Consider the following 72,089-nt stretch of genomic DNA (forward strand, 5'->3'; position numbering starts at 1 on the left):
TAGGTCCTAGAAAGAGGAGTGCCATCATTCATGGGGATTCTACAGGAAAGCCCAACCCTAAAAGGATTTAAATAAATGAAGGCCCAAGTGTACGAATAAGCCCATATTATTTATATGTATATTTAGGGCTTCAGATTTTCCCATTTGAAAAAAGGGAGGTCACGTTGCCATGTCTCATAGCTTAGCATTAACTAGCTGGAGATAATAACCAAGATCTTTGAGATGAGGGTGCTGGGATACAGAGACATCTGAAGGAAGAGCCTCATCCCACCCTCAAATAGAAAGGACAGGAAAAATGGGGCGTGAGGCCTCTGGGCCTGAGCAACCGACTCCTTTAATGCAAACCAGACTTGCTCAGGGCAGAATACTGAGTGTCTTCCGGGTGAGGTTTCTATGGCTTTTGCTAGCCAGAACTTACATAGACCACCCCACCCCTTTTGTAGAGTTCTCATTCTTTAGCAAACTTCAAAGCTTCAACAGGAGCAAGGAGTTATACAGTGCTTACTATGGACCAGGGACTATTTCAAGAGCTTTAAAGACATATTAAATCCCCTTCCTCCTCTTAAAACCATTCTATGCATGCTAAGCGTGATCACTATCACCCCACTTACTGATAAAGAAACTGAAGCAGAGGAAGGTAATGCTATAGACAGAATGTGTGTGTCCCCAGAATTCATATGTGGAAGTTTGGAGGTTGTGACCCTCAGTAGTGTGATGATATTCGGAATTGGGGCCATTGGAAGTAACTGAGTCATAAGGTGAAGACCCTTAAGAATGAGATTTGTGTCTTGATAAGAAGAGACATGAAAGTCAGTCTTTCTCTCCCTCCCCGCACCCCTCTCTCTTTCTCTTCAGCACACAAGGATACAGCTATCCTACAAGGCGGAAAGAGGAACTCAACAAGTACTGAATCAACTGGCATTGGATCGTGGACTCACAGCCTCCAGAACTGTGAGGACATAATTGTCTGTCGTTTAAGCCACCCAGACAATGATGCTCTGCCCTAGCTGCCCAAACTAAAGCAACGAGCTTGCCCAAGGAGTCACGCTAGTGAATGGAAGCAGTAGATTTGAACCAAGCGACTTAAACGGAGTCCACATACTTAACCTCCCAGCTATAAGACAACCCCGTGTGCCACTGTGATGCTGTGCAGCTGCTTGTTGCTGCCAAGCCAAGGAAAACCCAGCATGCAGCTCTCCCAGACGCAAGTGCTGCAAGAGATGTTGCGCAGATGTCCACAAATTACAGCTCGCCATGGCCCCAGGGAGGGTAAAGAAGCCACCTTGGCTACCTAGATCCCCACCAATGATTCTAGAGCCACACGGAGGCCATGGCTGAAGATGGTTGAATGATAGAAGAACAAAAGATGGTGATGGAAGGAGAGTGGTGGAAGGGGGAGCCACAGGAAATGAACCCAAAGTGGGTAACAATCTGGAAAGTTTAGAATTCAGGGCAGTGTCTGAAGCATCCCAATCCATTCTGTTTCATGGAAATATCATTTCCTGGCAACAAATGATCCCAGGATCTCAGGTCTATGCTGAAACATCCATGCACTGGGTCACCATGGTGTGGCTTCAAGATGGGAGGGCTCCCAGCACAAAGTGGGCAATCTCCTCCTTTCTTAGGTTTCCACACGAGAATCACAGGAGCGTGTTTTGTGCGTCCTCAGCACATTCACGAGGCAAGATCTGAGTTGTCTTCCAGGCACTGTTGAGCCGACTGGCACATATTAACCTTGGAAATGCTCTCTCGGGTATTGCTGAACCTCTGCCAGGTACATGCAGTGCAGAGGCTGGAGGATGAGAGGAAGAGGTGCGGCCCCTGCCCTCTAGGACCTCACAGTCTAGGCCACAATCATCTATGAACTCAGGCCACACAGAGACCATGACGAAAGGCCAAAGGAGCCAGGACAGAACAGAAGGGAGAGTCTCAGAGAGGAGAGCCCCAGCTGACTAGTGCAGACCCGAGCCTGCCGCGTGGGGGCGGGGGGGTAGCACTGCCGACAGAGGGGCTCTGGGCAATGACAGGGAAGCCTGGAACCCATGCACTTGTAAGGTGGTCCCCTGGGGGTCACGGTCACGCTATGGTTTTCTGTTTATTCCCACTTGGGATAGATGGTGACAGGTCAGTGGCAGAGGACGGAGGCTGGAGGGGACCAGAAACTTTCCCTGTCTCTCCTGCTTTATATGTCGCTTCCCTCCAGTTAAAAAAAATCACAACAGAAAATTCTGGCTCTGTCCCTAACAGTCTCCCAGATTCAATTTTTTTCTGTCTTCTGAGTCACTACAAGAAATGTGTACATCTCCATTGTACCCATGAAACCAAACCCCTGGATAACAGGGGTGCGGGCTCCCAATCTCCGATTTCCTGTCAATGGCAAATTTCCCCCTAATCTGATTACCACTCTATTATCAGACTCTATTTTACATTATCCTTCTTAGCATATAGATGGAATTTTCAGGTTTTTTTCTAAAGGCTTAAAATAATTTTTCCCCTGTTAAACACCCTTTAAATGCTTTTTCAATGAGTGTGACTCATTACGGGTGAGATTTATTCCCTTCTGGCTCTTAGCAAAGGGCATAGCACTGAGGATAACAGGTTTTGACAAGGTATTAAAGAAGGGTTAAGTCTACAGAGTTCCTGTGTTTCCTGGCACAGAGTTTGGGGTAACATTTCACGTTCATTTGGTTACATGGGGCTTTGCAGCACAACCCCCACACTGCAGCCACCAAGGAACCTACTGTGTGAGAGTTCACGTGAGGATGCCTGGCTCCCGAGTTGCCTGAAAGAGATCAGAGAGTATCTTAGAAACAAAGACGATCTCTCTCTCTCTCTCCTCTCTCTCTCTCTCTCTCTCTCTCTCTCTCTCTCTCTCGCTCTGATCATGATAACCACAAATGGAAAAGAACACCGAACCAAAAATAGTAGCACCATTTACTCTGACAGAATAGGAAGCAGGCAGCTTCTGCTTGTGAGTTTAAGGATCTCGAGAAAGCAACACCTCTGTGACTCCTTTAACTCATCTGTCAAAAGGAAAAGGATGCTATAGATGCACATGCAGTTCTCTAAACAGAGGCCAAAATTAGCACAACGTTGCATCCAATTTGTACAAGCTCTGAATTTTACCCAAGGAACGGCCTAATATAGTGGAGTCGTCCGCCAGCCAAATGGCAGGCAGAGATTGCCATGGGTTTTAATAAAGTCCTATTTATAGACAGATTTCTGGAGCCACATTCGCAATTGTCTGTTAGATAAAATAAATGCATCATTATTATATGCACCATGTAGAGTACAGTTGAACATTCTAACACAGAAATGAACAGTGTTTAAGACTTCAATGCTATGTGGGAAGGTAGAAAATCTGTACACTTTGGAGTCCAAAAATATGGTTCCTATTCTCTGCTTGGCTCTGTGTGACTCTCCACGCCTAGGCTGTTGTAGCCTAAGTCATTAGTTCCCAAACTTTTCACACAGGTACCCCTCTCTGCAAAGAGGAGCAAAAAGTCCTCCCCCCAGGAATTCAGGGGGCACCCTGAAGCCACCTCTTGTAGATAACATCCCATTTAAAATACTCTGATTGAAGCCAGGTGCAGTGGCACATGCCTGTAATCCCTGCAGCTCAGGAGGCTGAGGCAGGAGGATCATGAGTTCAAAGCCAGCCTCAGCAACAGCAAGGCACTAAGCAATTCAGTGAGACCCTGTCTCTAAATAAAACACAAAATAGGGTGGGCGATGTGGCTCAGTGATCGAGTATCCCTGAGTTCAATCCCCGGTACCAAAAAATAAATTAAAATAAAATACTCTGATTAATTGTAAAAATAAAGTTGAACTTTGTATTTTGAATCTATTTTATGTGTTCATAATTTTTAAGTAAAATGTTTTAACTTTATTATTATTGTATAAAATTTACCCTCCAGAAGTTGAAGTTGTATCATGCCGATGGATTGAAGTTTCTTTCTTTCTTTCTTTCTTTTTTTTTTTTTTTTTTTTTTTGGTGCTGTGGATTGAACCCAGGGGCTCTTAACCACTGAGCCACATCCCCAACCCTTTTTAAGACAGGAACTCATTAAGTTGCTTAGGGCCTTGCTATGTTGCTGAGACTGACTTTGAACTTGAGATCCTCCTGCCTCAGCTTCTGGAGTTGCTGGGTTTATAGGCATGCGCCACTGTATCCAACGGCTTGGTTTCTATTGGCACATCGCTATGTATCTCAGTGGGGGGAGTTTGGGGGGCCCATATTGTGATGGCTCCACTTAATGATAGTCTGACTTACAATGGTGCAAGAGTGATACACAGTCAGTAGATACTGCACTTCATCTTCTGAATGTGGGGCTTTTCCTGGGCTACTGATATATGGGAAGATGCTCTTGCTATGCTGGGCATGGGCAGTGCCCCCCAGCAGTCACTCAATCATGAGGATGAACAGGCACCTCTCTGCAGTGAACTGGATTGCTGAGCTAGAATGCTCCTGAGGCAGGTGACTAATTGTATTTCCACTTATGATATTTTCAGCTTACGATGGGTTCCCGCGAGGCAGCGCCATCAGTGGTTGAGAAGCACCTGAATCTGCTCTAAACAGTTCTGACTCTCACGGCTCAGACTCCCTCTGCCCTATCACCCTCTGGAGCAAATGAAGTTAGTTGTCTTACCCATAGAAAAGAAACTGAGGCCATGAGATAGGAGCGTCCTGGTATCCGTCTACATGATCCCCACCACCCACCTGCATCTGCGTCTGTCCCTGTCTTGATTGTCGATGTGGCTGGATTGAGAGCCATCTAGGAAACTGGTCAAGCACACAGCTGGGTGTCTCTGTGAGGGTGTTTCCAGAGACAACTGGCATGTGGACCAACACACTAAGAGGGTAGCCCCACCTTGACTGCAGGAGCACCATCCAAAGGGCTGGGACTTGTGGGGAATGAAAGTGCCAGAAGGAGAAGCTCACAGCTGCCAAGCTTCATTCTTCTTGAGCAGATGTGGTTTGTTGTTTTTTGTTTTATTTTGTTCCGTTTGGGCTTCTGTCATCTGCAGACATCAGACTTGCACCAGCAATCCTCTTGAGTGACCTTTAGCCTCAAACCAGGGCCACCTTCCTGGACTGAGCAGCTACTGGTTCCTCTGTCTCTCCAGCCTACAGAGGGCCACTGTCAGGCCATCCGGACTCCCACTGTGTAAACTCTCAACACGCCCTCTTAATTGTACGCTTTCTGCTGCTTTTGCTCCTCTAGAGGGCCTGACTGATTCAGTCTCCTTCGTCCTTCCTGTTTCCACATGCCAAGTGTCGGTCCTCTCAGGTCAGGTCCTGGCCTCCACTCTGTCTTGCTTTCTCAGGAACCACCTGGGTCATCTTCTTATCTTCTGCATCCTTCCCCTTCTCCAATAGACTCTTCCCAATGGGATTAATTTTCTTTTAGAATCTTCCATTGAAGATGAAGCAGTTAACTTGGTACAGAGGTGTGTGCCTAGACTCCCAGCACCCTGGAGGCCAAGGAAGGAGGGTCACTTAGCCCAGGGACTCAAGTGCAGCCTGAAAGCACGGTGAGACTCCATCTCAAAAAAGAAAAAAAACTAGTTGGAAAACACACAATCCCCCTTGACCCTATATGTCTTATCAGCTAACGACTCTCTCTATATTTGCATTTAGAATCAAAGTTGCTCAGAGCTGGTCCTTGTGTCACCTGCATCCAAATTTATTTCCACATTTAAAGAAATAAAAAAAGATGCACATACAAAGTTTTAAAAATCCAAATAGTACTTAATGGTGCTAATAGGGAACATACTTCTCCCTAACCCTTATGTCCAAGTCTGCTGACAATTTTTTTTCGCTTTTTCATTAGATATTTATACTCATATTTCTAAATAATATTCTTGAATGTTATGTCACCAGACATGCAGTGTGTAATCTTCTGCACATTGAATTTTTTGTTCAATATTATGGTGTAAGAGACAGCTGTGTACTTCACTTTTCTTACATGTGGTATAACATTCAGTTCAATAACATACCACAGTGTTATATATCCATTCTCTGGAGATTGGTCATCTGAGCTGTTTCCAGGTATTTTTTTTTATTGTAATCAATGTTACTATGAACATTCCTATGCACATCTTTGGGCAGATAGGAAAGATTTCTTCTACCATTCTTACATGTGAATTAAGAGGATTACTAGTATGCACATCCTGCATTTTTAAACTTTCTTTATAAAACAAAAGTTATTAATATTAAGTTAATATTAAAGAGGTCAAATTTATCAGTCTTCTTGGGGTTGGGGTTATGTCTCCTGGTGGAGCACTTGCCTCACAACACGCATGAGGCACTGAGTTTGATTCTTAGCACCGCATATAAATTAATAAAATGTCCATCAACAACTAAATACATATATATATATATATATATATATATATGTATTTAAAGATTTATCAGTCTTCTCTTTTACAGTTTGCCCTTATTGCATATTAAAAAGATTTTTACCACTCTAAAATTATAAAAATATTCTTCCATGTTCTAGAAGTGACTCGGTTTCACCCTCACGCCCTAGGAGTTACTTCTGAGTGCCCTGTGTGCACTTCCCCTTCTGCCCCTCTAACCTGGCTCCTGCTTCCTCTACTCAGCTGACAGTCGTCCTCAGGAAGGTAGTCAATGGCCGCCATGTTGCAGAACCTAATTCTCCTTTCCAGGCCCTGTCCGGCACGGACCCTCGGTAACTTTGACACAGCTGACTATTTCCCTCTGTCCTGGCTTCCCATGACACCACATGTCTTGTTTTTTCATGTCTGAAAGCTCCTTCACAACCACCTCTGCATGTGTCCATTTTCCGCCTGACCTCTCAGTGTCTGTATCCTCCTGGAACTAGTTCATCGTCATCATCGTCATCTTCCCATAAGACAGGGGCCTACACAGTGCCCAGACCAGGGTCAGAGCTTAATAATCCCAAGTTAAGTGTTGAGGGCCGTGGAGGAGACCCTGCCCCTTCATCTTCCTTTATCTACACTGTTTCCAAAGCAGCAGCATCTGTGCTCCAGCCTCCACGCTGATGTCCCTGACATGGAATGTCCAGCCTATCTCTGCCCCTGAGCTTTGCCCTATGCCCTCTCAGATGTTTCCTGGCATCCACAATCGTCCTGTCTAAAACTGAACCCTGGCTCTTCTGTCCATCTTTCTGTCTTCCTCAGTTCGGTAAGCATCACCTCCCTCCATGATGCCATAGGTCATATATCTGCAGGGTCATCCCTGGCACCCTCTCCCTTGACTCCCAACATCCAACACAAGTCTTGCCTGCTCTCACCCAAACACACCTGGAATCTGTTACTTCTCTCCATCTTCACTACTAAGCAGCCATTGTTTATTCTCCAAGACTGTTAAACTCTGAATCATCCCTACTTTGCCTCATATTCCCTTTAAATACTTCCCCAAATGGAAGCCAGATTGAGTTTACCAAAACGTAATTGGATCCTCATCAATCTTCTGTATTCAAAACTTAGTATTGCACTTAGGATAAAAATCTCAAATGCTCTACATGGCCTAGCGGGCACCTCACATCCAGCAATACCACCTCTCTCTAAATAGTCCACAGTCTCTTAGGAGCAACCTGAAATATTCTGCCAAGTGGTTTTTGTTTGTCTCTTCTCCCCAGCCTCAGGTTCCGTGTCTGATTCTGAACACCCTCCAGCATAGCAAGATCTCCAGCATTTGCGCTTTCCTCCATATGATCTAATATTATTTGTGACTAGATGTTTATCTGATCATTATCTCACTGTCTGTATCCCTACCAGATCTTGCCTTCCTGGGGGCCGATGTATGTATTTGTTACTACTATCATCATCGTCGTCACCATCACCATCCCTTAAGACGGGCCTAGTACAGTGCCTAGACCAGAGTCAGAACTCAACAAGCCCATGTTCAGTGTTGAGGGCTCATGGAGGGGACCCTGCCCCTCTGCTCTGTGAGAGGCCACGTGGCCCTGCAGTGTTCTTAGCAGGTGGGACCCAGGATCTCCAGGTTCCTATCCTGTTTCTAGGGGAATGATTTGGAGGACTCATTCATGTCTCTGGGTCACCTTTGCCTTTTCTGAAAGCCTCCCCTTTCCCTGATCCTGTGCATTACCACCCCTCACCTTGTGATTTCCACCACACTCCCTTTTAAGACTAGGATTGCACTGTAAGCGGGAAGACAGGAGAGGGAGTAAACATTTTCCCCACAGACTCTGCCCCACCGTTCGGGCTGCATAAGCTGGTTCCCATTGTTACTTTACAGTGGAAATGTAATTAGTGTATTAGTACTTAATTGTATAGTAGACTATTAGTAGCACAAAATCCATTCACCTCAGATAATTCTTGTAGGTGATTTGGACTCAATAATTAAAGCAAGCGTTTTAGTATTCCAGCATTGCTGTGGTATTGTCGCCCCCTAGTGGCTGTGCTAATTATTAGTCCTGAACGGGTTGGAAATGACTTTGTTAAAACAGCTGGGGTTCAAGGACTTTCCCAAGAAATTGTGGTGTTAATGTATTTTCAAGTGAAGCCAGGGACAAAAAAAAGTATGAGGCCCTTTCCCATGTCAGCCTCACCAGCACCTTTTACTTACAGAGTATGATCTGACTATCAAACTCTGGTTCCCTGAAGGTATCTCCATGAGTCCCCTCAGGACTGTCCAGCCAGGCACCTGCCAGAGCCATGAAACTTTCTGTCCTCTAAAGACAAGTGGTTGGGGACCTGAGTTTCAGAGAACATCCATGCAAATTCAGAATAATAGAAGCCAGCATTTCTATGGCTTAGATTTTTTCAGGCAGCAAAAATGTTGAATCTATAAAATCACAGAAGCATCGCCAGTAATTAGACATGTGGAGCCACGTGTAATAACTGCTCGGCACTCTTAAGAAGGGTCACCACCGGTACACGTTTCCGTATCCCAAATGCACATGCACTTCTAAATAGGAAACCTGTACGTGAGACAAAATCTGATCATTTATACAATAAGGCTCAAATTGACTCTAGCCTTTAAGATAAAATAAGGGAAAGTTGGATGTGGGTAACTGTAATTCCAATTGCTAGAAAATTATGTGGCCAAGTTTTTTGCTGCATGTTCTTTCCAACAGAGAGTCAGCTTTTATCCCCTATGGAGATGATTCAGTTAAAAGACTATCTGCTCCCAAAGAAAGCCCAGCTAGCAGAGGAAACAGTTTTCCCTGTACCTGCATTTCCATTTTTTTTCCCTCTGTAGCACAGGATTAAGGATGAGTCAGCACTGAGTCTTCCTTCCTACTGTGGAAGGTACATTGCTTATGGTTTCTGAGCCAAGATATTCATCCACAAAATGGGTTTAATTATATCTAGCTCATGTGCTTGTTGTAAAGATCTAATATGATAATACAATATAGGTACAGGACTCTGCAATGTGTTATGGACCTACCCAACATTCAAGAAACAGTAGCTGTTAGCTTAATATGATTACTCTTATGGCTATTTAAAACCCTACCAATGGTCTCAGGGGAGAAAATAACAAAGTTGATCAAAGCTCATTGTTTGCAATCAGGAACAATACTTAGTAGCTTAGAAGAGGTCATGAATAACAAAAAAACTCACAAATAATTTCCTTTCTTAGCTCTCATTCTTTTCTGTCTCTCTATGGCATGACTCTTAAAATCCTGGCCTTTTGTGTACACCCCTGAATAATCCTGTCCCTTTGAATGTGGATGGAGTTCGTGACTGATGGAATGTCTCAATCACGAGCAGGTTATATTATATGAAAAAAACAAAGGTATATTCAAATAGAAGCATCCACATTGGTTGAGTTTAAGTTAATCAAAAAGAGATCATCCAGGTGAGGCTGGCCTAATCAGGTAAGACCTTTAAAGGAGATTCTAGAGGTCAAAGAAAAAAGAAGCTGCAGACTGTCTCCCACTGGCCTTGAGGAAGCAAACCGCCATGGAAATGAATTCTACCCATAACTACATGAGCTTGGAAGAGGACCGAGAGACCCCAGCCAAGCCTTGATGGCCCAGCTAAGTCATGCCTGAACCCCTGCTCCATGGGAACCGTGAGATCATACACGTGTCAATTTAAGCCACTACATTGGTGGAAATTTGTTACATAGGTTTAAAAAACTAATATGTTCTCCATCCAAATAAATCCAAAAACACTGACACAACGCTCACTAGTGTCTTAATTTCCCAAATAACTGGGGAAAGAACCCAGCCACAGAGATTCTTGTTTCTTGGTTCCCAGATATTTGGGAACTTAGCAAGAGATTGTGTCATTGGTGTGTGGTGGTTGTTCTTTTCATTTCATCTAGTACATTCCCATCTCTCCCCTCCCAGCCTCAGGGTATGATTTTCTGTCATAATTTATACATTCACATGTCATAAACCTCCCAGGCAATTGTTATTATGTTGGTTTTAACAATTAATTATCTTTCAATATATGTAAGTAGTAAGAAAAACTCATACTTGCACATGTGGTCAGTGCGCCTCCTGTTCCTCCAACCCTGTGCAAGTCCATATTTCTACCTTGTTTCATTTCCCTGCTACCTGAAGGATTTCCTTTTGCGTTTCCTATGTATGGGACAGGACGGCAGGTGACAAATTCTTTCAGCTTCTGTATGTCTGGAAGACATCCCTTGGTTCTGATAGATATTTTCACAGGGTATAAAAGCCCACAGGTTCCCACATTTTTCTTTTAGTATATTGGCATGGTTTCTTTCTCTGTCTCCCTCTAGGATATCTCTCCTTATCATTTAGTTTTGAGAAAATTTAATGAAGATGTTCCTTGGCATTGTTGTTTCTTGTGTTTCTTGTGGCAGGAGGTCCCTTGAGTATCTTGAATCTGTGAACTCAGCGTTTTCCTCAAATTTGGAATTTTTAATATTATTAAAATATTTTTAATATTTTCCCTATCCCTGTCTCCTTCTCTCTTCTTTTTGGGGGGCTCCACTGGTGTGTATATTAGGTTGCGTGAAGTGGTCCCTCAGTTCTGTGATCCTATGTCCATTTTTGGCTTCTTTTCCTCTGTTTTTCTTTTGGGGTGGTTTCTATTATAGTGTCATAGTTTATACATTCACTGTTAACTTGCAGTTCACTGTTCCTCTCTGTGTGTGTGTGTGTGTGTGTGTGTGTGTGCGTGCGTGCGTGCGCGCGCGAGCATGTATGTAAAATGTCTAATTGGTGATTAATCCCATTCAATGCCCTTTTTAAAAAAATAAAATCTCACACATTGCAGTTTTCATCTCTAAAAATTCAGTTTGGGACTTTTTAATACCTTTTATGTCTCTAGTTAACATGCCCATTTTTTGCTCTAGCTCAAGGAGTATAATAATAATAAGTTTTAATGCCCTCGTCTGCTGATCTTAACATCTGTGTCTAACATCTAGTTTGGTTTTGATTGGTCCTCTCTTCTCCTAATCGTGGGTCATAGTTTCCTGCCTCTTTGCGTGCCTGGTAAGTTTCTTACTACATGTCAGACATTATGAATTTATCTTGCTTGGTGCCAGATAGTTTTGTGTTCCTGTAAATATTCCTGAGTGCTGTTTTTGGATGCAGCTCTTTTACTTGGACAGAGTGTCAGGTCTTGCTTTTACAGTGTATTAGGTGGGACCATAGGGACACTTTGCACGGAGTAACTCCCTACCACTGAGTTCAAGGACTTCCTGCTTTGGTTGGTGAAACAGTCACTGTGGGCTGACTCCTTTCCTCTAGTCCTCCTGGTGGCTTCTTCTCCAGCTTGGTAAACTTTCTGTAGGTGAAAGTATTGACCAGTCTTCTGCTGAATGCAGCTCTCCAGAATCCTGTCACCTCTGAGTTACTTTACCCTCCAAATTCTGGCCACCTTTTTCCTCCCTGGATGCTCAACTCCTCCTCCTCAATTCAGGCCACCCATAGGGTTCTGCAAGGCATCCTGATCACACAGCCCACCAAGTTGCTTTCCTTCTCTCAGGGATCACTGTCCTCCCCAGCCAGATGCCCAATGTGTTTGTTAATTGTTTTCAGGGGAAGGGTGAATCTGATGCCTGTTTCTCCACCTGGACTAGAAGCAGACGTCTAGCTGGACCAGTTTGCAGTAGGAGAAAGGGCCCAGGGGGAAGCATTATTTTGCTGAATTTCCTGCGGCTGTCTAGATGTTTGATAATAATACAATTGAGATGGTTTTTCTGTGTCACCCTCTGTTTCTTTTATAAAACAGATTGAGAAAAGGGGATAGGTGAGATTTTTTTTTTCCTCTTACTACATGTCAGACATTATCAATTTACCTTGCTTGGTAAATTGCTAGAAGTATTTCTTAACCTTTTCCCTGGATTTGTAGCTAACAGCACCCTTGGTACTTTTCAGCACAGAGTCCTGTGGAAAGTGAAAGAATTTTAAATTTGTCGCTGAATTTAATTCATCCCACACTAAAAGCATAAGGAAATAACAAGCTGGAAGTTTACCTCTTGTAGCCTCAGGTGATCTCCAGCACACCTGCTCTGAACAATGGAAAGTACAATCTTATAACAGTGAGCAGAGTCCTTTCATATTAGGATTCTTCCTGCCAGGTGAATATCTTTGTTAATATCACTGTGAATAACTGTCACATGTGCCCTTGGAGCACTTATTTGGTAAATATTCAGTCTAATTACTAGTCTGGCGGGATTAACTCTAGAAGGGAACAAGAATAAACTCAGCAGGAAAGTTCCAGGCCTGCCTAGTATGGATATTTCTTCAATTGCTCCTTTTAAGTCTTTAGGGACTCTGTGCTGAAAAGTACCAAGGGTGCTGTTAGCTACAAAACCTGCTAAGGGAGAGGACTGTTCCCAGCTGTAGCACTCGCTGGAGTGCATAGATGTCAGAGCAGCATCTGGTCACTACCAAAACGCATTTAGAAAGAAAATGGAGAGGCTTTTTGTGATGCAATGCAGAGTTATCACATGCTGAGTGCCAGGAAGTTCTGTTAACATCCACTCAGGCGAGGTAGACTTAAGGGCCTTGGGACCCGCCATACCCTCAGTCTGTAGAGCAGCTTTTTTGATCCACGCAGTTATTCAATATTAGCACCTGAAAGTGTGGACACAATGTTCCTAACCACTGGTAATCACTAACCATGGGCAGACACTTGGGGCCATTTACAAAACCGAGCTGGAGTTTTGCATTTTCAAATTCCACTTCCAAGTTAGCACCTACTTTTTTTTTTTTTTTAAATAAAGAATGAATGTCTTCTTATTCTTGGTCCCTCAGTGTCTGCCTAGCCCCTCCCACTCCCTTAATGATTGTCATTAAGAGCATTCTGCCAACTGACACACAGCCAAAAGGTGAGCCTGAAGTTAATGTGGGCAAAAATGAGTAGGTGCCCAATAAATGTTTGAGGAATTAAATGTAGCAGAGCCATTTCTGCAAGCAGTGACACTGTAGCCACCTGGTGTGTGTAAATCCAATTCAGGCACAGAGAGGCTGAGACACTGAATTCTTCTTTTCCAGTAGAAGTTGGTCTAGTCATCCCCATGTATTCATAACTGAGAAAGATAACCCAAGGCTTTCCCTTCATAAACAATCCATTTCTGCCTTTTTATCAATCAATCATCTATCATCTGCCTTTTTATCAATCAATCATATATTATTCATCTATCTCCCTTACTCTTTCTCTCTCCATCTTTGATTCTCATCTCTCCCCGTCCCTTTCCCTCCCTCTCTCCTATCTTAGTCCATGGTACCTTGTGTCTCTGTCTCTCTCTCCCTCCCTCTCTCCCACCCCATCCACTCCTGCACCCCAGACCTCACAGAAAGATGCACTGCAGCCTCCCTGTTAGATTCTCCTTGGAGAATTTTCCTCCAAGGGATTTTGACTCTCAGGCCTTACTGCAGCTGATTTTGAAGAACAGAGAACAGGCAGCTCACTCTGTCTGCCAAGATGGCAGAGTCAATGAAAGAGAAGATGGAGGGGGGAAGGCTTGGCAGGAGCAGCAGGGCCTCAGGACAGGAGGGTGCTCCAGAGGAGAGGAGGGCTGGCTTGAGTCCCATCAGGGGCTTGTGACGCAAAGGGATGGCGTGTTTTTGATCTTTGTGGGGAGCCACTCTGAATGACTCACGCCTTCCATCCTGAAGAGAGAGGCTTTGACCATTCACTACCTTTCCATTTCCTAGTGCTCTGTAGTCCAGGTTCAGGAAGCTGAGGGTTTGTCTTTAGATGTAGGCCACGCCCCTTGGTTGAATTACACTCCTGTCCCTTGTATCTCTGCCCCTTCTGGCCTTTTTTGGATGGAACTTTCTAAGCATAAGGGTCCCCCCAGTAAAATCCAATTCTGAACGTGCTTGCTCCCTCTCCCAGCCTCTGTGACTTTCTCTTGCTCTCCCATTTGGGGAGCCTGAGGCCGAAAGCGGAGAAGCCGTCCTGAAGCTTGTTTTGTGTGTCTGTGTTTTATTTGGTGTCCCTGGAAATTCTAAGGAGCGAACTTAAGCTCAGCTGCCCACACGGGTCGGGGGCAGCAGATCTTCATAAAGGCTTTAGCCTAATACATTTTGACTCGGGGACATTTGACCTATGTTGGTATAAAATTGAGATATAATCAACCTCATGAGTTTAAAATAAAACTAAATCCTCTTCTTAAAAAAAAAAAAAAAGCTTAGTTGACTTACAAAAGGCTAATTTGATAGATTTGTAAGCATTCTATCAAATTTGACCCACCTACAATAAAAAAATATATCAGCCCTAAAGTCTAAATAATCTCAACTGCCATATAGTGGATATTTACTATGTGGGAAGATCCATTCAGGTCTTTTTTATTTTTCCAAATTTAATTTCTCCAATAACTCTAGGAGGTAAGTGATATTGCTATGCCCTATTTTTAAGAAGAATAAATTGAGACCCCAAAAAAGTGAATTAACTTTCCAAAGTCAAAGGCGAAACCAGTCCATCTCTCTCTAAAGGCCCAGTTCTTCTCTGCTCTCTGTAATGAATGTGTCAAGCACACTTTGCACTCAAATAACCTGAGATTAAAAAAATACAGATTCCAGGGTTAGGGGGTGCATAGCTCAGTAGTAGAGCCTTTGCCAAGCATGCAACATCCCCAGACCACAAACAAAGGGAAAAAGAAAAACGCAGATTCTGGAGGATACATCCTGACCAGGTACAGTGGCACACATCTGAAATCCCAGTGGATTGGGAAACTGAGGCAGGAGGATCTCAAGTTCAAAGCCAGCCTCAGTAAAAGTGAGGTGCTAAGCAATTCAATGAGACCCTGTCTCTAAATAAAATACAAAATATGGCTGGGGATTTGGCTCAGTGGTTGAGTGCCCCTGAGTTCAATCCCCAGTACCAAAAAAAAAAAAAAAAAAAAAAAACTGGAATGTACATCCTGAAGATTCTGATTCTACGCATCTGTGGACTATGCCTTTATGACAGCAGCGGAGAGTATCCCATAACTTTGAGAACCAGATCTCACTTTGAGAACCAGATCTCCAGGAGCTGTGAAATGTCCAGCCTCTCCTTGTCCAGCCCCTCACCTAAAGAGGTAGGGGCCAGCCCACAGAGATTAAATGACTTCCTTGCAGCTGGTCCCCAGGCCCAGAGCAGGGCTGGAATCAGAATCATGCCAGCTGGCGCAGCATTCTCTCCACCACATTCCAGCAGAGAAAAAATTGAAGTCTCTTAGAGGACTTTGTTCTTCCCCTCATTTTTTCAGTTCTTCAAGCAGCCAAACTCCCCTGGAGCGTCAAACAATATGTTCAAGGCCAGCACGGAAAAATCACACCACTAATTCAAAAAGTCTTCGTGCTTTGTGCCCACGTACTGCCAAAATTGGAAGCAGTGAAAATAGTTTAAATATTACTTTTCTTTAATTGTGAGAATATCAGCGTGTGAAAATTGCCATGTGTAACCTTAAGAGTTGTTACAGTTTTCTAAAAAGCAAACTTGCCTTTCCAAACGCCATTCAGGAAGGATCACTTCTCTCTTTACACATCTCCATTAAAGCCCCCAGCACACGATTAGACCTCTATAATATCTAAATGCAGTGTCAGTGCAAGTCTTATAATTCCAAGGGATTTTATTGCAGCTAAATTTACTGTTAAGCTGCCTTTCTCTGAGTGATTACCCTAGAGACTGGGGTTTTCTCTCTGTATTTACCCAGTTTGCATTGAATGAGCAAACATCAAGATTGTTGGCCTAATGCCAAGGTTGAGCAAACAATTGTTCCCCTGTTTGCGGGCCTACTTATTTATTTCTGGTTGCTCTCTACAAGAATCTGTCATATTAAGTCCCTTAAAGAGATACCCAAATACAGTTGCACTCAGCAGTTTGGGGTAGCTCCACTAAGTCATTGCCAGTTTCAATGTGGGTGTTGGCACATACTTTCCAAAAATCTTAATATGCAAATGAGTTGATAGTGTGTGTGTATTTTAATGACAATATTCTGGTTCAGCTTTTCTGTAGCAGTAGGAGTTTCTTTTGCCACACAACTCTTCATAGACGGATTAGTGAACTTTCTCAATGCGCATAGTACATTGGATTGCTGAGATAGAAACTTCAGATCTGAGCAAAACAATGTATATACATACGATTGGTGGGGGGGGGGAGGCTGTTCTCCAAAAATCCAATAATTGGGTTGAAATGTCTGACAAAGGGCCATGAAGAACCAGGAACTACGTGGGACTTTAAAATTAGGTCTTTTGAATTAAAGATGATGCTCGAAATGCCACCCACTTCTTACAATCTGGTGCTTTCTTTTCTTTTTGCAGAATCTACCATGCCCCAGGTACATAGATGTCTCTGATGCAAAACAGATGAACACACAGTGAGGTTTTTTGTTCACGCTCCACAGTATCCTGTTGAACAGGGTGCTCCAGTGAGGCCTTGGAGGGTTTGATGAGCCAAATGAAGCCACTTAAAATGTCTTACAGGCCTGAGAGTTCTGCTACTTCATGAGCTACCCCCTTCCTCGTCCCCATTGTGGCTGCTGTTCCCTGGGATATGTTCTTCTCCCACCCTATCTGGAAGTTCCACAACTCTTTCAAGTCATTTGGGTCCCATGTAGTTAGGACCCAATTTATCATTTAAAACAAAGGATCAGCAAATATTCTTCAGAAAAGGCTAGACAATAAATATTTCAAGTTTTGCAGGCCATGTCACAACTACTGAACTCTGCCCATGGTAACACAAAAGCAACCGTAAGTAACTCAGAGGGTCAGTGTTCCAATAACACTTTCTATATAAACACTGAGATTTGAATTTCATGTACTTTTTTACAAACCACTAAATATTATTTTCCATTTGATTTTTTTTTCAATCATTTGAAAACATAAAATCCATTCTTAGGCCAGGTATCATACAAAAACAGACAGTGGGCCCAATTCAGCCATGGGTCATTGTTTCCTAACCCTTGCTTTAAACCAAGAAAGGACTGATAACATAGAAATGCCGACCTGGCCAACAGCTTCCCCCGTTGACATCTTAGCAAGCACTCAAGATGTCAGCTAAGACTGTAATCACTGGACAGTTGGGACTCTTTAGGAATGAGAATCAGCACACAATTTTTCTATTCACAAGAAGAAGGCTATAAACTCAGTGAATTGAGATTGGAATCAGAATTGAGTTCTCTGTGTACATTTCCACTTCTTAGAAAAGTTGAGTCCGAATGAACGTTGAAAATGTTTCGTGTGGAATTTGAAATCCCTGGTCCGCATCTGACTGACCCTGCCCTGACATATGGAGGCACTGAGAGTTCAGGGACAGGTCTCCATGTCCAGTTGACTTTCCTTCCTACATGGTTACCTTCCCACCAGAGTAGAAGGAAAGGGGGAAATTGTCCCCAGAGCTTAGGCAATGGCAAGTAAGGTTTTCCTTTTCTCCTTTGCCCTGACTTACAGAGATCCCTTCTCTACCAGGGAAGAGGGAACAGAAGGTGACAGAGCATCTAGGCTTCTAGTTGCAACTTTCTGTGTAGAGGTGCCCCCAGACTCAAAACACCTCGATCATAAGAGGCCAGTTTTCTTTTCCTCTGCACCCAGCTATAACAGACTTAATCTTATTTCCTCCTCACTTCTTTCTCCTTCCTTCCATCTTTGTTTTTCCTTTGTCTTTTGACATAGTGATTTAATATTCATAGATGGTCAACGTACACTCTTGCTGTGCAGGGTATTGTTATATTTATTATCTTTGCTTTCAATATGATTCATTTAATTATAACTTTACAGAATTTAATTTAAATAATGGCTGTGTTTAACACTTGGGTCCAAATATTCCTGATAATTGGCTCTTGTGAGAGAGAACTAGATGGCTCTACCACACCCTTAGAAAAAGATATTCTCACAAGTTTGGGTTGTAGTCCTAGGATGCTCCAAAAGACACCTGTAAATCACATTTTAGTACCACCCCTTGTTCACAGACAGCTTAAAAGAAAAACAATTGTGCAGTATTTCACTCTTACAATTCTACAAATACCTATTAAACTTCTCCAAGAACATTTTTATAAGTGTCCTTTGCACTGAGTTTATCTAACTAAGAAATTTCCAGTTTCCAGTTGGGGCATCTAATGTGAGTTATTGCACCCACGAGGCAATACTGTCAGAGATGTTCCCCAAACACCATTTTAGCCTCGGTTCATATCTTCATTCACACACTTTCAATGTCTGTGGCTCCATAATTGCAGTACTTTGACAAGAGTTTCATTTCCTGTTCCTGGATTTTAATAAAAGGAAATTGACAGGCAGCATCATTAGAACAGGGGGAGGGAGAAGGGAATGAGTCTAAGTGCTAGGTTAGTTCCTTAGGACAGAACTGACCACTAGTTTCCTTGGGAGAATCCAGGATTTTTACTCTTCCAAGAATCCTTAGTTGTATTTTCCTGTTGTTTGGACCCAGGGAAGGACTGAGTCAGGCCACCTGGTTCAACCACAAATGGCTGCCTCCCGGACTCTAGAAAGTTACCCAGCTTCTCTGGCTTAAATTTGCAAAACGAAAGGTTGGGAGATCACTAAGATCCCCTTCAGTTCCTTTTTAATCATCTCTAATAATATTTTTTTTAAATTAAGTAGGATAAAAAGAAAAAAGTCAGGAAAGACAAACTTGCTGCTCCTTGGAGCAGTCATCCTAGCAGACCTCTCTTGGTTCTCTGTCAGATATGCACACCGGTGCTCTTTCCTTACAGCTCATAAAATGCACCTCCCATTAAAATGACTTGCATGACCCTTGTGGAATCTGATGAACTGTTTAAGGTCCCAACGTCTGGTTTCCTTCAGTGTGTGGCTTTCTGTTTGTGTGAACACCCCTCTGTGAGGTCACATTAAGACACTGCCTTCTGGGGCTGTCCTGGCCATCTGCACAAAGGAGGGGTCTGCACCGACTGGCCATCTGCGTCACCTTCCACACAATCGCCTTCTACACCACCCCCACAGCGTCGCAAAGCAGCTGAGTGTGGACCAGGCACGGGGTGGGCGTGTCCCACGGTGCTTTATAAAGAAAATCAATAAAAGGTCCTCGCAGGATGCTGAGACTCCAGTACCTGGTAAACTCGGCCAGGCAGCGGACCCTGCCTTTCCCGGACCCTGGAGGGAGCTGCGATTTACATCCTACTTGGAATTTAGACGCCTCCAATCTGGAGTTTTCCGTTACAGACGTCCCATAGCAGCCCAGCCCCAGGTCCTCCTGACGCTGTTTATTGTGGCAATAGTTCCCGGCAACTGCCCAGACACCGAGTGCCTCCCGCCCGAGCTTGAAGGCGGGAGGTGGCGCGGCGGGAGCGCTGCAGGACGCGGGCGAGGGGCGGCGAGGGGCGGCGGAGCGCGGGCAGCATGGGCTGCAGCGCGTCCCAGCCCGCCGAGGACCAGAGACGCGTGCCCGCGCCCAGGAAGGGATGGGAAGAGGGAGTCCAGGTAAAAAGGAAAAAAAAGTAATAAAATGAATCAGACAGACCTAGAGCCTTTGCTCCGGAAGCCTCCGATTCTCAAGCTCGGGGACAGCTGAAATGGGCTGGACCAAGTTCCCAGGCCGCCTCGGGAGGGATAATAGGGTGCATGAGGCGGGACAGCCCTGTTCTGCCAGTGCTTCGCGGCTGTCCTAACCACGCAGGGGTTTGGGGAGGTTTGGTGTTTAAAGGCCCCGGGCAAAGGGGAAATTGGAATAATCCCTGTAGTCGGCCAGAGCTGGGCGGGGCTGTGCCTGGAGGTGATGTGGGGAAGGTGGGAGTCCCTGGAGCTGCCAGGTATGGTTGGCTTCTGGAAAATGGGCTCTTTGGAAGTCGCTTGGAATGGGAGGGGCTCTCAGGAACCACTTGGCTGCATCCTCTAGCTTCATAGCTAAGGGGGACCCTGAGGTTCGGAGAAGTGGAAGACTTGCCTGAGGCTGCACAGCTTGTTTGGGGCAGATCTAGTTTTCTTCAGGAGTCTCATTCCAGTGCTCTTTCTACTATGCCTCAAAGTTGCATCCCTGTTATCCTTGTGAGGGGAGGGAGGTATTGGAGATGGAACCCAGGGTCTCTCCATGGGCAGGTGCTCTACCACTGAGCTACACTCCCAGCCCCAATCCCGGGTCATTCCTCTGGAGGCATTAAGGGTATTCCCCCCCGCCCCCCAGAATGGGTCATGGAGGGGATGGGTTGGTTGTGACCAAAATTAGTCCAAAATTTCTTCCCATCCTTTTTGCCCTCCAGATTCCATAGACAGAACTAGGAACCCTCAAGGGTCCATTCCAGAGGAGTTTAATTTTCCATCAAAATCTGACTTTCAAGAGTGAAAGGGAGTTCTCCTGATACATTTCCCAGCCAGTCTGGCTGAAGCCCAGCACAGCACAGCCAGAGTTATGGCCACCCTTCCTAAAAGGCCTTTGCAGAGTGCTGTTTAAAGAGCCCAGGCTTTGTCCCAGCAGGTTATGTGGGACACTGTGGGTGTCAGTTACAGCATCTGCCACATAGGAGGCATATTTGCTGGGCTCTTGGGGCACATTTCAAAAGCAACTCTAGGGAAAAGCTGAGGTTCAGGACCTGGTGCTCGGCAGGAAGCCTGCACTCAAATGCCTGTCACCCTGCACTCTGCTCCCATCCCTAAACTGCTGCTGTCTGCATTCAGGTCCCATATGTCTTCCTGGGCCTCTCAGTCTCTCCTGTCACCGTCCTTCCCAGTCTACCTCCCACACTGTCACCTGTTCTCCTCTGTAATTCACTGTAGTGTACAGACATTTTTTTGATTTGGTCCCATTCTTTCTTTCTAGTAGCGCCAGCTCCTCTACTGTCCATGGCTGTCACTCATGACCCCTGGGGCTGCTAGACCAAGGGCTTGGGGGTTGGTTCCTCCAGTCTTCCTCACTCCTCCAAGCTTTTACCCACGCTATTCTGTCTTCCTAGAATGCCACCCCAGGGGCCTGTCCTAGGAGAGCTGGTGAGCTCTTGATTCGTCCTTCAGCTCTGGGCCCCCAAACAACTGATCTGGCACTCCCATTGCCACCTGAGGCCAATTTGTTTCAAGGTCCTTCTCCCTCACAGGTTTACAGGCTTCTGGGAAACCCTCGGTGGTCTTTGCTATTGTTCAGTATTGCTTTGCACCAATATGTAGGAATATTTTCCCCCTTTTCCTACGATACATTATGTCATTTAAGTCTCAATTTGCTATTGTTTTAGCTTTTTTCGTGCAAAAGAGATTTCTCATCTTTTTTTTTTATTTTTCATACACGCATTATATGTAAGTCTTCAACAAAAAAAAATGCCTACTATTTGTGTTCTTTTCTGGCTTTATCATTTGCTCGATCACATGGTTAACACTGAAAATAACTTTGTTGTGTAGATCAGGAGGGAGTAAAAAGAAGTTCCCTCCATGTGTCAAATATATCAGGTCCTTTAGGTCAGGCTATCCCAAGCCTGCAAGGTTTTCTACATAGTTTCTTGAATTTCACAGTTAAGTCATCGCCTGCTTGGATACTTTTTCCATTTCCACCATCATCTGCCTTCTGCTTTAATCTTCCACATGACCTCCAGAATGACCTCTATATAATAAAATTGGATATGTCAGTCCTCCTCAGAAAAATGTCACCAATCCATTAAGTGAGCACACAAACCAATGGTCAAGACGACGACAACCAGGGTTTGATTTTTGTGTTCATTCTTATTAGTTGTTGACCTTGGTCAAGGTCTTAACCTCTCTGGCCCAGTGTTATCTGTGAAATGAGGGTATTCACAATACTTACTTCACAGAGTTGTTATAAGGATTAAATAAGACAATTCACATGAAAGTGCTCATATGCCTGGCACAGACTAAAACTCAATGTAAGTTATTATAATGACGGTGATGGTTGTAAGATAAAACCCTACATCCTTGGCATATCCTTGCACTGGCTGCTGACTCTGGGTTTGCTCTCTCCCCATGTGCATATTCTGCGCAGGCCTCGCTTCTTGTTCCCCACACCCATCTGCCCCTAGTTCCATGACCTTGCACCTGCTGCTTTCTCTCTTTCAGATTCTTCCCTTTCTCCAAGGCCACCGTCAAATTGTGCACATCTTTTAAGACAGCTCACGGTCACTCCTCCCTGTGCTCATCTGGCCAACCCCTGACCCTGCCACCATGCTGCCAGGTTGATCTTCTACCTCCTCCTACCAAATGGCAATGCATTTTATCATATTTGTTTCCATTTTTTCCTCCTATCCTGAGCTGTCACCTCCTTGGGTACAGGAACTGTTTTTATCTTTGTATCTCTGGTGCTAACTGTGGTGTCTCATGCAGACCTAGCACTAATGCATTTTCCTTGAGTGACTGCATGTCCTCCCCACGCACCCAAGTCCCCAGATTCCTTAGTGTGTTCTTGTCTCCATGTAGCATAACCAGACTAATGACAGTCTGCAAGGAAAAAAATCAATATTAAAACAACTTGAAAATAGACTGAGAGTCTACTCATGCATATACCTTCTCTTTATGTGAGTGCCCAAAACACTTGACTTTGGAAATCTGATCTGGGTAGGGTATGATTATTATTAATTAGACACTCTAGAGCTGTCTGAATAGTAATGTCTTTACTACATGCATAAAGGCAGAGGACTCAGAGTTCAGTAGTTCAGAAATATCTTCAAACTGAGATGAATGTATTTGCTGTAATGAAATATTGTTTCTTAGTGGCATTGACTTTAAAATATTCTGAATTAAATGTTTTGAGAACTGTCTACAGACTTTCTCTTCCCTTTTGCCTTAAAGTGGCAAGAAGACACCACAATAAACTAATTCATAAGAAAAGCCTGGGAAACTTCTTAGTTGGAAAAATGCTTACTTGGAGTTATTCTACATGAATAACTTAGTTTCTTGCCTGTTACAAACAGGGAATGGTTAGCTTGCAGTGAGTGATCTCCAAGGGTCCTTCACAGCTTCCCTCCAACATCTGATTTTAAAAATGCCCTTGCTTATTGTCTCTGAAAAGGCCTAAGCGGCTACTTAAAGCTCAACTTTTTAAATAATAAGATTTGGAGAGATATTATTGTGACTTTTCTAGAAGTAACTAGAAAAAATCATATTTTTGAAGAACAAATTCTTCCTCTATGTCTACAAACAAATATATTTATAAAATATATCTGCTACTAATTTGATTTAAGATTTCAGCTCTGGGGAGCCTCAACAAATTAGTTCCTCCAAACTGTTTGGCAAACATGTTTCCCCAAAGCTGTATGACACATATAACACTTCTCAGCCCAAACAAACAAACAAACAAAAAAACACATCTAGAGTTGAAAGCAATTTTTGAAAAAAAATTATGGTAATTCTCATGCCTAGAGATCACTTTAGAATTCACAATTTTTAAAATTCTGTCTAAAACTGATAAAATTTTATCCTCAAGGAACTGAAGTATAAAATAAAATTGATACAAAATTATAGCTGGGTGTGGTGGCATTATTATTCAGACAGCTCTAGAGTGTCTAAAATCCTGTAATCCTAGCAACTCCAGAGGCTGAAGCAGGAGGATCTCAAATTCAAAGCCAGCCTCAGCAACTTAATGAGGCCCTAAGTAACTCTGTGAGACCCTGTCTCTAAATATAATATAAAAAAAGGACTGGAGATGTTGCTCAGTGGTTAATACCCTTGGGTTCAATCCCTGGTACAAAAAAAAAGTTTTAAAAATTATCAAAATGTAAAAAGACATTTAATCTGTACTTCTCTTACTTCATCTCAAGGAAAAGATAAAACCTTCCAGCCAACTCTTCCAGTTACCATTTCTTATATAATATAGAAGGTTTTCTTATTGGTGTGAAAATTTAAACTCTTCATGCATAGATGGAACAAGAACACTACTAGCCATGTCCACAAGTGGCACAGATTTAATTGATTTGTCAGTATCTCTGGTCTTTGAACTGTGTCTGTTTTCAAGTCCAGATTATACAATTGGGTTAAAATCCTCAGAATATGTCACACATTGATAAGTTATTTGAAAGATGTTCTTAGTTTTCAAAAAAGAAGAACTTTACATTTCTACTGTGGAAACTGAAGGCTGGTATGAGTTATTTGATGCTAAAAGACTGTGTTTTGTCAGCTACAGCCTAAGTGTTGGTCAGTAACAGCACTCCGGTGCAGAGTGTCTCTAAGTACACATGGGAAGATATCCTTGCTAGGGTCTGGATTCCAAATCCAAGTGGCTATAATAGCGCTGATGAAGCCATGGTGAGGTCATTTGCAGTAATGGTGTTTAAATAGAGGCTAAGCTGTAGTTTACAGAATGTCTTTATGAAAAGTCATCCTTTTAGATCAAAAATGCTCAAATTTACACTCAATTCTAGTGTGAGCTTCTTACCATCATTGTTGGTGCTGCCTTTGCTTTCATTAAATCAACTGAATGTTTTTAGGATCTCCACTTGGAAATATTAAATGATAAAATTAAAAATTAGTCCTTGTGTGTAACTCACTGGTTTCAAAAAATGATGAATTTACAGAATGAAATGAACTTGTAAAAACACTTGTGTCATGACCACTACAGATCCTGGCTCTTCACAGTTTATTTAGAAATAAGAGGAAGAATGTACAACATGATTTGCATCTTTACCTTCAGCCTCAGAGACAAGAGCATCTGAATGGGGCTCTTTTTCCTTTGTTATATGAATCAAATATAAATGTATGTGTGTGGTACATGATGTATGTGACATGAGATGTGTTGTATGTTGAAGGTCCACTTACTCTGCAGGGACTGAGTGACATCCCTAGCACTTTTTATTTTTTATTTTGCGGCAGGACCTCACTAAGTTGCTGAGCCTGGCTTTGAACTTGAGATCCTCCTGCCTCAGCCTCCTGGGAGCCACTGGGATTACAGGCATGCACCACCACCACGCCTGGCCCAATGCACTTTTATCAGCAATGGAAGTATGGTCCACTGAAAAGAAGTGGGACTACACACACATTGGTGCAAAATTTATAGAGGGCCTTCTGGAAATGTATTATAAAATGTACATGGTATTATAAAATGATCTAGCATGCCTAGGAATTTTTATCATTGTGTTTTCAAGAGTTGGCTATTTTATATCATATCAATATTTAATTTCTTTTTATTTCCAAATAATATTCCTTTGCATGAATATAGCACATTTTATTTCCCCATTCATCAACTGATGAACATTTGGTTGTTTCCCATTTGTTAATATTATTAATAACCATTATGAACATTTTTATGCAAGCTTTTTGGTGAATATGTATTTTCACTGTCTTGGTTGTTTACTTGGGATTAAAATTCCCAGGTCATACAGTAACCCTACATTTAACTTTGAAGAGATCTCAAGCTGTTTTCCAAAGTATCTCCACATTTTGTGTTCCTACAGTAATGGAGGAGGGTTCCAGTTCTCTATACCCTCACCAACATTTGTTATTCTCTTTTTTTTATTTTAGTCCTCCTAGTGGATATGAAGCAACTCATTGTGGTTTTGATCTGTATAATAGTGAAGATCTTTTCATGGGCTTAACAGCTAATTACAACTTATTTTTAAAGACTGTTTATATGAGTAAATACATTTGGGAAGTGATATACCAAGATATTGATGGTGCTTCTATCTAAGGGCTGGTACTTCTTATTTTCTACTATGTTTCTGTATTGGTCAGGATTATATTAGAGGAACAGGTCCAGATGGATGGATGGATGGTTGGTTAGATGAATAGTTGGATGGATGGATGGATGGTTGGTTGGATGGTTGAATGGATGGATGAATAAATGTACTGCAAGGAAAATGCTTATGCAGTCACAGAGCTGCCAGATAAATCCAAAATCCACAGGACAGGGCAAGTGGTCATAAAATGTGGTCTGGAGCTGAAGCCACAGTCCACAGCAGAATTTCTTCTTCCTGAGGGAGACCTCTAGTCTGTTCTTGAAGCCTTTCAACTGAGTGTAAGAGACCCACCTAGGATAATGTTTTACTTAAAGTCAAATGATTGGTAGATATAAATCACATCTACAAAACACCTTACAGCAAAACCTAGAATTAATGTTTGACTGACTACTGTAGCCTAGCCTGGTTGACACATAAAACTGACTGCAATTTCCTTCACTATTATTTAATTCTTTTAAAAAGAAGTCTGACCTACATTTTAACCAGCAAAAACAATGTATATTTCATTTTTTAAAAAATATTCCTTTTATGTAGTAGTATCTCTACTTTCACACTTGATTATGAACTTGTTTGTCTTAATAAAAAGTTCAGTACAGCAACTTGTATTTGATAGATCCCTTCTAACATAAATTAATAAAACTGTAAGCATTTTTCTATTGCTGTTTTAACTAATTAACCCAAGTTTAGTGGCTTAAAGCCATACAAATGTTATAAGAATGGGAAAGATGGTAGAATGAGATGGACATCATTACCCTAGGTACATGTATGATTGCACAAGTAGTGCATCTCTATGCCATGTACAACTAGAGAATTGAAATGTTGCACTCCATTTGTGTACAATGAATTGAAATGCATTCTGTTGTCATGTACAACTAAGTAGAACAAATAAAAAATTTTTAAAAAATACAAATGTATTTTCTTAGAGCTCTGGAAGTCAGAAGCCCAAAGTTAGTCACACTGGGCAAAGTCGAGGTGCTGGCAGGGCTAGTCACTGTCACTTGAAGGAAAAAGTCCTTTCCCTTTGCAGCATCTATAGCAGTGGTCCTCAGAGCCCGTGGTTAAAGTCCCTTTCTCCTTCCCCTCCAGCACCTTAGCATCTTCAAGCTGCCCCTGCTCCCATCCTCGCATCAGCTTTGCCTCCTGCAGTCAAATCTCCTGCTACCTCTCTTCTAGGGACACTGTGACTGCATATAGGGCCCCCTGGGTCCTTTAGGACAATTTTGCCATTCAGTTAATCACATGCCACGTAACATTTGCAGGTTGCAGCCTACCATGGATACTGGTTGAAGAAATACTCACACAGCAGACCCACAACACTTTTCATGTTCCAAGAAATCTGGACTCTCAGAGAGTATTCCCTCTTCACAGGCTGCTGCCCAACTAACACACTCTGAGGAGAACTGCAGGCCCCAGATCGATGCCACACTGCCCAAGGACACTGTGGACAAGGTAGAAGGCCTGGAACAACAAACTCAGATAAGAAGCTTACCCGGAACTATTCCAGAAAGTTCTCCATCTCCTAGTGAAAGAAATGGAAAAGTAAATTCAGGTAAGCCACCACTCCTTGGGTTTTGTGGGTTCATGTTGATCTCTACAAAAATACTGATTCTCTAAATACAATGTATATTCAGTGGCCTTTTATCTCTTTTTTGTGGGTCATGAAGTATTTTCAGTGACAAAACTTTAAAAGTTAGCCTTAGGTCTTCATTTTTTCAGTAAATAATGACAACTATTCATCTTATTGTCCGTGAGATAATTAAAGTCATCTCTCTCTTTTTTTTTTAAACATTCTCAGCCTTTATTGAGAATTGGAAACAGAATTTAAGAATACAAGTTGCTCAATTTAAAATCATTTAAACATCCACTCCACTAGGTTAACCTCTTTCTAAGGGAAAGGTCTACATTTGCAAAAAAATAAATAAAACCTTCGTCCAACTGCCTTCCCTGTGTCTCCCCTTCCAAAGTTATCAGCAAATGTGCAATAAAAGGATCTTTCAAGAAGTAGTCATGAGCTAGTGTACTATTTGCGAACTATTTGCAGATTTCCATTTCCTTGAGTTGCTCCCTGGTGAGGATTTATGATATCTTATTTATATTTGATCAGCATTCAAAATAAATTGAACCTCACAGACTTCAAGGGGAAGTGCTCTATTTTTTTTGGTGGGGGGAGCTTTCATTTCATTCCTAGTTAAAAATGCTCTGTAGCTTCTTCGCTAGTTACCAGTTACAGCTGGGAAGCACATGGGTTCATACATGAAGTTACTCTTCTTGGACTTTGCTAGCACGCTCAGATTATTACAGATTTTATATTGGTCATCCTCTTGTGGTTCTGATGTGATGTCCACATGACCTCTGAGAAGGAAGCAGGATGTCCCCTCCTCTCTGACTACAGGGCCAGCACAGATACTTTCTCTCTGTGATAATGCAGTTGTGACTTAGTTCCTGGCTGCAAATACCTGCTCAAGACCTGTGTGGCTAGCAGACTTCAGGCTGTCAGGTGGCTGGGACAGGTGTGCTGGGGACAGCTGATCCTGCAGCTGCATGCTGTTAAAGGCACTGTGAGGATCACAGCTGGGAAGCAGGATGCTGTGGAGGGAGAACAGCTTGAGAAGTCAGCTCAAAGCAGATGTTTCTAAAATACAGTGTACATGAGTTTCAAGAAGGCATCTTTTCACAGAATGTCTTGGACTTTACATTTGTTCTCTGCCCACTTTTCCTCTCTGCCAGTTCTTGGCTTTCTCCCTTCTTCCTCCTGGTCTTCACATCTACAGAGTTTCAATCTTCACACTAACGTTTTCCAACTATGGCTACCTGACTTACCATGGGGTTAGGGCCCGAGAAACCTACCACCAGTAGAAAAAGGACGAGAATGTTAGAAGTCAAAAATGCTCTGACTGCACTGACCTGCTGAACGCCTGGGCTCAGCCACAGCATGCTGTAGTGCTGGTGTCACCAGCGATCTGTGTTTGGCTGCAAGTCACAGTCGCTACTGCTATCCAGCATCCAAAAGGGAGTTGAAACACCTATCGCTAGTCCGGGAAAAGATCCAAATCAGAAATTCAAATACAGTTTCTACAACGTGCATAAGGTTTTTGTACCATCATGGAATCAAAAAAATCATAAATTGAACCATCATTAAGTCTGAGACTGTATTTCCTTTGGGGAAAAAAACTTCTAATTTTGAATAATGTCAGATTTAAGAAAAAAAGTCTTTATATTCTTTTATCCAGATTCCTCAGTGTTACCACATGGCCACAATTGCATGATCATGTCCCCCATATACGAGTGTGTTTTTTCCCTGACTTGATGTTACCTTACTTGGAAATGCACCAGTATGTGTTTCCCTAAAAGCAAGGACATTTTTTGCATAATCTCTGTAAAAGGATCAAAATCAGGAAATTATTAGCTTTTCAGCATCATTATCTCATGTATGGGCCATATTCGAATTTTGTCAATTGTCTCACAAATGTCCTTCATAAATTTCTGATTTGGGTTCTAACCTTGGGTCACATGTTTGTCACATGGCTTTATTCTCCTTTACCCTGAACCCCTCAGCTTCTCTTTACATTTAGACCTTGATGTATTGGAAGATAGAGGCTATGTAGAATGTTCCTTAATTTGGGTTTGTCTGAGATTTCATCACGGTTGTGTCCAGGTTATGCATTTGGGGCAAGAACATCAGAAATAATATCCAATTATATTTATTTATTCATTTATTTATTTTTTAGTACAGCAGATTAGGAGGCACATGGTACCTACATTTGACTCTTATTGTATTTGGTACTCGGACTTGCAAAAGTTTGTGGGTTTTTTTAATGTAGTAAAATTTATCAGTCTTTTCCTGAATTTGGATTTTGAGAAAATTTAAAAGCCTTTCCCTGTATCTGGTTTAAGATGATGTCACCCATGTTTTCTTGTGTGATTCCAATTTTCACACTTAAGCCTATAAAGAGTTTCTAATAACATGAGAAAATGCTAATATAAACATTAGTTTAATGATAAACAAAGCTGTATGTCCAATATGGTGCCAAATTTATAAAAATAAAATTTTATATATTGACAATAGTTCTCTCTGAATGGTGAGAATACAGGCACTTTTATCTTCTATTCTTTTTTTATATTTTTTAAATTCATTGTGGGAACCATGTATTACTTTTATAATAAAAATAGAATGACAATGTTATTTTTCAACATTCCCCAATCTTCTCCAGTGTCCCAAGAAAAGAAGACAATTAGTTGAAGTAACTGACACATTCTAGGAATCTCTGTGTAGGTTAGTTACTGCAAAGATCAAGCTGAATACTTGAGTGAACTCAAAAAAGAATGGGTTCAAATGGTTACAATACTTTTTATTATGTTAGTAATCTTTCAATCATGATAACCCTTTTAGAAATACCACAGGAGAGAGGAAGCCTTTCTCTCCCATGCATGATATTTACATGACACATTTGGGAGACATTTACATGACATGACATTGACCTGACCCATTTGGGAGAGACAGGTAGTGAAGACATGGGTGTTGATGTCAAACAGACTTGGATTCAGTGCTAGTTAACATTCTTGCTACCCATATCCCTTTATGCAAGTTAGTTAGCCTTCATCATATTAGTGTGTTTACTTATAAAATAGAGATAATAATATCCCTTCACAGGGATATTATTTATTTATGTTTGAATTATATGCGAGACAGTATACAAAGTACTTCGTATAATGCAAGTACATAAGTGCTCAAAAAACAGTAGTTACTATTATTTTGACCCTTCCAGATGACCTTGGATTCACCTCTGGCCTATTTTTTTTGCATTTTTATTTGTTAATTCAAATTTTTAGTTCACCTACCTACATGACGTGTTTTACTACTCTGTACGTAAATCTGGATAGAGCACTTTCAAATGAGAATTGGTTCTATTTTGAGCACCTGCATGGGCAGCCGAAGCAGCAGTGGAAAGGTGCCAAGATGGTTGGGGATGTGTTGGAGCTGCTTGCAGCAGTAAGGTTGAAAAATCTCATAGAGAAGGCAGGTTAATATTTCAAAGTGAAAGAAATCCGATTAGTGTGTCTGCACCAGGGGGTGTTTTCTCCCTTTCCAGCAAACTCGTGAAAGTTGTCTTCATAACCAGGTTAGAAATTTTAATACAAAGCCTCCATCCATTAAAGGGGATGGACCTGGTTACAGTTAGGACTTCCCAATGACTGCAGACCAGAGGAGAGCTGATCCCCAAGGACTCCACACTGCTGGACTTCTGACAAGAAAACAAACCTGTCTCTGGACCTTTATTTTGTAATGTGATAATATATATTTGTTTATTTATATAATTGGTGATTTTTAATGAGGAGGCTTCTTTCAAAAAATAGTTCGATAAGGTCCCCCTAGAAATGATTTCAAGGCTCATTTTTAGAATCACTAATAAAAATATAGCTGACAAATTTTTAAATCCCATTCTGATTTGGATCAAAGACTCTTTTCAAAAAGGCACGCTTTTACTTCTGCAGATTTAGCAGATGGTGTAACTGTACACTCAGGGTTGCAGAACTAGACGTCTCTTGGCAACATCATGCTGTTTATCTTTTGTATACAAAGCATAGAAACCAAACTGCAACTCATCCTAGTCACCAGGAGAATGAGTCTTAGCTGTAGTTTAGCTTCATAATTAGTGGAGAAACCCATGTCATCTGACCCAAGTGTATAAGTGTTGTTACAACAAAAAGTAATACATAGCAGCACATGAAAGACTTTTTGTTATGCTTAACATGAGACCTGCTAGGAATATAATATGTCCATGTTTCCTTGGAAAGAACATTAAGAATTTGAACTGCAAAGGAGTCTACTTTTTTAAAAAAGAAACAGATTCTTAGGACAGAGTGTTGAGACTAAGATTTCAATAGGTAGCATGATTCATAAGACATATGATTACCATCTGACTGATAAAAATCCTCACTTCCTTTTCTTTCTCTTTTACTTTGGAAGACCCGGTGACCAATGGATTTATCAATAAGCCCCAACCCCTGGAGAATCGAGAGCGACAAAAGTCATCAGACATCCTGGAGGAACTGATTGTTCAAGGAATAATACAAAGCAGCAGCAGAATATTTAGAAATGGAGAATCATATGATGTTATGGCAAGTAATTCTATAATTAATGTCACCTCAGAGATGATGGAGCACAGGTCATTATTTCCACATGTGTGACTGCCGGTGACAGCATTTATCTAAGCCAGTTTTTACCTTCCATCAATTCCCTCATGCCCTTGCACACCATCCTTTGTGGATTCAGGAATTGTCCTAATTGCTATTGAGTAATGAATCTGATAAAAACATTTCTTGGGTTATATTAAATTTGAGGTACAATAAGCCCCACTGAATAACATGCCTTTGTCCTTTCAGCAATTTTTATTAAGCATTAACGTTTGGATAAGAAAACTGAATTTGATTTACTCATTAAGAAAATGGGCCTAAATGCCAAGGCTATGACATATATGTTTATGTGTGTGTACATACACACATCCTAGAATCAAACATGGGGAAATACAGTTGTAAAAATTACTAAACTGCTATTTTTCTTTGCTGATTCATCCTGATCAATCTGGCAGTTTTTCCTTAGTGTAAAATTTTACTCTGATTTTTAACTTGCTTGACCCAAGTCTAGAACTCTAAATTTTTAAATTAGTTCTATATAAAAGAGGATAGTGTTTGTTGTTTTGTTTTGTTTGCTTGTTTGTTTGCTTGTTTTTAAGCCAATGCTCCAGATATCTAGGTACTGAGTACCAGAGAAGGTAAAGAAGAAATCACAATTAAAGGAAGACTGAGGAAAAAATGAATAGAAAACAAAAGAAAAAGCAATGATGAAAATAGAGATCAGAAATAACTTCAAAGTTCCCATAATTGTTACCTATCCCTGTGTTGTAGGGAAAATAGTCAACTGGGAATAAAAGACTTATTATTCAAATGAAGTCTGCTCCTAGACCAAGTCACTTAGTGCCTAAGTGAACTTTCTTCCCTGTGTGTAGGGAATGTTGAGAACTTATGAATTGAAGCCAAGTTGGCATTTTCTTTTGAAAAGGGAAATTCCTGCAGAAAGTATTTGGGGAGAGGAAAGACTGCCAACACTTAATATTCTTAGACTACCCAATGATGAGGATGTAGGAGAAAGGGCAAAGTACAAATGAGTCATATAATGAAAGGCTAATGCCATCATGACAGTTTGCATTTGCACACTGCTAACATGACCCAAGGCATCCTGGAGTACCTGATCCTACTAGAAAATACCAGAAGAACAGATCTTTAACATGGAGGGGGAGGGATTTGATCTTTAACATGGAGGGGGAGGGATTTCTGGCTATAGTTGAGTCTCTGGGGGACAGAAAAAAAGTTGTGTCAAAAGACAGGAGAGCACATCAAGTGGAGGAGGACAGATAATGGAAACATCCAGTAGCTAAGCAATGACTACTTCTGGGAAATGCTGGAGATACCTTGGGGCTGACACCAAGAGGATTACATTCAAACATCTCAGTGATAATGTGCTCGAGATGAATGCATTCTAACATACATCTTGCATAGGATGCCAAGGTTAATTAGCATAAGTTACATTGTGAAAGAAATATATTAATGACAACTATGGGCTTGACTTTCAATAACACTATTAAGTGAACTAAAGGTTAAGACTGTATACATATTATATAGAAATAGAATGGCTATTAGGAGCATGGTTAGGACATTCTCAAAAGCATTTAAATATAAGGTTGTAAGAATGCCACAATTCCCACCCAGTCTGGCCCTTGGTATTGGGCCAAGATGTTCCAGCATACACCAAGTTTGCAACAGGCCAGAGTGGCAACATATAGCTCTTTGTTTTATTGCCTAATGTTGTGGTCCTTAACCTGACTATACCTTGGAGTAACCTAGGGAGTTTTCAAAATTCCCAGTGCCCATGTTCCACCCTGGGCTAATACCTGGGTGTGGAATCCAGCTTCCATGTTTTGGAAAGTTAACAGAATCATCTGTCAACAGCCTAGGATGAGAACCAGATACCCTGAACTTCCTCAAATCTATACACAAAGCTTTCAAGTTCACCAACAAGATGGGAAGGATTAAAGCTATTGAAATCATAGTGTATTCCTCATTCATCATGAGAGACAATTCTAAAATATTCCTGAAAATGTAACATTTCAAGAATAGCAACTACAATTATACTCAAGAAGCCCAGGGAAGTAAAAAAGAGCTACAGTAGCTCAGTGTCACCAATATAGCTTCCTTCAATTCAGGTGTGCTTCAGTTCATAATTGGGCCAGATACTAGGTGCCTTAAATGTTTTGGCAAAAGTTATACATATATAATAAAAAGATAAGAATCAACACTGAAGGACAGAGTGGGGATCATATAAAGTATAGAAGTGATTGAAGGCTAATATTTTGAAATATATAATACTTATAAAAAAGAAAAACCCTGATAAATTTGACTAAAAATCAAACCAAGGAGTCAAGATAAATAAAAAGAAGATGATTAATAAAAGGATACCAGTGTTAGCAGTTACCACAATGTGATGAATCCAATCAGATGTGTAAACATTATTTCTTCATTCTCCTAGGGGAAAAATGATTTAAAATAAAATGTTATGGGAAAATAGAATAAATTTGAGAATACTTTAAAAATAAGACTTCTTACATGGACTAATAGCTTATTAAATACAAGAGAATTCTGGACTAGTTATGCCCACTTCCTAGTCAGGTAATCATCATCTTCCACTGAGTTTTTAGTTAGAGTGATAAAAGTGAGGGTCTTCTATTCCTCTTCTGAGTCAGGGCCATCCCATCTTCCTAAGGGTCCAAAGTAGTATCTGAGTCTGCTGCAAGGTCTCCTTTCATCTTTTTTCTGTTTTCATCATTCACTTGCCAGTGAGTACTACAATTCCATAGTACTCTCCACATAACCAGTTTTCAAGCATGTTCATATTAATAGATTTTATGCTGATTTAAGAGTTAAAAAGATATGTAAGAGATATAACATCAATAACATAAATATTAGATCATTAAGTGAGCCTTTTAGTGTATTTTAAACCATTTTACTGAGACTTAACATGACTATATGGTAAAGAGTACTGGATTTATGTCAATATGTGTATGGGTTAGTACAGACCTCTTTAGAAATATGTGATTGACTCTCACCCACATAAATATTATTGCTTAGGTATCTTATTGTAAATTCATACCTCTCTCTCTCTCTCTCTCTCATACCTATTTGCAAGCCCTGAGTATTTTCCATTAATTTCGCCTTGTCTGATCAAAGTTTATTCTCTTCTCTGTGCAACTTCTGTAACCTTTAGTGTAGTTAGGGAGTTTGTTCACATTGCATCAGTCTCTAACATTATTTGTTGACCTTCATGGAGAGTTTTTTGAGGAGAAAGTCAACTGAGTTAGGACTAAATAATGCTAGTAAATGACAGTGTGATCTTCCTAAGGAGGTCTAAAGATGAAAGAACATGAATGATTGTTAGAGTCTGTAAACAAGTCAGGATGGCGCCTGGCATTTTGCCAGGGGAATGTTAGAGTTCGTAAACAAGTCTGGATGGTGCCTGACAAAATGCCAGAGGGAGTGGTTTGAGAAGTAACAAAAGCGAGCCATTAAGTGTAAGCCATAAGCCATTCCTTATTGGTTGACTGATGTATCTAGTTTATGCTAATTAAGATAAGCTGTGCAAAATGTATAAATACCTCTGTTGTCCTACAATAAACGGCTCCTACTCCTGCTGTATCAATGTACACAAGTTGTTCGTCACCCCCCTCCCCTTATTTTGCTGCGGCCCGGACTGTGGCAAATGATCAGGTCTTCTGCAGGAAGCTTTGGCCTATTCTGTGTACAAGATACCTTTAGGGAACAAACCCAAGATAAGTTCATCCATAGGTCAATAATTAATTAGGAAAGTTCTGAGGGATACATAGTGGATGTAAGACATAATACATACAAGCTCAGTTGGCTAGAAACAAGGCTCAAATATTATTACAGCATCTTTGGGACTGGCAGTCCTCTGATAGTATTCTTAAGGAAAATAACTGAACTGGTAACTTCTCTAAGCTTAAGATGGTGGTCTTTAAGTTTCTACTGACAGCATGTCTATGCATAATAAAATTGTTGTTATCATTTTAAAGTGCCAACCAACATTTGATGAATTCTGATTTCACAAAATTCAGTTTTAAAAAATATAACTGTACAGAGTTTTTTCAATGTTTCTATGTAACTGTCAAACTCAAGAAAGACTGCACAGATAGGATTAACTTCTCAAGAGGAGGAAGAAAATGATTTCATAGGCATCAGTTTGAAATAAAGCCACAGGAAGAGCCTTTCCAAACCAGAAAATCCCAACTTCTCTCAGTATGACTGACTGATCTCACAGTGTTAGTCAAGGTTCAGACTGCTATGTAAAATCTAACTCTGCATTTCTTTATTGGATCTTGGATTACCATATAATTTTCTTTTAGCCTCTGTTGAGTGAGCAGCTCTAAGAAAGGTTTTCAAACTCATTTCATAGTATCTCTGGCTGAGCAACCACAGCAAGTGTGTCCCTCTTTCCAGCAAATGGCTTTTGCCAGCAGGAAGCTTAAAAGTCAAGTGTCATTAAAACACACACACACACACACACACACACACACACACACACAATGAGAAGGGGGAATATTCTTTACTGAAAAAATCAGTTTTCTTCCAGTGAACAACTCTGCCCCACAGATAACTCTGATGGCTGAAACGGAGCCAACCTTACAATAATGTTTTCAAAAGGCTCTGAGCATCCTAGATTTCAAAGCTGGAAGGAAAGTTAGCCGTCTTTCATCCTCTCACTATCTTACCCGTAAGTTCAGAGACCAAAGTCCAAAGGTGCTGGCCTCAGGTCAGACATTGAATTAGTGGTAGAGTTGCTGCTCTACTTCCGGTTCCGGGTTCCGTTGTACTTCCGGTTCCGGGTTTGGTCTCACGGTGGTTTCCGGTTCCGGGTTTCCGTTCCAGTTCCAGCGCCTTTCTGGTCTCCTTATCCACCTTGGGGTAGTTGGGTAGTTTGTTTGCCGAGTAGACAAGTTGGCGTTATACCCTTCTACTCCCTCTAAAACGTTTCCCAGGAAGTTAAGTACTGTGCAAATGAGGAAGCCAGGGTTTGTAGGGCTTAACAAGTCATGGAAAGTCACTCCATAGCCAAGTCGGGATTCAAACCCAGGTGTGTGTAAGTCCCAAGCCCGTGACTTTCCCTGTTAAGCTAAATTGCTTCTCTTTGTCCGCTTGATTTATTTTCTCAGCATCTACAGCGTGGTAGTCTGAAGAGAGAGAGAGTCATTTGGAAATTATAATGAATATTAATAGCTCTTTTCTCTTTGAAAGAAGTCTTTAGAGAGATTATCTAGAACAGGACTCAGTTCATTTTATAATAAAGACATGGAGTTCGTTAAAATCTTCCCCTAATCATAATCAATCTATATATACTGACCTAGAAAGATGTCCATATTAAATTAAGTAAAAGCAAATTGCAGGACAATGTGTTTGGATATAATCGCATTTAGTTTTTATTTAACATTGCAGATGTTCTGCACATATGTGCGCATATAAATATACCTGTGTTGCTGGCTCAGTAGGTTCCTGTGCTCTCTACCAGAAGAATGAGGCAGACACATCCATATAAGAGGAATAGGCTCTTTATTGGGGACTTCTGCTGGGGCCAGAGGGAGCACTCTCCAAGAGTGTCAGGCCGACTCGAACAAATGATAAAGGTGTGCAGTTTCATGGCATCTAGAGTAGGCAGAGGGACTACCTTGATTCCGTCCCTGGAGGAGGTGGGGTTTGAGCACAATGTGCTCTTCCTCTTTGTGCTTCTTTACGCATTGCATGTCTCATTAACATCCTATGTGTCCCTCTATGGGTGTGTGTTAACTATGCTAATAAGGTAAAGGTGCCTATGGGTTACTTCAGTGACTATTCTATGCATAGATTTGTCTCTCACCATTTGGAATTTACTTCTTATTGTCTGAGAAAGTCCCGGATGTTATTTTCAGAATGGGGCAGACTGTTGTTCTGTCTCAGTGGCCTTGTCTTTGGGACTTGTCTCATTCCAGTCCTTGACATTTCTGCCAACCACATAATCTCAAAAGGCTGAGGCGACTTCTCAGCTTTCCATCTCCTAACAAGTTATTTTACTCCTATAGCCTTGAAGACTGGTTCGCTTTTTAACTCCAGTACAGCTTGTAACCCCATAAGACTGAGAGCTAACTTGGCTGAATTATTTCCCCCTGAGAGGTTTTATCCCTTAATCATAAGGGGTGCTTTTTCTCAAGGAGATCCCTGATGTCTCATGTGCGTAGAAAATATCTGGAAAGACACACTTTTTTAAAAAAAAAATCATGTTTACGAGTGGGATTGGGGGCCAAATGATGAAACAGACGATTAGGGGGGTTACTTATGTATTTTTTAAATTTTTCATAATAAATGTATATTACAAAAACTTTTTTAAAAGAAAATTTAATTTTTAAGAAGAAAAACACTGTCAATTAAAACTTTCCTGGGGCTGGGATTGTGGCTAGTGGTAGAGTGTTTGCCTAGCATGCATGAGGCAGTGGGTTCGATCCTCAGAACCACATAAATAAACCACATAAATAAAATAAAGATTTTGTGTCCACTTAAACCTAAAAAAAAATAAATATTATTTTTAAAAATAAATTTTTAAAAAATAAATATTTTTTTAAAAACAAATAACATGTCTTTTTAAAAAAAGAAGAAAAAACTTTCTTCATAAGCCCTTCATAATAATTTTACATTTTTATTACTACTAATTATAATTAGAAATTCATTATTCTTTGAACTATTGAAAGAGTTGTTAGTCACATGAAGTGGCATTTTAGTTTCTGCTCTCATGAGAATATTTTGTAAAATACCAATAGCAAAGCCCAGCACAAAGTTATTTCTCAATAGCAATTAATTCTCTCTCTGCCACAAGATCAAAAGTGGTAAGATCTAATCGCTATTCAAGTGAAAGTAATTTGCAACTTGTGGAATGTATAAAAATGAATTGAAATCATTGAATATTATAAATCAAGGTAAAAATTTGACCTTTTACTTTGAATTACAAATTCATAACTGATTCTCTACCTTCCATTTTGTGTTCATTCTCAAGACTTTTTCCTCCTGAGTCCTCTTTTATCCAGTTTCAGAACTTGTTGCATACTTAGTTCCTTTTTCTTAATAGCTTGGTGTTTTTAGGGCATCTAACACATTTTATCTTTAGTAATTAATTCTTTTGTTACCAGCTTTTAAGTTGTTATTGTTGTTTTAATCTGCTACTAGAAAGTTTAGGTCTTTAGTATTTACCTTCTAAATTGTGTTTACCTCTCCTGCCTTTCTCCTCTGCCATTGAATATGCTTGTTTCTCAATTTTCTAAAAATGTCTTCTTCCAGATGAACACAACTGAGAAGCCACTGAGAAAGCCACCAGCCAGACTGAAAAAACTTAAGATCAAAAAGGAAGTAAGAGATTTCACAATGAAGGACATAGAAGAGAAGATGCAGGCAGCAGAGGAGCGGCGGAAGGTAAGTGAGCTCTGAGGCTCAGAGTCTGAGGCATTCAACACTTGCTAAAATGAGTTCACTTCAGACCTTTTCCTATCAGTAGCTTTAAGACAAATTGCATGGATTTGTACTTAGTATCTCAGTGATCTGCATGCTTCTTATGCTAAATGGTTGGTGTTTGCTTTCTCAAAATTATCTTTGTGCTGTAACAGAAGACATATCTTAAAGTTGGCCGAAAATTTCAATTTCATCCATACAGCCTAAGATAGCAATATTTAAATTCTCAGAATTGAATCAAGTATGAGGTTTCCTTCACATGAAAAAAGAAAGACTTTACTTGGGGGTGGGTAGGAGGAGAATCAGGGCAGGATGTGTGTAGCAGAGAGGAGGCCCTGAGGACCACAGACAAGAATTCCTGCAGCTTTGGCACCTGGGACCTCAGAACACTCTACTAGCTGCTCTGCTGGGAGACAGGCCTCCTGGTGTTAGTCCAAGCTGACATTGCCCTCTCATGGCCTCCTGGGAGCAAGGACTGGCTATGTACTTCATGGGGTAGACCCTATGTCTGCCCCCTTCAATAGAACTTCCTCAACAAATATGGTTATATGACTGTTAAGGACATAGAAAAGCCAGAAATTTTCATGATTCATGATGGGCAATAATAATGAGAACTTATAGAAGGTGATTTGGACTCCTTTTCATTTTTTTTTAATATTGCTTTTCAGATTAAAGAAGAAGAAATAAGAAGGCGGCTACGAAGTGACCGCCTTTTGCCCACAGCCAATCATTCAAATTTGGCTGAAATAGATGGAGCTGAGGTTCCACTTGAGAAAGAACTTCAAACCATAAGTGCTGCTACATTTGAGCCACCTGTCCTGCAGGGAGGAGAGCTACAGAAGAGGAAGAGTAACAATGACTTAGTCCCGATAGATGGAAACTACTACTATGAAAGTTTGGGGGTTGTAGAGTCAGACATGTCCTACAACAAAGAGGATGATATATTTGAATAAGCCATTTTGTGTGTGTGTAAACACCATAAAAAGGAATCTATTTTCCCTAGTGCAACAGTCTTAGTATGTCTCATATTCTTTGACCATGTGACCTCACCCTGTGGAATTTCTGGTGCAGCTTTTGCAATAATGGTGTAGGGCTGCATGCACTGAATATTAGTTGACTTAATTAAATTACTGTGGATGCACGCGTGTGCACGCACACACACATGCACACGCACAGGAGAAAGATCCATAGAGCTGACCAGCTTAGATTACTATGAGGTTGGTATTCTCCCTGAATATGTCTTTAAAAGTTGTTTAGATGTCTTTAATTTATGAATCTCTTGCAGCTTTATATATTGTGAATATATCTGTGCCAAATGAAACCCTTACTTTTTAGCTCCTGACCTTGGACTATGTCCACTGATGTCCTTTACAACAAAATTGAATGCATTTATAAAGTATTTTAACAATCTGTGTGTTTTTTAGGAATGTGTTTAGGTTTTTAAAAATTTTGCTGTCAAGTAATAAAGCACTACCTTAAAGCTGAATTACAGTTTCATCTGTATTTATAATTAGCTAAACAATATCCATTTCTTAGAATTATGTAAAACATGGAGTTTTCTTCATATTGAAAACACCACTTCTCCTGGGGCAATAGGCGGGTAAGTGAGGAGCCCAAGGTCTGTGCTCCAAGCTGTGCTCATCTCATTGGAATCATGCCTTGGTTCCCCCCTCCCTTGCCTCTGCACATAAGAGTGATCAGATGGGAAGATCTCTTGCATCCATTTCCATACTTTTCTGGTTTAGACCACTCCACCCCTCATGATTCAGCTGGGTTACTGCAACACATCTCTCCATTTTCATACAACCGTGGTCTGTCCAAGACCCCCTTGTTGACCATCTTTGATTGTCAAGATAAAAATCCAGACTGCTTTTTGTTGATAAAGATCTCAGATTTGAAGGATTGCAAACTGAACAAATTCTAGTTCCTCAAACTCAGCACATTCTCCCTGACTTCTGGGTTTTGCATATGCTGTTCACTCATTCCTCTTTCCCCTCTTGCGATTTGATGGATGCCTTCTTGTTTTCATGTATCAATTCAGATACACCTTCTCCAACACCCTGGACCAGGTCACCTGTGGTAGATGGGCTACTCATTTTTGCACTTATCACCCTGTGAAGAAGCTGCCTGATTTCCATGTAATCATTAGGCATTTTCAATCCCCACAAAACAATGAACAGATCACAACCATGATCTGTTGTTATCAAGGTTGCATTTTTTGTACCTCAGTAAGTGGAGGGTACAGAATAAGTGCTGTGTAAATATTGCTTTGGCAAATGGATCAATATGCTCTAAATCCTCCACAAGCAGAAGTTGGGCCCCATGAGGTGGTTTGTCTTGGGATCTATAGATGAATCTATAGCAGAAGCTACAGAAGAACCTACAGATGAAAGCTATCCCAGTGCTTTCGGCTTAGTATGGGGAATGGAATGCCATGTCTTCCCCTAAATGAGGGGAGTAGATCTCCATACCCTCCAACAAAAAGGGGGTAGTTCCCCTTGAAACCAGTAGGTCACCATGTGCATCACAACTTGATAGGCACAGATCCCAAAGCCCTCCATCTGGTGAGGGGTGATGTAGAACTGTGTATACGCCACCTCATCAGAGGAGTTTATTCACAGTCCTTCTGAGGATTTCCCATTCTGGATTATTCCAGTTCCACCCTCAAAGTACGAATAGGAAAAGACATTAATATGTATGTGAATATGTATATGAATGTATATATGAATATGAACATGTATATGTTAATATGTATATAAATAGAAATATGAAAATGTATATAAATATATATGTGAATATGAATAGATATCAATGTGAATATAAACATATATGGATATGTATATATGAATATGAATATGTGTGTATATAAATATGAGTATACATGAATATGTGTTGATATGCATATGTACATGCACATGAATATGAATTTGTTTGTGAATATCTCATTAATATGAATATGTACATGAATGTGAATGTTAATGGATACACGTATGTTAATGAATATGATTAGTATAAGAACATGAACAAGTGCATTACATGAATATGATTATTTGTATGAATATGAATACATACATGAATGTGTATATAAATATGAATATGTGTATTAATATGTATATGAATGTGTATGAATATATAGTGATGTATCTATGATTTAGATACCAGTGCCTTAACTCTCATGGGGAACTGATCACCCTGCCCTCCACTACATGAGGTGAATAGCTCTCCATGACCTCAGCACAATGAGGGCTGTTAGCCCTCATGGGGGAAGTAGGTCCAGGCATCCTGTACCCAGTGAGGGGACTATATCCCCATACCCTCCACCTGGTGAGTGGATTAAAATCATCTATCCTCAACCTGACCAGTGTTAATCCCTATGCCCTCCATCTGATGAGATCCCACTCCAGAATATTCCAGTTCACACCCTAAAAGGATGAGACTGGGGCAGATGCTATAGATAGATCTATAGATGCCTCTAAACATATCCCAGTGCCTTCTACTCCATATGCAGAATGGAACACCGTGCACCCCTCTAGATGAAGGCAGTAGATCTCCATGCTCTCTGACAGTTGAGGGGAGTAGTTCCCCTTAGGGGAGATTAGGTCTCTGTGTCCTTTACACCTGGAGAGGTACAGACCCCCATGCCCTCCTCCTGGTGAGAGGTGTAGAACAATAATACTCTACCTGATCTCTACAGTCCTTCTGATGATTTCCTATTCCAGATTATTCAAGTTCTATGTTCAAAGTATGCATTGGAGAAGACATTAAAATGTATAGAAATATGTATCTGAAAACATGTATGAAGGTGTGTATGCATGCATGCATACATATAAGTATGTATATGAATAGGATTTTTAATACATATATGAATATTAACATGAATATGTGTATATATGAATATGTATATAAATATGAATATTCACAAGAATATGAATATGTCTTATTATAACATGAATATGTACATGTACATGAATATGAACAGGTGTATGAATATGTATATGAATAAGTATATGAATGTTTATGTTTTATGAATGTGTACATGAATATGAATATGTATGTGTATATAAATAGGAATAGGAATATGGATATGAATATTTCATGAATATGAATGTGTAATGTAAATATACATGAATATGTACACACACATGTGCATAAATGTTAAAATGAATATGTGTATGACTATGATTAAGTGTATGGATATGACTATGTACATATATATGAATATGAATGTTTATGGATATAGTTATATGTATAAATATTAATATGTACACAAACATGATTCTGAATATGTATATGCATAGCATTACGTGTGTGAACATGACCATGTACATAAATATGAATTTGTGTGTAAATACATTCATGAATATGTATATGAATATGAACTTGAACATGTACATGGAAATATATTGTATACATGATATGTACATAATATATACATGAATTCAGTATGAAAATGATATGTACATGAATATATATTAATTGTATATGACTATTAAGATATATATACTATGAATTAGATCCCTGTGCATTACCTCATACAGGGAAGGATCACCATGCCCTCCAACAGATTAGGTGAGTAGATCTCCATGTCCTCAGCACAGTGAGGGCTGTTGCTGCCCCTGGAGGGACAGTTCTGGTGTCCTGCACCCAATGAGGGGAGTACATCCCCATGCCCTCCACCTGGTAAGTAGCTTAGAATCATGTTATCTCGACCTGATCAGGAGTGTTAATCCTTATATCCTCCATCTGATGAGATCCCACTCCAGAATGTTCCAGTTCAAACTCTAAAATCATGAAACTGGGACAGATGATATAGCTGAATCTATAACAGAATATATAAAGGAAATATATACCAGTGGCTTTCAGTAAGAATGGGGAATGGAACACCATGCCCTCCCTTAGATGGTGGGGATCTCCATCATCTGATAAGAGAGTAGAGTAGTTCCTCTGGAGGCTTAGGTCCCTGTGTCCTTCAGTCATCAAAAGGCACAGATCCCCCATGCCCTCCACCATTAATATGTAGAACCACATATTACCCACCTGATCAGAGAATATTATTTCTGTATAGTCCTTCTGATGATTTCCCATTCCAGATTTTTCCAGTTCTACCCAAAAATTATGAATGGAGAAGGCATTAATATGTATATGAATATGTTTATGTGTATGAATAAATAGGCAAATATAAATATGTACATTAATATTAATATGAATGAGGATATGTACATGAGTATGTACTTGAATATATCTATAAACATGAATATGAATATATTTGTATATAAATATGAATATGTATGTTTGTATATTAATATTAATATGAATATGAATATGTATATGAATATGATTGTGAACACATATATGAACACAAATGTGTCTGTTAATATGAATATGAATATGAATATGTACATGTATATGAATAGAATATGAATCTAGAGATGAATATGAATAAATACATACTATGTACAAGGATATGAATATGAGTATATGTACATATGCATATTGTACATATGAATATGCATATAAATATGACTGCTTATGAATATTAGTGTGAATTTGAACATGAATATGTATATGAACATAAATATGAATGTGTACATGTACATGAACATGAATATGAAAGTTTATTTGAATATAAATATGTACTGGTACGTGAATATGTGTATGCATATGTATATGCTCTTGTATATGAATATGAATAGGTGGATGAATATGAATATGTACATGAACATGAATATAAATATGCACAAGTACAGATACCTGAATATGAATGTGTATGAATATTGTAAGGGTTAGGGATTAAGAGATGTCAAGGATTAAGAGGATTATGGGTGTGTCTATGAGGATGTGTCTAGAAGGCATGTGGGATAGCCAACTGAAATGGAAACCCTCCCAAAGTGTGGGCAGCATTGACCTATAAGATGATGGCTTAGATGGAATAAAAGTTTCAAGAACAAGGAAGCAGCAGATGCAAGCTCCATTCTTCTTGAATGTGTTCTTGATTGCTGCTGTAATCATCTGAGGATATCACTTCCTCACTCTTCTAAAGTGGACTCTGCCAGTGATTCCCTAGGAGCCTTCAGTCTCGAAACTTGGGTATCACCATTGATCCCTCTTGTTCTGAGGCTCCAACCTCTTGGACTATGATGGTTCTTCTAGCTGGTTCTTCTAGCTCTCCAGCCTGCAGGTGGCCATTGTGGACTATCCAGCTTCTAGTCACAAGAGACAACCTAATAAGTCCTCTTTATAATTATACTTCCTGTTGATTTTGTTCCTCTAGAGAACCCTAATACAAATATGAACATGTACATGAATATGTTTTTGAAAAGGTACATGTAAATATGTGAATATGTGTATAAATGTGAATATGTACATTTGCATGAACATGATATAAATGTGTGTATTTACATGGGCATGAATGTGAATATGTGTTTGAATATGAACATGCCTATGTATGTACACATGAATTTGAATATGAATGTATACATGTACATGTGCATGAATATGTATAAATATGAATATGAACATGGACATGAATGTATTTGTGCATGAATATGAATGTGTGCATATTAATATGTACATGTACATGAATATGAATGTGAATGTGTACATGTGAATAAATATGAATGTATGTAAATATGAATACATACTACATTTAAAAGTATATTAATAGGAATAGGAATATGTAAATGTACATGATATGATTATGAACATGTACAAAAAAGTATATGAATATAAATATGAATATACATGCATATGTATGTGAATATGTATATGAATATGAATACAAATGTGTGAACATGCATAAATACATATGTGAATATGAATATGATATATAAGAATTGAAAGAATGAACAAGGCTCCTCATCGGAGCAAATGCCTGTTTATTGAGGAACAGCTCTGCATATTTATAGAGCCAGGGGTGGTTGGCATGGGGTGCTTTCTGATTGGTGGGTAGGATCAGGTGAGCCAGCAGGGCTAGTCTGATTGGTGGGTAGATTCAGGTGAGCCAGCAGGGCTAGTCTGATTGGTGGGTAAGGATCATGTGAGCCAGCAGGGCTCACCATTGGACGGCTCTTCTTGGAGGATGGGGAAGTTAGTCTTTGGAGCTGGGGCGACTCCCAACAAGAATAGATACAAATGAATCTGAATCTGAATAAAGATATATATGAATTAGATGGCAGTGCCTTCCACTCATATGGGGAAAGGATCACCCTGCCCTCCATTAATGAGGTGAGTAGAACTCACTAGACCCCCATGCCCTCTACCTGGTGAATGGATTAGAATCATCTATCCTTGATGAGAGGAGTTATACCCTATACCCTCCATCTGATGAGATTCCACTCCAGAATATTCCAGTTCAAACCATAAAAGAAACTGGGGCAGATGCTGTATGGATCTAGAGACGGAGCCACTGATGGAGAGATATGTATATGTATGTTCCATTTTCCTTGTGAAAGATGACCTTGAGTACCTAATAAAAGATATATTGATATTAGAGAGTCTCTAACTTTGTGGGGTCAGGGTGGGGGAGCTTACCAACAACTCATATTTGAGGTAATACATGTAAAAACAATATTTAAGGGATGTATCTTAAATATTTCATTCATACTTAAAATAATGCATGTTGTAAGATACATAGGTTACTAAAATGAATTTGTAATCACTGGGACAAAAATAGAATCTATCATAGAGTGTTGCTATAGCAACTACCAGTAATTTAGGACTGTGCCTGTTTCTGTGTTTGTTATAGCTAGTATTCGAGGGAGTACTTACATAGTGAATGCTGCCTCCTAGAGAGGTGTTGTGCTGAGCCGTCTCTGCACACCAATCACACTTGCCTCCAAGTAACCCTATCCACAACACCTCCATGTGGCAATAGTGGAACTTGTGTTCCAAGCAGGTCAACGAAGGGCATTGTTTTAAAATAAACTGTGCAACATGACAGTTTGTTCTGTTCCTTGTACTGCTTTTAAAATATAATAGCTTTCTCTTGTTTTCTTTTAATCACATGAGCAATAATTAATAGGAAATGCTGACAAACATAAGAAGCAAACAACCCCAGGAATCTCACACCTTCCCCTCCCCTCAGGATATCTACTGATAAAATGTTTGCAATATGCTCCTCCGTGCTTTTTCCTTACAAAAAAAAGACTCATACTACATAAACCATTCTGTCCTTTGCTTTTTCCACTGCTGATTTTCATGTAAATAAATCTACTTCCACAGTGTTATTCCTAATGATCTGCCTCCATATAAGAATGTGACAACATTGTCTAGTTTTCCTATTGTATTTTGAAGGGTTTCCTTAGTTAAAAATAGCTATACCACATGTTTCCATTTCTGTTTGGGAAATGTTGAAAAGTAAAATGATGTGGGTGTTTTCAGAGGTCTCAGTCCAAAGATGGCCAACTCCCCTCTCTGGGCCCAAGATGAGGCAGCATATCGTGCTGGAAAGCCCCCCCCCCCCAGAAAGGTTGCTCAATTCATGGCAAGGTCAGGAAGTGCGGGGGTGGGGAAGGTGGGAGGAAGGGACCACAGGGAAGATGCACCCATCCAGGACACAGCCCCAGTGTGTCATGCCCCACCCAATTACCACCCAGTTAGTTGGTCCATTCAAACTAAGATGGACTGATTATGTTATCGATCTCATAATCCAATCATTTTCTCCTCTGAATATTTCTGCATTAATAGGAGCTTTGCAAACTATAATGCTACCTCCAGACTTTCTCTGTTCAGAAAACTGAATTCATCTTATGGCAGTTTTTATTCAGCCCACTGAGGACCCAGGTAGGCTTCAAAAGCTCATAGAATAAAAAGGAAAAAAGTAACAACTACTACATTCTTATGTCTGAGCTGGCTTTTCACTGCCAGACATAGAGACCAGACCCATTTGTAAAGTGTTATTGGCAGACAAGTGTTCACAATTAAGGGTCTGAAAAATTTTTCTGTTATTTAGAAACAAGAAAGTACAGTCAACAAAAAATCAAGTGACCAAAAAAATAAAATAGAATAAATCAAGTGACCAACTAGTTTATGTACAAATTACAATCATTTCAAACACGGGGTCATGAAAGCAGTCATTTAACTTCCAGTAATTTCTAGTAATTTATAGTAGTAATTTCCTCTCTCTATTAATAACAATTCAGGTCCTTGCAAATAACAAAATGATACCTTGCAAATAACAAAATTCAAGGATACTCAAGGCCCTTCTATAAATGGTATGATATTTACATATAACCAATATATCTTCTCAGATATTTTAAGTCATCCTCTGATTACTTAGAATACCTAATGCAATGTAAATGCTATGTAAATAGTTGCTACACTGTGTTGTTTAAGGAATAATGACCAGAAAACAAAGACTGAACATGCTCAATACAGATATGATTCTTCCCCCCAAATATCTTCAATCCGTGCTTGGTTGAATCCTTGAAGATAGAACCCATGGATGCAGAGGGCTGACTGAATATCATGGGAAAAAATACATATGACAACAATCCAGCTTTTTCTCTCCTTAATTTAAAATAAACAGTAAGACTCACTGTTAAGTGAGAGGAACACTCCAGAGTATTAACACATAACACCATTGCAGTTAACAACTTGCTGGATTGGGTCATGCTGTGATTTCCAGAGTGGGGCCTCCAGCTGGCAGTCCTCATTACCTGGGAACCTGTTATTAAATGCAAGTTCTCAGGCTCCACCTTGTTTTATATCAGCTCTGTGATAAGGGTTTTGCAAGCCCTCAGATGATTTTCTGTATGCTTTCCATTCAGTCTATAAACGCACCAAGCCATGCCCACAATAAGCCATACAAGTCTGTCTAGAAGACAACTTTCCAGCACACCCAAGCGTTCATTCCTTGATGGGTGAAGTTGAATATTTGCCAAGTGTCACTTAGATTTCTCCTAAGACCTATTAATGCTGTTTGTACTGGCTATTAAATTTAATTTTGAGTAACTTTTTTTTAAAAAAAATGTGGCTGGGAAAGGAATAGTCGAGTTTGTAAGAAATCTTCAAAGGATTCTACACTCACATCATTTTGTAGATGTCCAAATTTCACCCCTAATTTAAGAAGACTAAAATTAATTATAGATAATGTATTATGCATGTGGTTTATGAGAATTTTAATCATGCATTGGTGTCACATTTTTCAAATGGTGTCAGTATTTTCAAATGAAACTACATATAAATGTATTAAGTTAAAATATTTAGGGTATATATGCATTGTTTTTAAGACTCCCTAATTGGCTATTAAGAGAAAAAAAAAAGTGTTTTTCTCTTTGTAACTCTCACACATTTGATACAATAAAAAACATGTCACCCCTGGTCACCAAAATGTGTCCCATTTCTCCCCACCAACAATGTAGTTCTCTTTTGGACACTAGTGGGGAATCCTCCAATTCCATTCAATGATGATACTATCTACCTGGATGTTGGGTTAGATCCCACAAGGCTGAACACTACTTCAAATGCCATTTGTACACAGTAGGTTGTCACTTACACCTTTGACCTACTAGCTCTAAATTGGGGTTACCATGACCCCCCTCCTCTGGTTTAATTAATTTACTAGGATGGCTCTCAGAACTCAGAGAAACCCTTTATTGCATTGACCCATTTATTACAAAGGATGCAGATGAAGAGCCAGATGGAAAAGATGCACAGAAAAAGCTAGGAGAGAAATGTCCCCCACACATGGCCTCTGTCCCCATGGAATTAGAGAGTGCCACTCATCTAGCACATGAATGTATTCACCAAACTGGAAGCTCTCTGCACCCCACAGTGCAGGAGTTTTACGGAGGCTTCCTCACACAGGCTTGATGGATCATCAATTCCATTTCCAGCTCTTCTCCGTCTACAGAGATGAATCTGAAATCTCCAAGCTTCTAAGCACAGCTGGGTCTTCCTGGGGAGGAGCCCCCTTCCAGGAGCCCACAAGGAGACACCTCCTTAGATCAAAGAAGGTTCTATCACCCAGGAAATTCCCAAGGGTTAAGGAGCTCTGTCAGGCAATGGGCCAGAGACCTATATGTATACTTGCTGTATTTTAGAACTGCTTTGTATTCATTAGTAACATCCCAGACCCAGAGGCATCTATCTATTAAAGAAATTTGATAATACCATCTTTAATTTATTGATAAAAAATTAAATGATTTGTGTTTTAAATCAGTTGTGTCTCAGGTGCCATTCAAAATTGCTAAAAATGTTTTTAGAACCACTTTAAGGAATTTGCAATTTCAAAAGTCAGGAAATGCTACTATTATTTATTTAACCAATCCCTTAATTCGGAAGTTTGGATTATTTTCAATTTATCGATGTGGTAAATTAGAGTAAATAATTCTACTATCCATGTAAAAAGGCCGGCTACTACCTTAATTGTGAATTTCATCTCATAAGGTAAATGGACTGGAAGGTTTCATTTTGGATCTTGTGCTTACCATGGCAGAAAATCTAACCATGGAAGAAGACTGCCATTCCCACAAAAATACTATGACCAGGAGTGGCTGCTCAATTAGCCTTGACAACTGGGGACCATTTGTTTCAACTCCCTGGGGAGAGAATATTTATTCCTTTGTTCTTCTAACTGGGTGAAAAATCTGTGGAGCTTAAATACTGTAAATTCACAAACACAGAAACCATCACCAGTCACAGCTGAGGTAGAGAAATGCACCTGGACGTGAGTCCTCAGTGCAAGGTGAACAACAGCTGACCTGCAAACAGTCACCAGAAAGATGACCACCTCCAGGACACCACTGCACAGCACAGGAAAAACTCAGTGTCCACGGGAGATGACCTCGGACGGTTGACTTGGTTAAAAGTATGGCATTTTGCCGTCCTCGGCAATTTCATGTCACTCAGCCTAATCCAAACCTACTTCCTATGATCAAGGAGCATTTCAGGGGCTGCATAAGTTTTATACCCTTAGGAAAGGGTGGAGACAAGGAAAAAGTGGGGGACTCCAGGACCCTGGGTGTGCCCCGTGGACCTTCAAGCAATGTGCCAGCCTAAGTCCTCCTACAGGTGGCTCTAACTGTTTCCCCTCTATTCTTCATACACACACACACACACACACACACACACACACACATAGGATTATTACATGTTTTTCAAGACACTTTTTTTCTCCTTTTCCCCCAAGTCGCAAGTTGAAACTTTTAGAATGATTTCAGTTATCAACCTTCACTTCAGTTTTTCTGAGATAATGCTTCTGGTTTTATATTGTGAAATTATCCATAACGTATGCTCTTTCAGATCTAAAGTTCATATTTGCATTTATATTACAGATTCCCTAACAATCTTTCCATACTCATTTAGGTAATTAGATCATTCTGGATGTATTAAAAATGTAAGTACTTCAAGTTTCATAGCTCAGCCCTGTTTCTTCTCATCTTACTCTGGCCCTATCTAACTGTCTATTCGGGTTTTGCGGTCGGCTGGGTGGCTAGAGTATTTCCTTGAGCAAACCCCTCCCTAGGAGATACTTAATAATATAATCTCTGAACTCCTGCATGCTCTCAGATTGCTTTCTTTACCTTGTGAGACGGGATCCTTTGGCTGGGTATAAAACTGTGGCTTACAGTTCTTTCTCTCACAAGTCTACAGATTCTATTCCACTAACATCTATTGTTACATACAAGAAGTCCAATGCCAATTTGATTCTTTGTCACTGAGAAGTTACTTGTTCTTTTAGGTTTGATGACTTTCTCTTTCTTCTAATTGTATTGAGATTTTCTCATGAATGCAGTCTGGAAACCAGTATACTACAGTATACTCTCAGGCCACTAATACTTATGAAATTTTATTGTTTTTAAACATTGCCAGACTTTTCAGGCCTATTCTCAAGTGTCTTGTCATCTGTCTTGATACCCTTTCCTTTCCTGTGGTCTTTAGATGTTTTCTGGACTTCTTTTTCCAGGTCACTGATGGGTGTTTTAATAGTAAATGTCTCTTCTAATTATCTTTGGAATTGCTTAACTGGACAATTATGTCTTTTTAGCCTCAACATTCTTTTCTGCATTGCTCCTCTTATTTGATATCCCCACCCCTCCACCCCCTACTCCAGCACCTTATTTCCTGGGGTGTGATTCTATTTGTTACATCTGATCCTATCTTTGGCTGCTGTGAGATTTATTGTTGTTATTGTATGCTTGATGGGCACACTTGGGTGAGATTGTTTAAATATCCTAAAAGACAACACTCTCAGGAGGGAGGCAAACAAGTTTCCACTCCAAGCTGTTACGGTACCCAAGCTGCCTACCTCCCCTGGATGTACTTAGAGGAAAATGCTCTGACACTGGTCTCCACGTACTTCATGACCCCAAGGGCAGCGGGCCTTAGCGGACCCCTTTGGCCTCTTCTGACCTTCACAAGAGTGCAGTAACCAGGTACATTTCTCAGGATGGTTGAGGTCCAGAAGAGGAGGACATGGCCACAACCTGACCCATCCCCTCATCACTCTTCCCAAGCCTTGCCCAGGAAAATCACCACAGTAGCACACCTCCCAACCTCTGTCCTCAGAATTCAGGCTGGTTTTTCCTGCTGGTGGTGACCACCCATGGCCCGCTCCTGGACATCTCAAGCTTTCACTCTGAAACTGCTGTCCATCTGGACCCTGGCCTAGAATAAATTCCTGGGCTTTGACAGTTCTGCTCCCCAAACAAGATTTTCAGCTGGTTCTGGTTCATCATCTAATCTGACCACCTACAGAAACTCTGAAGTCCACATCTGCTCTCTGCCTTTGCTCTCAGTTCAGCCTCTGGAACCCCTGTGACAGCCTTTACCTTTCTGTTAAAAAAAAAAAAAGTAATATGAGCTGCGTGACATCAATGTTATAGATATTAGTAATTGAGATCGGAATAAAATAATCTGTTATGGCCTGACTTCCGCCCATCAGGTGACCCACAAGGATTGAATGAATGGCCACTGCTGAAAGTGAGGCAGCCTATGAATTTTTTGTTATTCACCAAATAACACAGAGGTGAAAAGACACAAATGGGTTTGGCCTACGTTAATGACCAAACTCACACCAAAACGTTTCTGCATTCTCTGAAAGAGCTTAGAAGTGTTTTTATATCCATTGCTTGGTAAGAGAGAACGCTCTCACACAAATGTATTTTTTTAGTTTCCCAAATGCTTCTTTAACATTTATCAAGATAATCATATTAGCTGGGGGTAGTGGCATACATCGTAATCCCAGAAACTCAGGAGGCTGAGACAGGAGGCCATTCTCAGTAACTTAGGGAGGCCATCCTCAGTAACTTAAGGAGATCCTGTCTCAAAATTTTAAAAAAATTAAAAAGTCTGAAGATGTAGCTCAGTGGTAGAGCATTTTGAGTGCAATCTCTGGTAAGAAAGAAAGAAAGAGAGAGAGAGAGGGAGAGAGAGAGAGAGAGAGAGAGAGAGAGAGAGAAAGAAACTAGATCAGTATCTATTACCCTGAACAAAAGTCAATTCAAAATAGATCAAAGACACAGGAATTAGACCAGAAACTTTGCAACTGCTAGAAGAAAACCTAGCATTAACACTAACATAGAGGCACAGGCAACAACTTCCTCAATAGGACTCCCAAAGCTCAGGAAATAATACCAAATATTAATTAAGAGAATTGCACTACATTGCAAAGCTTCTCCGCGGTGAAGAAAATAATTAGGTGTGTAAAGAGAGACCCTATAGAATGGGAGAAAAATTTTTCTAGCCACTCTTCTGACAGAGGATCAATATCTGGAATACACAAAGAAGTCAAAAAGCTTTACACCAAAATAAATAAATACACAACCTAATCAATAAATGGGCAAGTTAACTAAAGAGACACATCTCAAAAAGAAGAAATGAAATTGCCAACAAGTATATGAAAAAATGTCCAACTTCTTTAGCATTCTGGGAAATGCAAATTAAAACTACACTGGGATTTCATCTCCCTCCAGTCACAATGGCAGCCATCTAGAAGACCAACAGTAAGAGATGCTGGAGGAGAATGAGAAAAAGGAACACCTCCCACTGTTGATGGGAATATAAATTAGTCCAACCACTATGGAAATCAGTATGGAGATTCCTCTAAAGATGAGGCATGGAACTACCATATGACCCAACTCTACCACTCCTTGAAATCTATCCTAAACTGTTAAAGTCAGCATACTATAGAGATCCGTGCCTACCTATGTTTATAGCACCATAATTCACAATAGCCAAACTCTGGAACCAGCCTAGGTGTCCCCCAACAGATGAGTGGAGAAAGAAAATGTGGAATATATAACAATGGAGTTTTATTCAGCCATAAAGAAAAATAAAATGGTGTCATTTTCAGGAAAACGCATGGAGCTTGAGAACATCGTGTTAAGCAAAATAAGCCAAACTCAGAAGGTCAAAGGTGGTATGTTTTCTCTCCTATTTGGAAGTTAGAGAGGAAAAAAGGAAAAGAAACAGATGAAGGTTGTGTCATGAAAATCAAAGGGAGACCAGCAGCCCACAGAAAATGGACCAGGACTCTAGGAGGCTAGAGGAAACGGAAAGGGGAAATAGTGGGCAAGAAGCTGACTAAATCATTGTTCTATTTGTGTATGAATATGCAACAGTGAATCCCACCATTAGGTAATAGTATAATCCACCAATAAAGAATTAAAAAAAAAAAAGCAAGGTGACTTCACGGCTGACTGATCCAGGACTCGTCAGGCATCCAGAACCCAGGGGTTTACCGTCTCTCAACTCTTCTACCGGCAACGTCAGCCTCCCCCTAAGGTGGATATTGCTTATAGTCATAGGATGGTTTTCAGTAGCAATTGGGGCCCTGCGCTTCCTCTCTTATATCTAGCAGGAGAATCTATTCAGGAAGCTTTCCCACAAAAGCAAGGAGGAAATTTCCTAAGAGACCCTGGAAGCCCCTCCTTGCCTACCATATGCCCAGTTGTATCTTTGGCAATTCTGAAACCCGTCAAGGTTAAAGCAGGGGAGTTAGCCACCTGCCAATCAAACTTCCTCTCGGAGTAAGCAGATAGAATGACTTTCCCTGAAGCCATCTGGGAAGGAAGGGGTGGATGGCCGAACACAAGTGTGTTCCGGAGAGAATAGAAAGGTCAGATGGAGGCTGGACAGGCCAGCTGCAGTGTGAACACTCGTGAGGTATTATTTGAACACAAAGTTCCAGGACTCATTTTGCTGGTAACTTATTTGACTCTTCCATCATTGAGATGTGATTTTCTTTTTCATGATGGTATATGCTAAGAAGTGTATCAGGAATTTCCTACTGGAAACCTAGAGCTATACAGCCCGTCTCCCTACTAATCCACTAGATTTGGGTCTGGCCATCTTCTTTTATTCTTCCTATTTATCACCAAGGGATTCAAATAATTGGCTTTCAACTTTTCTAAATTTGAGACAGCTACACTGGTAACTTTAGAAATTACCCTTTCATTTTTAGCAATATAGAATTTATTTCTGCTTCTAGTGTTTCATTCATTGATATTAATCCCAAATCATATTTTATGTATTTATTTGTCTTTAATTAAACTTTTCATTTCAAAGTTACAAAAACTAAGAGAGAGATCCCATTCCCCCTTTCTCTAGTTTTTCCCAGTGTTAACGTCTCACCAAACTGTACTCCGTTGTCTCAACCAAGGTATTGACATTGGTACCGTCGAAAGACGTAATATCTCCATCGCTATAGGTATTCATGTTGCCCTCTTAAAATTATTCTTCATTTTCAGTTATGGTTAAACAGCACCTGACATAGAACTTATCCTCTTGACATTTTTAAGTGTCTGGTTAAGTAGGATATTCCACATTGTTGTACAACTATCTTTACCCTCAACTGCTTCTCAAGCTTCAATCTCCAGTAAACATTAAGCATCTACTCTCTGCATGGCTATGTTATAAGAGGTAGAGTGTGCATGACCCAAGTCATGTTTAAGATCAGGTACCTGACTAGGGAAAACAGGAGCTTATTTGGAGAGATGATCACATGATTATCTAGAAAGGTAGTCTGATGGATGTATAATCCCTCAAGGATGAGTCGTGTCCTTTTGTGTGCTTACTTTTCAGTCTACTCCACACTGTCTCCCTATTGGAGAGAGAGAGAGACTCTGAGTGTGTGTGTGTGTGTGTGTGTGTGTGTGACGAGGGTTGGAACCCAGCACCTCCTGCAGCCTATATCCCTAGCTCTTGTTTCCTTCTTTCTGTGTCCTTTTCCCCCTACATCTTGGAGAAACCAAGATTTGTGAGACTGATCACATGTGATGAGGCCACAATATGATGTTTCTAGTTAATCCAGTTCACTAAGGGTGCATCTGAGTTTCCCCACCCACGGTGAAATGTATTCAAATTCCAAAGACAGAAACTTCATCTTTCTTGGTTGTCTGCTTCGATCGACGTCCAGCAGGTGGCACCAAAGGACAGTGAATGAAAATCACTATCCATCTTTAAAAAAGGTTCAAAATCGGTTGGGTTTTGTGGCATTTTGCGTCTCTCTCCTTGATTACGTAATAACCAATTTGCATGTTAGACCTTCTGGATCATGGTACACCCTCCAACACTTCTATCTGTCCTGATTCTTGGTGATTTCAATGTCCACATGGATGATGCTTTCCCAGCACCTGTCTCCCAGGTCACGGCCTCTCCTCTGGTGACCTCTAAAGTGCTTTCCCATGCTGACTCATCTCACATGATTAATCCTGACTACCTGTGTCCAGTGGGCTCCCAGGGAGGCTTGGCTTCATGTCAGTAGCTCTTCTTTCTTTCTTCTGGAACATCTGCACTTACCTGAACACCGTTTTCCTTCTTACCCAAGCGTTCCTTCCTGGTCGCAGCCGGTGTCTGACCGCTGACTGCACTGAAGGAGTCGTCCAGGCCAATGGCACCTATTTCTTTCCTCCTGTGTGTTGTTCCTTTAACGCAGCTCAGTGATGGTCTCCCCCTGCTGCTGTCTCATTAAAACTGATCTTATTAAGGTGAAATCAATGAGACAATGGGACAATTTTCCATCCTTAGGATGCATGATCAATCGTGGATTCAGACATGGCTGACCATCCCCTATTTCTCAAAATTCTCCCTTCACTTTGCCTCCAGGAGACCACATTCCCCTGCGCTTCCCCCTAACCACTGGCTGCCTCTCCTGCCCCTGACCTTTCCTACTGTCCTCCCCAGTGTGCTGGTTGAAATGCCACTCACATGAGGATGGTCCCCAATAGGTCTTCCCCTATGCCCAAGCTCCACTTGTGCCAAACAGCGATCTTTTGCTCCCCCCCGCCCAAGACTTTTCTATCTCAGCGAATGACAGCCTCATCCTCCTCACGGTTCAGGCCCCAAACCTTGAAGCTGTCCTGAGTCTCTCACGTGTTCTTTGAGCGGATCAGTCTGACCCCTCACTTCCTCCGCACTGAGTGTTTGTCCGGGTCCACCCTGGTCTCAGCTGGGCGATGGTCAGCGTCGTCTCAGCTCCCTGCTCTGCTTTTCCTCTCTTGGGTTCATTCTGAAGACACCTTATAATAGATGCCACCACTTTGCTAACCAACATCACGTAGATCTCCAGGTAAAGGCAGAATGCTACAACCATGTCCAGTACGGCCAAGCGTGGCCAGGCCCCCTGAGCTCTCCTGGCCTGTGTCTTCAACAGCTGTCCCTCTTGCTCCTTCTGCCAGCCACGCAGTCCCTGTATTCCTGTGTCTTCCATGCCAGGCGAGGGCTCCACTTCAAATCTTGTGTCCCTCCTGTGCCCTCTGCCCAGATGGCTGCCCAGGTCACTCTCCCGCCCTCCTCGGGCCCACGGCTCTTCCTCAGCCCCTGATCTAAAGCACCATCTCCCTGTGCTCCTCTCCCTGTCGGCTCCTCCAGCTTGTTCTTCTCCATAGTGGTTCACACTGGTTTATTGCCTGGCTCACCCCGGTCAGAGTGCAGGATCCCTGGGGACAGTGACTGGCGACTTTTGCTCTCTGCTATCTCCCCAGAGCCAAGCTCAGCATCCGGTACAGGTCTGGCCCTTGAGGCCAACTTGTTGAGTGAAGGAATAAATGAAGGATTATTGCACCCCAACCAGCCGCTGAATCTCTGCAGATTTCTCAACGCACAAGGATCACCTGTCACTTGTGACCCACAGCAATTTGCTCCTCTGAGGGACAAGCACAGGCGGACCTCCAAGTCCTCGGCCAACGTTTTACCGAAAGAGAAGATTAAACCTAAGAATAAACCAGCTCAGACGCTTTTGTAAATCATTTAACATACGCTTTGCCAACACTGTCCTTTGCTAGCCAGCTTTTTTCTGAATGTATGACTCTTAACAGCTGAAGTTCTACAAGGCTGAACCCAGAAGATGTGCTTTGTAAAATACCACATAGGGTCAGATAAAAAGAACTAACCTCACAATCATCTAGAAAATTCCAAATGACTGACTTTAACTTAGGCTTTTTGAGCCATGCTAAATGTCTCCTGTGACCACTTAAGTGTCTTTAACCCTTAAAAAGCTTGCCTTCATCCTAATAAAAAGGAATGACTATCTTTCTCCTCCAGACTACACTGTGTCTTGTTTTTCTGGGATGAAGAGTTTTTGAAGACATTCCTCTGGCTGTTTTTCAGGTAAAATAATTTGCAGTTTATTGGTTCAGAAGGATGGGACCATACTCAAACTCTCTTTCCTACCAATCAGATTTCAACTGCTAAGTAGTTTTGGGGGGCTTGTGTAGGAAATGGGGCTGATGGCATCATTCTTGGGTAGAGGACAGTGGTCTAAGGAAAATCTTTTTTAACATCTCCATCTTTTCCATAATGTCCAGTACTGAAAACAATTTCTAGCTTCAGCTAAACTGAAAAGCCCCAACACCATCTAAAGAGCTGTTGTGCCTTTTTAAGGAAAAAGTCCCCCAACTCTTTGCTTATGTAGTTTGCCCTCGATGATCCAGTCTTGCATGAAATTAAGTCTTCTTTAGCACGTGTTCCATGCTGGACACTGTGTTCAGTCCTGGGGGATGCAGAGAAGGCCGAGATGAAGAGAACAAAACCTTGTGTTATTTATGAGGACTCGGGATCTCCTAGGGCAGGAAGAAGATATGCAAACAGGAAATGGAAATGCATTGAGACAGGCTCTAAATTGGAGTGCAGAGAAGAGACAGGCTCTGTGTTTCTGAAAGGTTCTGTGGAGGTTTCATGGAGAAAGTGACATTTAAGCAGAATCTTGACTGATGAGTGGGAGTCGGCCCAATATAGAAACAGGAGCAAAGACTCCAGGGAGAGAATTGTGCCTGCGAGGCTGGAGGTGCGGTGCGAAAGAACACAGCAGGTGGGAGAAGGAGGACATGTTGGGTGGGCCTGTCGGGGTGTAGAGGGGAGGGACACTCCTGCAGAGGCGTAGGCGCTCCAGCCGGTACATGTTCCAGGGTTTCAGGCAACGGGTGAAGCCCCTGTCTGTTTGGGGGACAATCACAGTATTTCTTGAAGGGTGGCCCCAGACCTACAGGGGCAGCATCACCTGGAACCCGGATAGAAATGCAAATTCTCACCCCACCCCACCCCACCTCACCCTCCCCAGGCTTCAGGGTCAGAAACTCCACTCTCAGGGCCAGGGAATCTGTTGAAACAAAGCTTCTCCAGGTGATTTGATGTGCACTAAAGACGGGGTAGGAAAGGTGTTGGAATGAGATGGACATCATTACCCTAGGTACATGCATGACTGCACACAGGGTGCCGCACTACCTCGTGCACAACCGGAGATGAGAAGCTGTGCTGCAGTTGTGTACCATGAATCAGAATGCATTCTGCTGTCCTATGTACCTCATTAAAATAAAGAAAAATAATTCAATAAGATTGAGGAGCCCACTGCTCTGGGACCAGAGGTGGGGGTGAACCCAGAAAAGACGGAGGGAAGCTCTGCAGACGGTTCCTAATACCTCCAACCCGAGGAGAGACGAGCCATACGAGGAGCATGGATCTGGGAAGACAGGATGAGAGCTTTCTGAAACCTTGTGTTTGGCAGGAGACCAGCGAGACAACCTGATCAATCGTTCTGAAATCTCATTAGTTACCAAAATTGTCCAGGTGGCTTCTAAAGAACGCAACCGCTTCACCCCACTCTCCACTTACCAATGCGCTCCTTTGTTTGGGGCCCCTCTCCCTCTTCCTCTTCTCTGCTTTCTTCTCTTCTGAGTTTTTCACTCTGGGAATCCTTCCTTTTGTTAACATTGTTCCACTCCTTGCCTTGGGGGATTTCTGGAGCCTTCTCCGCCATCAGAGCTGGGAGGGGCTGTCCCTACACAGGGGCCTGCAGCTCTCCAATCTCATTAAATTCCCGGGGGGTTACTGAAACACAGGGATTCTCAGGCTCCTCCTCAGACTAAATAAATTAGAATTCCTGGGAGGGAAGTTTTTCTAAAATCCTCCCCTGGTGATTCCCTATGCAACTGGCAGTGAGGACGGAGACTAGTCCAACAACCTTTGTTTTTGTGAAGAGTCGGAATAAGGCAGAAACTTAGGGTCGAGGTTGGAAAAACATATCTTGTAACTCGGGTCAAATAAGGGCAGAGTGAGCCATATCAAGACATTTAAGGGGAATATGGCATACTCCTTGTATGTATAATATGACAAATTTCTATGTATGCATGCTGCCGTTATGCATACATGAAAGCATAAATTAAAAAACCTTATGAAAAAAGAAATTGATTTATAAGAATGAAAAAACAATGCTTAAGGGAGGAGGAAGTACAGACAAAGCATCATTCAAGCTAGTCATGAGGAGGATACAGTTGGACTTCCAAACGCTAAGAGAAAACCATAAAAACTTACCCGTTGCAATGAAGCAAGAAAAGAGGAAGAATTTGAGGTATCAAGAGAAGGACTGGCGCTTTCTGGAGCATTTCATCTAACACAGTTCCTGCTGCTTCTCGGAAGCCCTATCAGGAATAAAAGGGAAGAGCAAGACATCTTGAGCCCTCTCGCTCGTGTCTTCCGACTTGCAGGGAAGAGGACTGCAGGTGTGCACAGGCTTCCCCGGGGAAGCTGCAGGAAAGCTCCTGGAGTAGAAGTCCCTCTCTCCAGGGCGCCTGAAAGATGCTACAAAAGCCACCCAGCGCCTCTCGCCCCTCAAGACATCGTCCTGAGCTGGGGCAATGACCCAGCCTCTTGGGAGCTGGACGCCTCCCTCCGAGTGAGCTCTACAACCAGTGACAGAGTCTCAAGGAACTTTGGGAGCTCTTGTCCTCTGGGTTCAGACTCTAGCCCGAGCTTGACTCTTGGCTCTGTCTTCGTCACACCACCAACCTCCATAAAAGTGAACTGAAAGCAACTCTTGGCCTTAAAACCCAAAAGGCACCTTACACTAACTGGTCTCAGAATAAGGCCAGGATCGGGTCCAGCAGGATTCTCCACACCAAGAGCCACCAGAGCTGCCTCGCAAAGCACAGTAGACGCTGTCGGCCCTGCCAGAGTTCCAGGGCAAAAGAAAACTACACGAGCAAAATAGAAGAAAGAAGGGAGAAGAAAAGCACACGCAAAGGTGGGCGGCGAACCCAGTCCAGAAGAAAACAGAGGCTGAGCCGTGAGCGACGGAGGGCATCTCCCAACAGGGCCTTGGCTGTAGAGGAAGCCTCTTGGTTTTGATCATTACTTGAGGAGAGTCTAATACTCTTCAAAGAATCTAGAAGACTGGCAAGTTAGACACCAGATCTCAGACAGTGAAGGACTGAGTGCCGGCTGGGTGGGCTTTATGATGTTAATGAGTAAAAAGAGGAAAGCTCAAGTCTGAGGTAGATCTGAGACAAGAGAAGGGATTATTTTTGTTATTTTTATTATTGTGAGATGGAATCATTGAGCACAATTGTTGTCTAAAGAAAATAACCAAAAAAAAGGAAATTCTCTTTAAATTTTTTATTCATACATACAATTGTACATGTGACTTGGGTTCGGTGTTTTATTTCCATCCATGCATATGGTGAGCATTCATCAAATCCAGCCTGCCCACCTCCCCTTCCATGCCTCTGGTAATCACTATTCTACTTTCAGGTCAACATTTTTTATCTTCCACATTTGGCAGGGACCATGCACTATTCATTTTTGTTTCTGGCACTTGACCTAATGTCCTCCTGTTCTATCCATTTTGCTGTGATGACAATTTTATTCTTCTTGATGGCTGAATAATATTCTACTGTGTGTATGTATACCACATTTTCTTTATCCATTTATTTGTTGATAGACAATGAGAGTGATTCCACATCTTGACTACTCTGAACAGTGTGGCAATAAACACAGGAGTGTAGATTGTCACTTCAATATACCAACTTCATTTCTTAGGATTTATACCCAGGAGTGCAGTTGCTGGATCATACGATAGTTCTATTTTTAGATTTTTTTAGGACTCTACATACTGTTCTTCATATTGGCTATACTAACTTCGTATAGAAGAATTCCTTTTATACTGAGGCTGGCTTTGAACTTGCATCCATAGTATGAAAGAAATCTGTTTTTCCCCTCATCTTTGCCAGGATTTGTTTTTGTTGGCTCGTTTTTGGTTTTGTTTTGTGTAATAGCCATTGTAACTGGATGGAATCTCAACGGAGCTCTGATTTTCATAATTGGCCTGATGGATAATGTTCAACCCCAGGATTGCAAGAGCCCCCGGCATACAGTCTTCCAATTCCAAAGAAAGAATTTGGAGTCCTCAATGGGAACAGTTTGGGCATTTTATTACTCACCCACTCTTTGGCAGGGCAAGCCAGGACAGGATGGGGGCCGCAGGGAGAGGCTGCGAGGTCCATTTCTCCAGACACTTTGAAGACATTCTTCTACTCCACAGTGAAGGTCCCTCTGCTTTGGTTCTCAGCCTGATGGTTGGAGGTGAAACAAGTGTTCTGTTTCCTTCCCTTCCCTGATCCCCTGAGTCCTTCTCATCGCACCGCAGGGAGCAGGCCTTCCTGGACACGGACCACTGTTGACCCCAACACCTGGTGATACTGAGCAGCTCTTCAAATGTTTATTAGCCATTGATATTTCTTCTTTTGAGAAGTCTCCGTTTAAACCGTCTGCCCAGTCTTTAATCAGATGACTTGAAAAATGGAAAATTTTATCAGCCTTAAAAAATAAAGAAATCTTGTCAGATAGTAGGACTTGGATGACCTTTAAGGGCAATATGCCAAGTAAAAGAACGAGTGACAAAAAAGGAAAATACTGGTCGGTCACAGGTAAACCCAGAGACTCGGGAGGCAGAGGCAGGAGGAGTGCAATTTCAAAGCCAGCCTCAGGCACTTGGGGAGGCCCTCAGCAACTTATTAAGGCGCTGTTTCAAAATAAAATATATTTTTTAAAAAAGAGCTGGGGATGTGGCTCAGTGGTTAAGAACCCCAGAGTTCAATCCCAGGTACAAAAAAAAAAAAAAGATAAAAACCGTAGGATTTCACTTATATGAGGTACCTACCTAGAAGAGTCAAACTCATAGAGATAGAAAGTAGAATGATGGGTGCCAGGGGCTGAGGGGAGAAGGAACAGGAAAGTTCAAAGGATATTCCATGAACTGCAAGATGAAAAAGTTCTAGAGATCTCCTGAACCACAAATGAATATACCCATACTTAATACTACAGCACATGGAAAAATGGTTAAGGTGGTAAATAAACACATGCACACATACATACATTCATGTATATGTTTATTTTTATGAAAATAAAATAGTCTTAAGGTCCAAATAGCTACCTTTTATAACCTCGTTCTTAGGATCACTGCTTACCTGCTTGGAAATCATTTCCATCCTCTTTGACTGAAAAAAAAATACTATGGGGTCAGCCTGACTTATATCCTTCAGGCTATAATATAGGGAATACTTTGGACTAAATAACTTTTTAAATAACAGTCTTGCAACTTTTATTAAGTTAGTACCAGCTACAAGTATTCCACCATAATTTGACTTGCACTTCTCTCAATAAGAGTTGATTAATTGGCTGTGGCCTGGCTATAACAGTTTGCTGTCCAAAAGTGTCAACTGGGTTCATTAGCAGGAAAATGAACCGTGTTCCTCTATCAAACAACAGCTTTGCTGTCTCCTAACTGTTCCCAAGTCTGTGCCAAAGATTCAGGACCCACGTATGTTCTGGAATTTTCACAGGGGAATTTTAAAAATAATTCTCATTCACTTTAGAGCAATTCTTCTTCTGAAACCAACTTTCCCATTTAGCTATTTTTACTTTACTCAGGTTGGAGATTCTGAGCCGTGTGTAATAGGCCACACCCTTGAACTGCTTTTTAAGGTGACCGGCAAGATTCTTTGTTAATAACATCAGGAAATTTCGATTTGAAGGGACAGGACTCCAGGAATAGATCACCTTAAAGATAAGTTGAGTGTGTTTCTTATTTCTCTCATGTTCAATGTACAGAGAGAATTTCTGCTGGATTTAATTGCCTCCCCCTTCCATTGATTTTTGACTCCTATAAGAGATTCAAGACAGGTAGATAACAAAGATTTTTTTAAATGTCTAATGAAAAAGCATACAAAATACACGTTTCTTTATTATTAGATTCCTCCTATGCTTTTACATTGCTTTAACTTTTTCTAAGTGCTTAGTCTCTTTTTATGTCCTTGCTTTATCATGGATGAAGAGCAAGCTGATCACAGATGGCCACAAGCCCCTTGACCACTCTTTGAACAGCATTGTAGTAAACTGACTTCCTAATGTCAATCTTCACTTTCTACCCCACTCAGAGCCTTACAAGCCTCAGCTATAGAAATAGCTCTTATACTAGACAATAATGCTCAGCAATGGCTGAATGTTGAACATACTTCAAGTACTGTTTGAAGTAGTTTATCTATTGTAAACTTTAAAAAAAATTTTAGTAAAATACATATTAAAATTAAATTTACCATCTTAACCATTAAAAAAAAAAGTCTGATGGGAAGGATCATGGCTATTTTCAAGAACAGTTTATAAAGACTAGAACCCAAAGTGAGCTATTGTAGGCCAGCAAGCACACAAGCAAATCTGTGAAGTCAGAGTAGCTACACTTCCAGGAGAGGAATTTTTTTTTTTTTTTTTGGAATTGAAATATCCAAGGAGGTCCTTTTAAAACCCAATAGACATCATGATTTCTGAAGAATGTTCTATCATGATGTTTTTAACACCAGAGCATAAATATTCCTATGTAAAACACAATTTTCATTTTTATCCATTTTCATGTGATTGCAGTGGATGCATTTTGTATTTTTTAAACTTTCTCATGTTTTTAAAGCTGGGATTACAGGTGCGTGCTACCACATTCAGAAAAATCTCACTTTTTTAATGGTTCTTTTTAGTTGTGCATGACAGTAGTATGCACTTTGATCTGATTATACAAGCATGGAATAGCATATTTCACTTCTGACACTATGCTATTAGAGACAACCATGATGAATATCCTGACAGATTTTCCCATGTTGAGAATGGTTTCCTTAGAAAGGGAATTATAGAAGCAAAGGATAAGAACATTTTTATAGTCCTTGATCTATACTGCCCAAGTGATTTGCAAAATATCAATCAATTTAAAATCATTTCCAATTGATCCCTGTTAACTCTGAATATCTTAAAATAATTTTATTATAATCAAGAGGCAGGAAATGCTAATTTTCACTCATGATTTTTTTCTAAAGTAAAACATTTCTGTATAGTATTTATTATTAATTTATTAATTTCTCTTTTATGAATTGTTTGTTTAAATGATAATTTGGAAACTCATGGTAGAGGTGAAGTTAAGTTCTGGAATTTCCCTTTTCTTTTTCATTTTTGATTTTGTCTTTTATTGGAGGGGTGTTTGTTTTGAGACCTTTGCTGTGTTGCTCAGGATGACCAAAAACTTACAATATTCCTGCCTTAGCCTCCCAAATAACTGGGATTGCCGGCATGTATCACCACACCCAGCCTAAGTTCTGGAATTTTCTAATGTCCTCAAATGCATTCTTCTATTCATTTGAACTATTTGTGATTAACTGCACAAAAAAAATTCCCATGATGCTTTTCTACCATGCCAGGCCACTGTGCAGAGGAGGTGCACATTGCCATGTGGGCACAGGCTAATCCCCAAGTGCCTCTGCATCACCCACTTCCTCCTCCTTGCTGCCCCTGAAAGTCTCAGAGAAGTGATACTGCCATCCTGCACTTGGCAAACTGGTACTGAAATAAGTGTTTCCAACACTGACTGCACATTAGAATCATCCAGGGAACTTTTAAAATCCCCAATACCCACAATGTTCTATACACCAATTAAATTAGTCTCTAAGAGTAGAACCTGGGCATTTTGAAAGCTCACCTGAGGTTTCCAATGTGCAGTCAAGGTGGAGAGCCACTGCTTTAAATTCACCATCCTAAGGGGCCCTATGCTAGGCACTCAGGATACAAAGCCCCATGCAGTGTGACCCCTGCCCTCAGGCAGCTCACATCTGGAAGGCAGGAAGATACAAGGTTTGGATAGCAAAACACATTTTGAATGTTTTGAAAGGGAGTCCATACAAGATTTTTTAAAAATCAACATACAAAAATAAATAGCGTTTCTATACATCAATTATGAAGCTGTTGAGAAAGAAAGAAGGAAAGTAAGCCCATTCACAAAAGCTTAAAAACAAACAAAAGTTCTAAGAATCTAACCAAGAAGGTTAGAAAATGAAAATTATAGAATATTGAAGAAAGAAATTGTAGAAGATGGAAAGACCTCCCATGTTCATGGATAGATAGAATTTACGTCGTTGAAAAGGCCCTATTACCAAAAATCAATATACAAATTCAATACAATCCCCACCAAAATACAAATGATATTCTTCATAGAAATAGAAATATGGACTTAAAATTAGTTTTAAAGACTAAAGACCCAGAATAGCCAAAGCAATTCTAAACAAACAAACAAACAAAAAATGATGCAGTCATCACAATACCTGACTTCAAATTACATTACAAACCTATAGTTACAAAAACATGTTAGAAGAGGAGGTTTTAAAAGGAGATTTTAAAAAATTCTAGAGGTAAATGAGAACTCTGATATAATATACCAAAATCTCTAGGACACCATGAAGGCAGTGCTAAGAGAAAATTTCATTGCATTGAGTTTATTTGTTAAAAGAACAAAAAGTCAACAAATATTGACATTATATCTCAAAGCCCTAGAAATAGAAGAACAAATCAGCACCAAAAGTAATAGAAGATAGGAAATAATTAAAATCAGGCCTGAAATCCATGAAATCAAAACAAAAGAAACATAGAAAAAATTGACAAAACAAAAAAGCTGGTTCTTTGAAACAATAAAGAAAATTTATAAAGTCTTAGCCACACTAATGAAAAGGAGAGAGAAAACTCAAATTACTAAAATTCATAATGAAAAAGGAAATATCACTACAGACACTATTGAAATACAAAAGATAATTACAATCTATTTTGAAAATTTATATTCCAATATAATAGAAAATCTTTTTGATGACATCAACAAATTTCTAGAGACATATGATCTTCCCAAACTGAATCAAAAGGACATACACAATTTAAACAGATCTATTTCAATAGATCTGAAATAGAAGACACTATCAAAAGCCTAACAACACAGGATCAGTCAGATTCTCGGCCAAGTTCTACAAGAACTTCAAAGAAGAATTAATACAAATGTTTCTCAAATTCTTCCATAAAATAGAAAAGGAGGGAACCCTTTCAAACTCATCCTATGAAGCTAGGATCACAGTCATATCCAAGCCACACAGACACATCAAGGAAAGAAAAGTTCAGACCAATATCCATGATGAACCTAGATGCAAAAATTCTCAATAAAATCCTGGCAAATGACATACCAAACATAACAAAAAGATAGTGCACCATGATCAAGTGGGGTTCATCCCAGGGATGCAAGGTTGGTTCAACACATGGAAATTGGACTTCAAGATGGCAGTCAGAGGAAGGCAGCATTCTGTGTTGCTCTGTGATCCAGATCTCACCTAGTCAGAATACTGCATCTCTGGGAGTTTTAGAGGACCCCTATGCAGCTGCTCTCTGCAGAAATCACCAGCGCTGTGACCCTGTGCAGGGCTCCAGGCCTCAGTGTTCCAATAGGACGCTAGTGTTGGAGCAGCACCCAAAGCCCGAAGTTCCAGTCCATGCAAGACTCGGCCAGCACCTTAGCAGAATCACCTCTCAACACATCTGCAGATCACCAAGACTTCGCTCCTCTCCCATGCAGGTCACTCAGCTGCTACCTACCCCCAGCACAATGCCATCACCCGGCTCCTCCCATCTCACCTGATAGTTCTACGCTGAAAGCAGACCCCGGCCATCTTGGCTCAACATTCTGTCATATGAGGTGAGGGCAGTTCCCAGATCAGATCTCCAGGGGCCAGTGGATTTTCACAGAAGTGAAAATATGCTATATGTCCACAGCACAAGGCCATCGCTCAGCTCCCCCCACATCACCAGACACTCCAGCGCTGGAAGCAGACTGACACCATCTTGGAAAACCTTCCTCACCATTTTGTGGTGGGCGTAAGCGTGGCCATCAGATCAGATCACCATTTGAGCAGGTACCTGATTTCCAATTCCTCCCCCTCCCCAACGGAGTTAACTCAGCACAGTGGCCACAACACAAGATCAGCTCTCAGTTGAACAGGAGTGCAGTGCAAACTGGTGCCACTCATCTGGTGTGAGCCTGGGGATGAGAAGTCCTGCAGTTGGGGCCTGAAAAATAAGAGAGGGGAGGAGATTAAAGTCTGGAGCATAACAGAGAGATCCAGGCAAGAGAGGGAGAAAAAATGGAGGCTCAAGTCAGAGGAGTGGTCACAAAAAAAAAAAAAAAAAAAAAGACCTGTGAGGCACTATTTCCCTGCTGGGACTGGTGGGTGGCACTCCCCTCTTTCCAATGCTCCACACCAGGTCCATCTTCACACCCTGGTCACCTACACCATCCTGAGAGCAGAGCCACCTACTGGATGAGACGAGAAAGAAACAGATCTCTAAGAGTATTTTTATTCTATCTTCTTTTTCTTCTATTCTCTGGCCCTCACATCCCCCAACATATGTAAAACCAAGAACTTTGCATGAAATAGGACTTTGAAGACTGAGTCACCTGCATAATGTAACACAGAGGAATTGCATAGCCCCCCTTTTTTCTTTTTCTTCTCTTTTTTCTTTCTTTCCCTTTTTTTCTCTTTCTTCTTCCCTCACCCTCCAAATTATACTATTTTAACATCCTGTATTTTTCTAAAAACATATGTGTGTTTGTTTTATCTACTCTACTATCTTCCCACATAATTGTCTAACCCAAATTACCTCCTATATATTCTCCTGCTACTAACCCTCTTCATTAGACTTCTCCTTCACATTTCCTAAGAAATATTAATTCTATACCCTCACATCTTCTCCCCTCAACATATCGCCCTACGCCTGACCCACAGCTCATTGTCCACCACCAGAAACTGTTAACCTTATGAAAATACTGATTATATTTTAGATAATAATTGAATCCAACATTTGTAGACATTGAGACTAAACTGTAAATGTCTTAATAACAAAAATTTGTTCATAGTTGATGTATTGTTGATATTGGGATCTGTTAACATTGTCCTTCCCCACAAAGGAGAGATCTTGGAACCCTACAAGAGCTCTACAAATCTATAGGGTAAAAACAATAACAACCCAGATCCCCAGAGCTGGAGAGAAAGACACATGAGCAACATGAAAAGACAAGGGAAGAAAGTACTACAAACAAGTCAAGACAACATATCGTTAGCAGCATTGGCAGCTACAGCAGCAAAAATTACAGGAAAAGAATTCAGGATATACATGGTCAAAATGTTTTGAGATCTCAAAGAAGATGTAAGAGAACAAATATAGGCAGTGAAAGATAACTTTGACAATGAACTACATAAACAAATCCAAGAAGTAAAAGATCACCTCAACAGGGAGATAGAGGTTTTATAAAAACAAACAAACAAAAAAAAAACCAGAAATCCTTGCAATGAAAGAAATAATAGACCAAATTTAAAACTCAAATGAAAGCATCACCAACAGAGGAGACCACTTAGAAGATAGGACATCAAACAATGAAGATCAAATAAACCATCTTGAAAAGAACATAGACCACACAGCAAAAATGATAAGAAACCACAAGCAGAACATTCAATAAATATGGGATAGCATAAAAAGACCAAATTTAAGAGTTATTGGGATAGAGGATGGCATAGAGGTCCAAACCAAAGGAATAAACAATCTATTCAATGAAATAATATGAGAAAACTTTCCAAACATGAAGAATTAATTGGAAATCCGAATTCAAGAAGCCTTACAGGACACCGAATGTATAAAATCACAACAAACCCACATCAAGGCACATTATAATGAAAATGCTCAACATAGAGAATAAGGAGAGAATTTTAAAAGCCACAAGAGAAAGGAAACAGGTTACATATAAGGGAAAACCAATTAAGATAACGGCAGAGTTTTAAAACAGACCCTTAAAGCTAGAAGATCCTGGAACAACATATATCAAGCTCTGAAAGATAATGAGTGTCAACCAAGAATCTTGTATTCATCAAAATTAAGCTTTAGATTTGAAGATAAAATAAAGATCTTCCATGATAAATAAAAGTTAAAAGAATTTATAGCTAGAAAACCGGCACTACAAAACAACCTTGGCAAAATATTTTATGAAGAGGAAATAAAAAACTGCAATGAAAATCAGCAGAGGGAGGTAGTACATTAAAGGAAAAACTAATCAAAGAGGAAAACCAATTCAAGTAAAATAACAAAAATAAACAAATATGGCTGGAAATACAAACCATGTCTCAATAGTAACCATAAATGTTAATGACTTAAACTCACCAATCAAAAGACATAGGTTAGCAGACTGGGTTTTAGAAAAAAGACTAAACAATATGCTGCCTCCAGGAAAAGACATTCACAGACTGAAGGCGAAAGGTTGGGAAAAATCATACCACTCACATGAACTGCAGAAACAAGCAGGGATTTCCATACTCATATGAAATAGACTTCAAGCCAAGGTTAATCAAAAGGGATAAAGATGGAGATCACATACTGCTCTTGAACTTGAGAAGAGTTTACTTGATGAACATAGCAGCACCATTGTTTGGGGCATATATATTTATTATTGTTATGTAATTCCCTCTAAAAACTGGAACAAGACAGGGATGCCCCCTCTTACCACTCTTATTTAACCTAGTCCCTGAAACTCTATCTAGAGCAATTAGATAGATGAAAGAAATTAAAGGGATACGAATAAGAAAAGAATTACTCAACCTATTACTGTTTGCTGACATGATTCTATACTTAAGAGGATCCAAAAAATTCCACTAGAAAACTTCTAGAATTATTAAGTTAACTCAGCAAAATAGCAGAATATAAAATCAATACCCATAAATCAAATGCATTTCTGTACATCAGTGATGAACCCTCTGAGAGAGAAATTACAAAAACTACTCCATTCACAATAGCAACAAAAAAATGGGAATCAATTTAACAAAAGAGGTGAAAGACCTATACAATGAAAACTGCAGAATATTACTAAAGAAAGAAATTGAAGAAAACTTTAGAC

General features: G+C 40.6%; 1 protein-coding gene across 1 annotated transcript; it reads left to right on the top strand.

Annotated features, from left to right (window-relative positions):
- Window positions 1–19,663: 19,663 nt before the first annotated feature.
- Window positions 19,664–41,060, top strand: Stmnd1 (stathmin domain containing 1). The gene is made up of 5 exons (XM_026384621.2): window positions 19,664–19,823; window positions 27,371–27,551; window positions 31,971–32,122; window positions 39,428–39,559; window positions 40,264–41,060. The coding sequence occupies exons 1-5, from the start codon at window positions 19,743–19,745 to the stop codon at window positions 40,546–40,548; spliced, it is 831 nt and encodes a 276-aa protein (XP_026240406.2). The 5' UTR covers window positions 19,664–19,742; the 3' UTR covers window positions 40,549–41,060.
- The last annotated feature ends 31,029 nt before the right edge of the window (window positions 41,061–72,089 follow it).

Source organism: Urocitellus parryii, chromosome 8, assembly GCF_045843805.1.
Source record: "Urocitellus parryii isolate mUroPar1 chromosome 8, mUroPar1.hap1, whole genome shotgun sequence".
Taxonomy (NCBI): Eukaryota; Metazoa; Chordata; class Mammalia; order Rodentia; family Sciuridae; genus Urocitellus; species Urocitellus parryii.

Excerpts from the sequence above, each read along its gene's own strand:
- Stmnd1 (XM_026384621.2), top strand. The coding sequence starts at position 19,743 with ATGGGCTGCAGCGCGTCCCAGCCCGCCGAGGACCAGAGACGCGTGCCC. Across the intron at positions 27,552-31,970 it reads AAATGGAAAAGTAAATTCAG|ACCCGGTGACCAATGGATTT; the intron begins GTAAGCCACCAC and ends TTACTTTGGAAG. Across the intron at positions 39,560-40,263 it reads CAGCAGAGGAGCGGCGGAAG|ATTAAAGAAGAAGAAATAAG; the intron begins GTAAGTGAGCTC and ends ATTGCTTTTCAG.